Below are 72,089 nucleotides of genomic sequence, written 5' to 3' on the forward strand. Positions count from 1 at the left end.
TTATGTTTCATATACACCTTGGGGGTCATTCCGAGTTGTTCGCTCGCAAGCTGCTTTTAGCAGCTTTGCACACGCGAAGCTGCCGCCTACTGGGAGTGAATCTTAGCTTATCAAAATTGCGAACGAAAGATTAGCAGAATTGCGAATAGACACTTCTTAGCAGTTTCTGAGTAGCTCCAGACTTACTCAGCATCTGCGATCAGTTTAGTCAGTTTCGTTCCTGGTTTGACGTCACAAACACACCCAGCGTTCGCCCAGACACTCCTCCATTTCTCCAGCCACTCACGTGTTTTTCCCAGAAACGGTAGCGTTTTTTCACACACTCCCATAAAATGGCCAGTTTCCGCCCAGAAACACCCACTTCCTGTCAATCACATTACGATCACCAGAACGAAGAAAAAAACTCGTAATGCCGTGAGTAAAATACCCCCCTTATGCACACAACCTGAAGGTCATTTAATACAATATTTTTAATAACTTTGTGTATTAAACAAAGTTTGTGTACATTGAGCCATAAGAAAACAAAGATTTCACTATCTCAAGCTCGCTCAAAAAAATATGTATTTCGGAATATTCCGTATTTCGGAATATTTGGATATGGGATACTCAACCTGTATTTACATCCTAATCATCATGTATGTATCACATGTTTTAATAATCGTTGCACATATGTGGTTACTAATATGGTTTTTGTTTTTATGTCCTATTATGCGGAGTGTTGCCTTTACACCAACGGCGCACATTCCACCAATGATCATAAGAAGTAACAAAGTCCGTCAGCAGATCTAACATCCTGGTTGGGAGTGTTTGCGTTCCATACATCTGACAATCTCTCCCTGTTTGCAGTTCATAACCAGGAAGTGGCGTAACGCGGTCTTGAGGAGTGGAACCTCTGAGAGCCTGATGCCGCTTTCTTGCTATGGTATTCACAGAGGGGAAATGACGTATCGGCTCTGTACAGCGGGAGTCAATTGAACTGTATACATAGTGGTGGACGTGCCGTTTCTATGACAATTAACAACCATTTGGATGATAGTGTGACGATGTGCATTGTGGGTATGGAGGGAATGTCAAGTTATGGAAAGAGACTAGTGTGGATTAGATGTATTTGCAAGGAGGAGGATATAAATATACATATCCATTCTGGTGCAGAACATTCTTTAGTTAAAACCAATTTTGGTGATTTTATGTATAAAATTAAATTAATACTATCTGTTTTATGAATTTTGTTTTATAAATCAATATTAATTATAGTATATATGGATGAATTTTAATTTAAGGGATTGTATTTAATGTGAATAGAGCACATTTAGGAAGATAAATTATGCGATTGGTGAATACAATCATGTGACCAAGGCTTTAGGGTATATAAACCCCATTTTTTTTTGTTTGACTCTACACCCTGAGGAAGGAAGTGATTATGAAATACGTTGGTGTTTAAAGGATTCCTGACAGCTGATGTCCGCTCATTGCTATTCCTATCGGCTTTCTTAGAGATTTTTTCTTTTGGTGACATCTTGGAGAAGCACTGTATCCCAAACTTTTTCCCGAGAACAGTGTGGTGAGAAGTGCTTTTCCTTATTAATCTTCTATAGAAGCCTTGAGGTTTAGAGTGAAACAAAACAACTTGCTCAGCTAGATCAGGAAGGAACATAGATCTTATGTTTTTTGTATGTGTTTTTATATGCACTTATAACTGGAATTTTTTACGAAAAAATAAAATTGATTTTATGAACCTTTGGTCATATTCGTCTGGTGGAAAACACGTTGACTGACACCTTGGGATAAAAGAAACATTTGAATGCACATAGGGCTTATAGCCTAGGTGAGTGTCATTCTATATGAGCTTGCACATTATTATTGGAGGAGGAAGGACAACAATCAGTTAAAAGAAACCTTTATGTGAACATATCTAACTAAGCTACGGTGAGTCTGGAGGTTCCTTTTATGGTGGCTGCAGTATAGTGTGCACCACTGATTAATTGTACCCTTCCACCTATATCAACAGTACGCAGGTCACCAGGATATATCTGTAGGATCTAGCAGCACTTAAGGACCGCTCTCCATTTGTTTGTATATGTTCTGATCAAGATTTGGTGCTCTTGTGAGCGGGACTGAGCAGCAGCTAAAAGGAGAGCAAGTCACGCCATCTAATATCAATTGTTGGTCTTTCTTTGCACCATTGTCTGTGTGTCTTGCTGCCTTAAAATGTTTAAACATAGAGCGGAAAGAAGAGCTCACATTACTGATATTTTCAATGAAATATGTGATGTTTGTCTTAATGATTATGATTTAGAGAAGGCAATGAATAAGATAGAAAGGCTATTAATTAAAGAAGGGAAGGTGTGGTGGGAGATAGCTTCTGTAGAAAAATACTGTTTAGGAAAAAATAGTCCTGAGAGGTTTACGAATTAATAAAACCCCTTCTTTTGAAAATATGTCTGAAGGTTTTAAGGAAGGCTGGTGTAACATATTGGACACTTGCTCGCTCTCACTTATGTCTTTCATTGTGAAGGAGAGGAGCAAAGAGTTACGGAGTTTAGAAAATTAAATTGAATTACTCAAATCTTTAATGGATCCTTTTTCTAAGTTGGAGGAGTATAATATAATGGAAGAAGAGGTGATAAGAAAGGTATAAAGGAATGAAAAATAACCTAAATGAAAGAAATATAAGAAATATACTAGGGATAAGAAGGATTATGCTACAGGTTTCCCTTATTCTTTTCAACATCAGGGGGATGACAAAGTTACAAACATAAAATATAGTGGGGACAACAATTTGGAAGGAATGATAAGCAATATGAGGATAGGAACCCTCAGGATATCCAAAGGGGGCAATTACCTATAGAAAGGTGGCTTAGGAATAGTTCGCTACATCATGATCAAACCCCAGGTAGGATTTCCTCTAGGGGATGTTTCAGAAACAATGAGTATAGGAAGTTCCTCTATACATATGGGAACCAAATGTCTTAGAAGGACCGTCCTGTATGGCGTCATAAACCTAGATATGGAGATGATAATGTAAGATCAAGAGAAAGAGGAGAGGATTACTTAAGGCACTATGTGATGAATAGGTATGAAGTGTTGGAAAAGCATGAATGTTTTTTAAGGAAACGGACCAGGAGGTCACAATCACCTATATAGCCCCCCAATATATAAGGAGGAAAAGGGGAAAAAGGGGAGGTAAGAATAGATGTTTAAATAAGAAAAGAAGACAGAGAAAGCTTAATAAGGAAGACACAGCACCTATAGAGCAAATAGGGGAAATCAATTCTGATAGTTGTATTCCAAATAATAGCACCAAACATAAGACCAAGATTTACAATTTAAGGAATCATCGATTAACTGAATATAAAGTAAATGTATTAGAAAGAGGTCTAAAATTTGCCCCGTCTAACAAGTGTAATAAATTTGATGTGTTTGTCGATATTGAAAGGTTTGTTAGAAGATTGACATTGAAAAGATTCTTTGAGGAAAGTCCTGGCAATATGGATACAAGTGAGGAGCTAGGAGGTTTTAGTTTTAAAATGAAATCCACCTTCTACCCATGACATAAAAAGGATTGTTTTGTGGAATCCTTTGAGAGGTTAATTAAGGAGGACTTGGAATGTATTCATCTTAAGCCAAATAGGAGGATGAATCTAACCAAAAAGGAACAGGAGGCTATCAGATCTCCGAGTAAAAATAAAAATATCGTAATAAAAAATGCTGATAAGGGGGGATGGGTAGTGGTGATGAACGTAGAGGACTATAATGAAGAAATGATGAGACATTTATTGGATAAAATGACATATAAGAAGTTAAGGAGTAATCCTAGTGCTAACATTATAAAAAAAATTAAACTTTCTTAGCATTATATACATCTAAGAGAATTATAACTGAGGAAGAACATTTATTTATGTTCATCGAGAATCCATCTATTCCTGTTATTTATGTTTTACCTAAAATACATAAATGTAAAAAAAACCTGGTCTGCCGATAGTAGCGGGCACTAATTCCTGTCTATCTAATTTGTCTTTATATATTGACCATCTTCTACAGCCGTATGTCAAGTCTACCCCATCCTATTTAAAGGACACTAAAGCCACCATTAATAAAATCAATGACATCCAATGAGGAAAGGATTATTTTTTTAGTTACAGCAGATGTGTCATCGTTATATATATGATTATTGATCATGACACAGGTCTGAAGTCCACATAAGCCTTTTTGAGATGTAGTGATATGGTGGAAGATAAAATTAAATTTGTTTTGGAGAGTATCTCTCTCATCCTCCAGAATAATTTTTTTGTGTTTGATCACAATTTTTATCTTCAACTTAGGGGTACAGCCATGGGCACCAGACTGGTGGCAAGCTATACAAACTTATTCATGGCACACTGGGAGGAGTAATATGTGTGGAGTGGGCATGAGTTCGGCACCAGTCTGATGTCCTGGAGCCGCTATATAGATGATATTTTGTTTGTATGGAGAGGGGATAGACTATTCCTGGATCTGTTTTGTGATCATTTGAATTCTAATAGTGACAACATTGTACTTACTTTTATTATCAGTCCTAGTCAGGTAGATTTTTTGGACTTAAGCATATATGTGGAGGATGGGGTGATCAAGATAAAAAAACTTTGTTAAACCCACCGATTGCAACTCATTTATTGAACACAATAGCAATCATCATGATAACTGGCTTTGCATTATTCCTACGAGTCTGTTTCAACGTATCAGGAGGAATTGTACGGACCTCAGTAACTATCAAGAACAAGCCGGCACCCTGAGCAATCAGTTTATAGCGAAGTTATTAATAAGGCAAGAGAAGATGCTTATAAATTGGATAAGATAAGTGTGCTAAAAGGAGAGAAAAAGAAAGATAAAACAGGAAGTCAGAATGCTATTCCATTCATCACTGGTTTTAATATCCAATATAAACAGATAGAAGGCATTATTAAAAAAAACATTGGGGGATACTAAAGAATGACCCATTGTCAAAACCATGTGTTTTAGATTACCCTAGGTTTGTATACAGAAAGGCACGTAATCTAAAAGATAATATTGTTAGAAGCACTATATCTGCACCCAAGATGATGACTAGGAATAAGTTTAAAGGGTTCTATAGTTGTGGAATGTGTCAGATGTGTCGTACATGTACTAGCAAAGCGAGTAAGATCACAGACTATACATCTTCCCAGACAGGGAAAACCCATGTCATAAATGATTTTATCACCTGTGATACAATGGACGTGGTATACTTGTTAGAATGTGATTGCAAAATGCAATATATCGGTAGAACATCTCGAATGCTTAAAACTCGCTTGACTGAACATGTACATAACATCAAAAAGGGTTTAGAAACCCATAATGTATCTTTGCATTTTAAAGAAAAACATGAGTGCAACATTAAACATATGAGTGGTTTCTGTGGAATAAAGGTTGTGAAATCTAACTGGAGAACTAATAATAGAGAAGAGACCCTAGCTAAAGAAGAGATGAGAAGTATCTATGAATTAAGAACTCTTGTTCCTAAGGGACTAAATGTTGAATTTGAAACCAAATGGTTTCTATACTTTCTGTATCTTGTGATTAAATCTTATTATGTAATGGTTGATAACCATATTTGGAATATTGAAACATAAGGGTTCTATTATAATGCTGTATTTTTAATTTGTTTGTATATATCACATGTTTTAATAATTGTTGCACATATGTGGTTACTAATATGGTTTTTGTTTTTGTGTCCCGTTATGCGGAGTGTTGCCTTTACACCAACGGCGCACATTCTACCAATGATCATAAGAAGTAACAAAGTCCGTCTGCAGATCTAACATCCTAGTTGGGCGTGTTTGCGTTCCATACATCTGACAATCTCTTCCTGTTTGCGGTCCATAACCAGGAAGTGGCGTAACGCGGTCTTGAGGAGTGGAACCTCTGGGAGCCAGATGCCGCTTTCTTGTTATGGTATTCACAGAGGGGAAATAATGTATCGGCTCTGTACAGCAGGAGTCAATTGAACTGTATACATAGTGGTCGACGTGCCATTTCTATGACAATTAACAACTAATTGGATGATAGTGTGACGATGTGCATTGTGGGTATGGAGGGAATGTCAAGTTATGGAAAGTAGACTAGCGTGGAATAGATGTATTTACAAGGAAGAGAATATAAATATACATATCCATTCTGGTGCAGACTATTCTTTAGTTTAAATCAATTTGGGTGATTTTATGTATAAAACTATATTTATACTATCTGTTTTATGAAAACATGTATAAATCAATATTAATTATAATATATATGGATGAATTTTAATTTAAGGGATTGTATTTAATGTGAATAGTGCACATTTAGGAAGATAAATTATGCGATTGGTGAATACAATCACGTGACCAAGGCTATAGGGTATATAAACCAAAGTTGTTTTGTTTGACTCTACACCCGAGGAAGGACGTGATTCTGAAATGCGTTGGTGTTTAAAGGATTCTTGACAGCTGATGTCGACTCATTGCTAACCCTATTGGCTTTCTTAGAGATTTTTTATTTTGGTGACATCTTGGAGAAGCACCGTATCTCAAACTTTTTCCTGGGAACAGTGTGGTGAGAAGTGCTTTTCCTTATAAATCTTCTATAGAATCCTTGAGGTTTAGAGTGGAACAAAACAACTTGCTCAGCTAGATCAGGAAGGAACATAGAACTTATGTATTTTGTATTTGTTTTACTTTTTATATGGACTTATGACTGGATTTTTTAAATGAGAAAATGAAATTGTTTTTATGAACCTTTGGTCACATTCGTCTGGTGGAAAACACATTGGCTGGCACCTTGGGATAAAAGAAACCTTTGAATGCACATAGTTATAATAGCCTAGGTGAGTGTCATTCTATATGAGCTTGCACATTATTATTGGTGGAGGAAGGACAACAATCAGTTAAAAGAAACCTTTATGTGAACATATCTCACTGAGTTACAGTGAGTCTGGAGGTTCCTTTTATGGTGTCGGCAGTATAGTGTGCACCATTGATTAATTGAACTCTTTCACCTATATCAATATGAAAAAGATAGTATACACTATCAAGGGAGCGCTGGAAACCTTATTGGATTTAAATGTATTTAATTTATTTATGCTCCAAATATACAACATAAGACATAAAACCATATATATAGATTCATGTGCAAAATTACTATGATTAATATGAATAAAACCACATACAATAACTTTCTAAATATTGCCCTTAAAGTTCATTTATAAATAATGTCCATATATTATCTCTTGTATATTTAGTGACAATTGTTACTCTTGGACAACCGTCTCTTAGGAAAGCCGGGATACAAAGTTGCAGTCATTAATTGCAGCCACTTAGTGAGATTAATATTACTGACAGGGGGAGAGCGCTGTGTGTTGAACTGTCCACAGCGGTATGCTACGACCCCAAATTGTGTGTTGCTGTATTATGTCTCTTTGTCCAGAATAAAGATTTATAGTTGGTAATTTCAATCGCTTATAGGATTTTTGATGCTGACAGGGGGAGTCCTCTGACAAAACCGCCTGCCAGTTTAGCGGAGAAACGCGTAAGAAAGGCACCAGCACTGCCCGTTATTATCTACCTTCTCTGTCTGCCGGTGAGCCTTCAAACAGGGTAAAGGCTATTGCGGGACCGAGCTAAGGAGGTCCGCACCCTGTTCATCTCAAAGCCGCTACAGCCGTGAGTTATTTGTGACAACTATTGCGGCTAGACAGCACAGGGGTGGAGTGTATCGCTGTGGCCAGAATCTAACACAGCGTACTCCCCCTGTCAGCAGCAAAAATCCTATAAGCGATTGAAATTACCAACTATAAATCTTTATTCCGGCCAAAGAGACATAATACAGCAACACACAATTTGGGGTCGTAGCATACCGCTGTGGACAGTTCAACACACAGCGCTCTCCCCCTATCAGTAATATTAATCTCACTAAGTGGCTGCAATTAATGACTGCAACTTTGTATCCCGGCTTTCCTAAGAGACAGTTGTCCAAGAGTAACAATTGTTACTAAATATACAAGAGATAATATATGGACATTATTTATAAATGAACTTTAAGGGCAATTTTTAGAGAGTTATTGTATGTGGTTTTATTCATATTAATCATAGTAATTTTACACATGAATCTATATATATGGTTTTATGTCTTATGTTGTATATTTGGAGCATAAATAAATTAAATACATTTAAATCCAATAAGGTTTCCAGCGCTCCCTTGATAGTGTATACTATTTTTTTCATATAGATTACATTTGGTGGGACAGTGCCACCGGTGGGAGATGCAGCAATCCTTTGTGTGTATATATTTATGATATATTCAAACAGTTTTTGGTGGTTTGCAAGCACTGTGTTTCTATATAATATATTGTTGGCAACCTATATCAACAGTACACAGGTCACCAGGATATATCTGGAGAATCTATCAGCACTTGAGGACTGCTCTCCATTTGTTTGTATATGTTCTGATCAAGATTTGGTGCTCTTGTGAGCGGAACTGAGCAGCAGCTAAAAGGGGCGCAAGTTACTCCATCTAATATCAATTGTAAGTCTACCATGTAAACCTGTTAAAACCCTGGAAGGAAAATGACAATCATCCCACTTTGGTAGCTAAGAAGATTTCAGAATGCCAGGTACCCATTGAAGTCACGCTTACTCCTGAACAGGAATGGGAATTGGTGAACTTGGTGAAATGCTACCAAGATGTGTTTTCTGCCATTCCCGGAAAGACACAGATCATCCAGCATGATGTTGTGACTCCACCTGGGGTGGTCATTAAACAGAGGCCATATCGCATACCTGAAGCAAAGCGGGCATTGGTAAAGCAGGAGGTGTAAGAGATGTTACGCCTAGGGATTATAGAGGAATCCAACAGTGAGTGGAATAATCCAATTGTCCTAGTACCGATGACATTGTTATTTTCAGCTCTGACTGGGAGTCACACCTACCAAAGGTAGAAGCCGTTTTGCAGTCTCTACGGGCACACGGGTTTACCGCCAACCCTGAGAAATGTGCCATTGGTATGATTGAGGCCAAGTATTTGGGGTACATTGTGGGTAGAGGACAGGTTAAACCTCAGCCTAGTAAGGTAGAAGCAGTACCCACCTGGTCTAGACCTAAATGTAAATCACAACTTAGGATATTTCTCAGTTTGGTTGGATATTATCGCAGGTTCATTCAAGATTTCACCGCTAGAGCGGCTCCACTAACTGAATGTCTTAAAAAACAATTCCCAGACAAGATAACGTGGTCTGGACCAGTGGAAACTGCTTGGCAGGATTAAAGACAAGCTTTGTGTACTGAGCCTGTCTTGCAAGCTCCTGACTTAAAAAAGCAATTTGTGTTACAAACGGATACCTCAGGGACAGGATTAGGAGCAGCACTATCCCAAGAGATAGATGGAGAGGAGAAGCCAGTCCTCTACCTTAGCCATAAATTATTGCCCAGGGAGCGCAGGTACTCAACTGTAGAGCAGGAGTGCTTGGCCATTAAATGGGCAGTTGAGTCATTAAGGTATTATCTATTAGAACAAGAGTTTTTGTTGGTCACAGACCATGCACCCTTACAGTGGATGCATACAAACAAAGAGGTGAATGCTTGTGTGCAGTGGCGTCACAAGGCGGGTGCGGCCCGCACCCAGGGGTGACACCTGGAGGGGGCGACACCAAATGTCAGCTCCTCTGCAGTGACAGGAGCCAGGTGCTGCAGTGTCAAATTCTGCTACAGCACCCGGCTCCTGTCATAGCAGAGGAGCCGACAGCGCACTGAGACCGTCTCTGGGGGAAGTCCAGCATCTCTGGAGATGCTGGGCACGCCCCCAGAGTGACGATTCCAGGATCCCCATGAAGCCACGCCTCTAACTGTAAGGCCACACCCCCTTTTTGCCACGATCGAAGCAGGAGATCAGGGGTGCGTACCGGGTGTCACCACACCCAGTGACGTCTCTGCTTGTGTGACCTGTTGGTTTTTGGCTTTGCAGCCATTTAGGTTTGAGGTGAGGCATCGTCTGGGGAAACAGCACCTCAATGCCGATGCCCTTTCCAGGAGGTTTGTAGGCCCTGTTCCTCCAAGCAACCCTATGGTGAAGCTAGGGGAGGAGGAAGAAGGTGAGGTGGGTGACCTCTGGAAGGTAGTGGAAAGCTGTGTACCTGGGCAGATGACACAGGTAGGGGTGGGCGAGGCAGACAGCTCACCTGAAAATAGTGTAGCTTCACCATGGTGGTTGAAGCTAAGGGGGGAGTAGTGTGGCAGAGACAGCATTTTCCCATGTGAAAGTAATGTGGAGGATCCAGACCAGGTTTTGGAAGCAGTAGCAGAATCCCAGGTGTGTGATCAGCAGCACCTGGGATTTCCTGATATAAGGGTTTCCCGGGCAGAGTCACCTTGCTCTTGATGGTGGAATAGCTACCCAAGTGATAGGCTGGGTTGTGTGGGTTAGACTAGGGACCACTGGAGCCTATCAAGAGTCTCCCATGCTGAGAGTGCCTGTATGCTACTGCCTGTAATACCGACTGCATATGGATTTAACTTGCTATGAGGTGACTTGATGTTCAAAATAAACACTGAAAGTGTTCATCTGAGTCCCCGTGTTCGTGATCCTTGTCACAATATATATATATATATATATATATATATATACTGTATGTGTATATATATATATATATATATATATAAATATATATACTGTATATTAGAATAGAGCAGTTCAGATTTGCGCAGTTATGTTTGGATCTCAAAATGTCATCTTATTTTCTATCCGGCTTACATGTTTTGGATGGCCAATAACATAACTCTGAACTTGCGCTTGTTTGGAGAAAAGAACAGAATAAATCTGAACCACTCATCTTTAATATATATTCTATCTTTGTTCGAGTCTTCATCAGTATACCGGAATACCTGACCCATATATTATCTAGACCATGCAGAAAAAGTTTAATGATTTGTCCATGCATAGCAAAAACACTAACTGCCACAAAAATAAAGGGAATGTCACTTTTCATCCATGAGCTCCACCAAAACCAACATCTTCATATGATGAGAAAACAAGGAATGCATCCAATACTGTATGTTATCCTCCTCTTCTTTTTCTCCAACACCATCCAGGAGAGTTTACACAACTAGAGCTTGAAGACAGTGCCATAAGTTAAACCTAGTTTCCCAGAGGCAAGATAGAGTTTAAGACCCCTCCACTGTAGTGTGGTGCCGGGGAGAGGTGCCATATGGCAGTGCCCTCTAGGGCCATCATTATAGCCTTAAGTGGGGCGAATTTTGTGGCGACTGTATAGAGCTCGATAAAGACCCCACAGGACCATAGGAAATATAGTGCCTCAGTGGTCCCATATTAATGTATATATAAATACATATACATACAGCTCTCCTCCCTAACACAGATTCCCCTGATAATAAATCTCTCCCCTCCTCGCACAGATCCCCTCCACACTAAGCTCTCCCCACTTACTCAGATCTCCATAATATATAAATCCTTCTCACAGCTCTCCCCCTAATAAAGCTCTCCGCCCTCATACAACTTTCCCCTCTCACTCAGATCCCACCAAACACAGCTCCCCCATCACATATCTGTCCTTTCCTCACACATACTAGACTATCTTACACAAACAGCTCCCCCCACTCAATAAACTCCCCTCTTCTCAAACACATACTGATCCCCACCCCCTCACACAGATTCACATACATGCACACACATACACACCCACACCTTTCCCCAATCAATGTAACGTGCACTATACCGGCAGCTGCATGGGGTCCGAGCTTACCACAGCAGGTTATCCTGCACCGCATGGGCTCATGTGTCCAGACATGAATGGCGCTCGCCCACCGTACAAGGCCTCCTCTCACTACTCAGTTCGCCAATAAGCAGCCCGAGCTCCTGTTTCTCCCTCCCAGAACATGCCTACCTCTGATGGATGCGCTGCTCTGTGCCCAAATTCTACATGACTCCGCGCCCTCTCCCTGTCTGCCCCAAGATGTCATCCTCCTTGTCAACTTTGACTGGTGGCCCTGATACTGGAGCAATGGAGGAGGTGCCCCTTCAGGGCTGGAGCCAAGCAGCAACTGACTATGGGGGTAATTCAGACCTGATCGCTAGGCTGTGTTTTCACACAGCGGGCGATCAGGTCTAAACTGCGCATGCGTATGCACTGCAATGCGCAGGCGCGCTGTACGGGTACAAAAGCGGATTGCCGCTTAGCGATGGGTTTGTGCAAAGAATCCATTCGCATGGGTGAACACAAGGAGATTGACAGGAAGAGGGCGTTTATGGGTGGCAATTGACCGTTTTCAGGGAGTGGTTAGAAAAACGCAGGCGTGTCCAAGCGTTTGCAGGAAGGGTTACTGACGTAAATTATGGTCCCGGACAGGCTGAAGTGATCGCAACGGCTCAGTAAGTCCTGGGCTGTGCAGAAGCTGCACAAGATCTGTTTGTACAGCTCTGCCATACATGCGTTCAAACACTTGAACAGCTAAAATTAGTGATGTGCACCGGACATTTTTCGGGTTTTGTGTTTTGGTTTTGGATTCGGTTCCGCGGCCGTGTTTTGGCAAAACCTCCCTGAAAATTTTTTGTCGGATTCGGGTGTGTTTTGGATTCGGGTGTTTTTTTACAAAAAACCCTCAAAAACAGCTTAAATCATAGAATTTGGGGGTCATTTTGATCCCATAGTATTATTAACCTCAATAACCATAATTTCCACTAATTTTCAGTCTATTCTGAACACCTCACACCTCACAATATTATTTTTAGTCCTAAAATTTGCACCGAGGTCGCTGGATGACTAAGCTAAGCGACACAAGTGGCCGACACAAACACCTGGCCCATCTAGGAGTGGCACTGCAGTGTCAGGCAGGATGGCACTTCAAAAATATTGTCCCCAAACAGCACATGATGCAAAGAAAAAAAGAGGCGCACCAAGGTCGCACCACAGGTATAGAATGTAAATGGATAGTATACTTGACGACACAGAGGTAGGTACAGCAGTGGCCTTCCGTACCGTACTGCTATATATACTGGTGGTCACTGTGTCAGCAAACTGCAAAACTAAAATGCACCACAGGTATAGAATGTAGATGGATAGTATACTTGACGACACAGAGGTAGGTACAGCAGTGGCCTTCCGTACCGTACTGCTATATATACTGGTGGTCACTGTGTCAGCAAACTGCAAAACTAAAATGCACCACAGGTATAGAATATAGATGGATAGTATACTTGACGACACAGAGGTAGGTACAGCAGTGGCCTTCCGTACCGTACTGCTATATATACTGGTGGTCACTGTGTCAGCAAACTGCTAAACTAAAATGCACCACAGGTATAGAATGTAGATGGATAGTATACTTGACGACACAGAGGTAGGTACAGCAGTGGCCTTCCGTACCGTACTGCTATATATACTGGTAGTCACTGTGTCAGCAAACTGCAAAACTAAAATGCACCACAGATATAGAATGTAGATGGATAGTATACTTGACGACACAGAGGTAGGTACAGCAGTGGCCTTCCGTACCGTACTGCTATATATACTGGTGGTCACTGTGTCAGCAAACTGCAAAACTAAAATGCACCACAGGTATAGAATGTAGATGGATAGTATACTTGACGACACAGAGGTAGGTACAGCAGTGGCCTTCCGTACCGTACTGCTATATATACTGGTGGTCACTGTGTCAGCAAACTGCAAAACTAAAATGCACCACAGGTATAGAATGTAGATGGATAGTATACTTGACGACACAGAGGTAGGTACAGCAGTGGCCTACTGTACCGTAATGCTATATATTATATACTGGTGGTCACTGGTCAGCAAAACTCTGCACTGTACTCCTCCTATATATATATTATACTGGTGTTCCCCAGTCCCCACAATAAAGCAGCACACTGAGCACAGATATGGAGTGTTTTTCAGGCAGACAACGTATACTGGTGGTCACTGTCAGCAAAACTCTGCACTGTACTCCTGCTATATAATACAGCTGCTCCCCATTCCCCACAATTAAGCAGTGTGAGCACAGATATATGCAGCACACTGAGCACAGATAAGGAGCGTTTTTTTCAGGCAGAGAACGGATAAAACTGGTGGTCACTGATCAGCAAAACTCTGCACTGTACTCCTCCTATATTAATATAAAGCTGCTCCCCAGTCCCCACAATGATATAAGCAAGCAAATATTTGCATCAACTCAACAATGAATAAACGGAGAGGACGCCAGCCACGTCCTCTCCCTAACATTTCCAATGCACGAGTGAAAATGGCGGCGACGCGCGGCTGCTTATATAGAATCCGAATCTCGCGAGAATCCGACAGCGGGATGATGACGTTCGGGCGCGCTCGTGTTAACCGAGCCATACGGGAGAATCCGAGTATGCCTCGGACCCGTGTAAAAAGGGTGAAGTTCGGGGGGGTTCGGTTTCCGAGAAACCGAACCCGCTCATCACTAGCTATAATACACTCCCCCTGTAGGCCTAATTCTGAGTTGTTCGCAGCAGCAAATTTGTTAGCAGTTGGGCAAAACCATGTGCACTGCAGGAAGGGCAGATATAACATGTGCAGAGAGAGTTAGATTTGGGTGGGGTGTATTCAAACTGAAATATAAATTGCAGTGTAAAATAAAGCAGCCAGTATTTACCCTGCACAGAAACAATATAACCCACCCAAATCTAACTCTCTCTGCAAATGTTATATCTGCCCCCCCCCCCCATGCAGGGCACATGGGGGGTCATTCCGAGTTGTTCGCACGGTAAATTTTTTCGCATCGCAGCGATTTTCCGCTTAGTGCGCATGCGCAATGTCCGCAGTGCGACTGCACAAAGTAAATTTGCTATGCAGTTAGGTTTTTTACTCACGTTTTTTTTTTCGTTCTGGTGATCGTAATGTGATTGACAGGAAGTGGGTGTTTCTGGGCGGAAACTGGCCGTTTTATGGGTGTGTGCGAAAAAACGCTACCGTTTCTGGGAAAAACGCGGGAGTGGCTGGAGAAACGGAGGAGTGTCTGGGCGAACGCTGGGTGTGTTTATGACGTCAAACCAGGAACGACAAGCACTGAACTGATCGCAGATGCCGAGTAAGTCTCGAGCTACTCAGAAACTGCACAGAGATGTCTTTTCGCTATATTGCGAATCTTTCGTTCGCAATTTTAAGAAGCTAAGATACACTCCCAGTAGGCGGTGGCTTAGCGTGTGTAAAGCTGCTAAAAGCAGCTTGCGAGCGAACAACTCGGAATGACCCCCATGGTTTTGCCCAACTGCTAACAAATTTGCTGCTGCGATCAACTCAGAATTAGGCCCTGTAGGCGGTGCAAAAATCACTTGCTAGCGGTCAGGTCTGAATTAGCCACTATATTGTCTCCTGTACTTCCGTCACTGCCTGAAGATTCAGTTTGACAAGGATAACAAAACCATGTTTGCTCCCTGATACAAACAGGAAAAATAGGATTGTGGGTAAACTTCTTGAATGAACTGAACCAATGTTTGTTAACAATTTCTTTTTCATGCCAACAATTCTCCATGCATCTATTTATTATTTATTACCAGTTATTTATATAGCGCACACATATTCTGCAGCGCTGTACAGATAATATTTGCCCATTCACATCAGTCCCTGCCCCCAGTGGAGCTTACAATCTATATTCCCTATCACATGTACACACACATTCACACCAGGGTTAATTTTTTGTTGGGAGACAATTAACCTACCAGTATATTTTTTGGATTGTGGGAGGAAACCGGAGAACCCGGAGGAAACCCACGCATGTACGTGGAGCATATACAAACTCCACACAGTTAGGGCAGTGGTGGGAATCGAACCCATGACCTCAGTGCTGTGAGGCAGAATACTAACCATTACACCATCCGTACTGCCCGTACATTCTTTTTCATGCCAGCAACTCCCCATGCATCTAGGGCATAACACGCAATAGATGCTTTTCAAATGCTTTATATGCATTTTCTATTAGTGTTTTTAACAAAATACCAATGGGTGTAAGAACTAAGGATTAACTGTGCTTTCAACAAATATTTGTGGAAGTCTGCACAATGTAATTGTAGTAATCAGGGATGGCAGGATTATTTGGAAAGCCAGGCTACAGGGTATATTTACTAGAATGCGGGTTTATAGAAGCGGAGATGTTGCCCATAGTAACCAATCAGATTCCACCTATTATCTTCTAGAAGGTGATAGATAAATGATAAGTAGAATCTGAGGTCTAATTCAGACCTGATTGCAGTAGCAAAATTTTTCTCTAATGGGCAAAACCATGTGCACAGCAGGTGGGGCAGATGTAACTTGCGCAGAGAGAGTTAGATTTGGCCGTGTTGTGTTCAAACTGAAATCTAAATTGCAGTGTAAAAATAAAGCAGCCAGTATTTACTCTGCACAGAAACAATATAACCCACCCAAATCTGACTCTCTCTGTACATGGTTTTGCCCAACTTCTAACAAATTTGCTGCTACGATCAGGTCTGTATTAGGCCCCTGATTGGTTGCTATGGCCAACATTTCAATTTCTATACACCCACGCCTCAGAAAATATGGGATCCGGTCTGAAGATCGACAGTATGTAGGTCGACAATGTTTAGGTCGACCACTATAGGTCGACAGTCACTAGGTCGACATGGATGGTAGGTCGACAGGGTTTATAGGTCGACATGTGCTAGGTCGACAGGTCTAAAGGTCGACAAGAGTTTTTCACATTTTTTTCTTTTTTTGAATTTTTTCATACTTAACGATCCATGTGGACTACGATTGGAACGGTAATCTGTGCCGAGCGAAGCAGCAGCGGAGCGAAGGCACCATGCCCGAAGCATGGCGAGCGAAGCGAGCCATGCGAGGGGACGCGGTGCACTAATTTGGGATCCCGGTCACTCTACGAAGAAAACGACAAAAAAAAAAATCTTCATGTCGACCTTTAGACCTGTCGACCTAGCACATATCGACCTAGAAACCCTGTCGACCTTCCATCCATGTCGACCTAGTGACTGTCGACCTATAGTGGTCGACCTAAACATTGTCGACCTAGATACTGTCGATTTGATGAACCACACCCAGAAAATATACCCCTACGTTCCTCTCACACTAACATGGATGTGTATCAGATGCAATCTCTTAAGGGGGTTACATACGGAAAGATCCGTGTTTAAAATCTAAGCAATCTGACAAGATTGCTTAGATTTTAAGCACAGATCTGTTGTGTGTATGTCCCTCAGCGATAGCCATTGCTATCGCCAGTGCTAGATTGAGCCTGCATGCAGGCTCAATCTAGCGGCTCACACACTTCAGCGCTGTGTGAAGTGAGCGCCCCCCCATCATCGTCCCCCTCGCTCAGCACATCGCGCTGTGTTGAGCGGGGGGGGGGGGGAGATGTGTGCTGAGCGGTCTGTGTTAAGATCGCTCAGCACACATCTCTCTTGTCAGTACTGGCCTTAACTCACAAGAAGATATGTTAGATAAAACCGTAGTACTGTAGTAGCTAATCTGTAAAAATAGCAAACATGTCTCTAGCAATAAAAAGTATTTTAGTAAGAAATAAATGTGCCATCCTCTTTTATGGTCGCTCAATATCAGTATTATAAGTTTATATGCAGAAAATGATTACTGTAATTTTTCCTGTCTTTATGATGTCAGTTTCCAATGTGAACACTATGGAAACTCTATGACTGTCTCAGTCTTTAATGGGTATGGAGGAAAAAATCATGATTAAGACCACAAGGAAGACTTCCTTTGCATTTGTTAATCTCAGCTAATGATCATAATTGCTCCAATGTGCAAGACTTTCAAGAGAATTAACTAGATTACTGAAAACTTAATAGTAATTCTTTGTAAGAGGGTTCAAAAACTTTTTTCTAACTGTAGCTGAACACTGTTGCTTCCTTCAGAACTATGGGGGTCATTCCGAGTTGATCGCTCGCTAGCTACTTTTAGCAGCCGTGCAAATGCATAGTCGCCGCCCACGGGGGAGTGTATTTTCGCTTTCCAAGTGTGTTGACGCGTGTGCAGCCCAGTGGGACAAAAAACACACAGAAGATTTATGGTAAGAACTTACCCTTGTTAAATCTCTTTCTGCAAGGTACACTGGATTCCACGAGGAATAACATCGGGGTGTAGAGTAGGATCTTGATCCGAGGCACCAACAGGCTAAAAGCTTTGACTGTTCCCAAGATGCTCAGCGCCACCTCCTCTATAACCCCGCCTCCGTGCACAGGAGCTCAGGTGGTCATTCCAAGTTGTTCGCTCGCAAGCTGCTTTTAGCAGCTTTGCACATGCTAAGCCGCCGCCTACTGGGAGTGAATCTTAGCTTATCAAAATTGCGAACGAAAGATTAGCAAAATTGCGAATAGACACTTCTTAGCAGTTTCTGAGTAGCTTCAAACTTACTCGGCATCTGCGATCAGTTCAGTGCTTGTCGTTCCTGGTTTGACGTCATAAACACACCCAGCGTTCGCCCAGACACTCCTCCGTTTCTCCAGCCACTCCCGCGTTTTTCCCAGAAACGGTAGCGTTTTTTCACACACTCCCATAAAACGGCCTGTTTCCGCCCAGAAACACCCACTTCCTGTCAATCACACTACGATCACCAGAACGAAGAAAAAACCTTGTAATGCCGTGAGTAAAATACCTAACTGCATAGCAAATTTACTTGGCGCAGTCGCAGTGCGAACATTGCGCATGCGCAGTTAGCGGAAAATTGCTGCGATGCGAAGAAAAATACCGAGCGAACAACTCGGAATGACCCCCTCAGTTTCTTTAACCAGTCCATTGCAGTAGCAGGCAAAAGAGATGACAGCCATTAGTAGCCACGTACACCACATTCTGACGACAGGAGAAGGTATCAGCGGCTAATGCCATACCAACCCAAAGAAGCTAAGTGCATCAGGGTGGGCTCCAGTGTACCTCGGAATCCAGTGTACCTCGCAGATAGAGATTTAACAAGGGTAAGTTCTTACCATAAATCTCCTTTTCTGCAGTGGGGTACACTGGTATTCCACAGGGAATAACATTGGGGATGTCCTAAAGCAGTTCCTTATGGGAGGGTACGCACTGTAGCGGGCACAAGAACCCGGCGTCCAAAGGAAGCATCCTGGGAGGTGGAAGTATCGAAGGCATAGAACCTTATGAATGTGTTCACTGAGGACCATGTAGCCAACTTGCACAATTGTTCAAGGGTCGCACCACGGCGGGCCGCCCAAGAAGGTCCAACAGACCGAGTAGAATGGGCTCTGATGGTAGCAAGAGCTGGATGGCCAGCCTGTACATAAGCATGTGCAGTACAAAGAGAGAATCAGACTTCGTAATGGAGGCTGTCCTCTTCACATAGATACGGAGAGCCCGTGCCACATCCAAAAGACTGCTCTTCGGAGGATAAATCCAGAGAGACAAAGGCTGGAACCACAATCTCCTGGTTAAGGTGGAAAGAAGACACCACCTTAGGTAGATAACCAGGGTGCGTCTGAAGAACCGCCCAGTCATGGTGAAAAAAACAGATAGGGGGACCTACAAGACAAGGCACCCAAATCTGATACCCATCTAGCAGAGTCAATAGCCAGCAGAAACAAGACCTTGCGGGAAAGCCACCTAAGGTCCACAGATTCAAGAAGTTCAAACGGAGACTCTTGCAAAGCCTCCAGAACCACAAGAAGCCACAGGTGGGACATAGGGAGGTTGAATCCATAAAACACCCTGAGTGAAGGCATGAGCATCAGGCAGAGTCACAATTTTTATCTGAAACCATACTGACAAGGCAGTAATATGAACCATGAGGGAGGCCAGCCGAAGTCCCAAGTCCAGGCCCTGTTGTAGGAAGGCCAAAAGTTTGCCCGTACTAAACTTGTAAACGTCATGATTGCTAGATGCGCACCAAGTAAAGTAAGAATTGCAGACCCTATGGTAAATCCGAGCAGAAGCCGGCTTACAAGCCTTCAACATAGTGTGAATGACCGCCTCAGAAAATCCTTTGGCCCTAAGTACAGAATCTTCAAAAGCAATGCGGTCAAAGCCAGATTGGCCAAGTCCTGGTAAACACAAGGGCCCTGAACGAGGAGGTCTGGTCATTGCGGAAGCAGAAGAGGACGCTTTAGCGAGAGACCCTGTAGGTCCGAGAACCAATGCCGTCTGGGCCATGCTGGAGCTATTAGAAGAAGGATTCCTCCTTCTTGCTTGAACTTCCTCACCACTCTGGGCAGGAGTGACACTGGAGGGAACACGTACGGCAGCCGAAAGTTCCATGGAATTGCCAGTGCATCCATGAACGCCGCTTGAGGATCCCTTGTTCTTGCTCCGAAGACCAGAACCTTGTGATTGTGTCGAGATGCCATCAGGTCTACATCTGGTAGGCCCCACTTGTCCACTAGGAGTTGAAATTCTTCTGGATGAAGGTTCCACTCTCGGCGTGTACATCCTGATGACTGAGGATGTCCGCTTCCCAGTTGAGGACCCCCGGAATGAACACTGCCGATATGGCTGGCAGATGGCGTTCCGCCCATTGAAGAATCTTTGACACTTCCAACATTGCCATGCAGCTTCGAGTGCCACCTTGATGATTTATGTACACCACTGTGGTGGCATTGTCTGACTACTTGAACAGGCCTGTTCAGTAACAGATACCGGGCCAGTTTCAGAGCATTGAACACTGCCCGCAATTCCAGAATGTTTATTGGGAGGAGAGACTCCTCCCTGGTCCACTGACCCTGAAGAGAGTGTTGCTCCAACACCGCACCCCAACCCCTCAGACTGGCATCGTCAGAAGAACCCAGTTGGAGATCCAGAAGGGACGACCCCTGCTCAGTCGATGGTCCTGCAGCCACCAGGTCAGTGACAGACGGACCTCCGGAGACAAGGGGATAATTTGAGACTTGATCCAGTGAGGCAGGCCATCCCACTTGGCAAGAATCAGTTTCTGCAGAGGGCGGTAATGAAATTGAGCATACTCCACCATGTCGAAAGCCGACACCATGAGGCCTAGTACTTGCATCGCCGAGTGTATTGACACACGCAGATGAGAGAGGAAGCAACGTATCTTGTCCTGAAGCTTCAGGACTTTCTCCTGTGACAAAAACAACCTCTAGTTGTGTGTGTTCAACAACGCTCCCAGATGCACCATGCTCTGGGCAGGGACCAGGTATGATTTCTCCCAGTTGATGAGCCACCCGTGGGCTTGCAGAAACTGGACCATAAGATCCAAATGAGGAGAACTTCTGGGAAATTGGCCAGGATAAGCAGATCATCCAGATACGGCAGGATCCGGATGCCCCGATGGCCGAGTGAAGCTGTCATAACTGCCATGACCTTGGTGAAAATTTGCGGAGCCGTGATCAGACCAAACGGTAAGGCCCAGAATTGGTAATGGAGATTGCCAATAGCAACCCGCAGGTATTGCTGATGTGACATGGCAATAGGGATATGCAGGTAAGCATCCTGCATATCCAGGGATACCATATAGTCCCCTGGTTCCAAAGCCAGGACAATAGAGCAAAGGGTCTCCATACGAAACTTGGAGACCCTCACCAATTTGTTTAAAGATTTGAGGTTGAGAATGGGCAGAGAGGAATCATTCGGTTTGGGGACTAGGAACAGCGTTGAATAGTTCCCCCTGCCCCTCTGAGCCAGAGGCACCGGTACTACCACTCCGGTGTCCAGGAGGGATTGTACCACTAAACGGAGAGTTGTTGCCTTCACCTGATCCGAAGGGATGTCCGTCAGGAAACAGTGAGGAGTGGGACGTGTCTTGAAGGATATAGCGTATCCGTGAGTGATGACTTCCCGCACCCAAGCATCTGAAGTGGTCTTCAACCATACCTGGGTGAACTGTAGAAGTCAGCCTCCCAACCTGAGATCCCCCCAGGGGGAGGCCTGCCCCGTCATGCCGCAGGCTTGTCAGATTTGGAAGCCGGCTGACGGGCAGCCCAGACACATTTAGGCTTGGGTTTGGTGGTTTTGGAAGTGCGAGACTGTTTCGGGTACGCCTGACCCTTTGCTTTTCCCAGAGGGCGAAAGGAATGAAAGGAAGTACTCTTAGCCTTCGGGGCCGAAAGAGTAGTACTAGGTAGACATGCAGTCTTAGCAGACGCCAAGTCAGCTACAATCTTGTTGAGATCCTCACCAAAGAGGATGTTTCCTTTAAATGGGAGGGTTTTCTTAGAGTCCAAGTCCACCGACCAGGACCGCAACCAGAGAATACGGTGAGCCAAAATAGATGTCGTAGCAGCCTTGGCCGCCAGAACACCTGCATCTGAAGCTGCTTCTTTAATGTAATGAGATGCCGTGACAATATAAGAGATACATTGTCTGGCATGTTCAGAAAAATTGGATGGAAACTCAGCCTCTATTTCCTGAGCCCACGCCTCGATAGCTTCTGCGGCCCAAGTAGCCGCAATGGTGGGCCAATGCGCAGCCGCTGCAAGGGTATAGATAGCTTTTAAGCAGCCCTCCACACGCTTATCCGTTGGCTCCTTGAGAGAAGTGACGGTAGTGACAGGCAGAGCAGATTACACCACCAGTCAAGCGATTTGCGAATCCACCGGCGGTGGCGTTTCCCAATTTTTACTCAATTCTGCCGCAAGGGGATAGCGGGATAGCATCTTCTTGTGCGGGATTAATTTCTTTCCTGGGTTCTCCCAGGATTCCGGAAGTATGTCAACCAAGTGGTCAGAATGAGGTAAAACCAATTTAGTAACCTTCTGACTTTTGAACTTGTCCGGTTTCTTAGATGTAGTAGCAGGCTCAGGATCATCATCAATCTGAAGAATGAGCCTGATAGCCTCTAATAGATCAGGAACATCCACCTGTAAAACAGATTCTCCATCAGAAACATCATGATCAGAGTCTGAGGGGTCAGTATACATGCCATCTTCATCGGAAGAGGTATCCGGAAGATGCGTGGATTGAGAGGAAGTAACAGCCCGCTTAAAGGACTTCTTAGGTTTAGTCTTAGGCGGGCGAGGGTCAGGAATAAGTTTATCCAAAGAGTTATTCAATTGCTGTAACTGAGTGGACAGAGCATCTGTCCATGGCGGATTAACCGCAGGGACCATATAAGGCTGATAAGGCACAGGAGGTCCCATAGGGGGCGTGAGTCTAGTTACCAGCATAGTCAGTAAATTAGAAAAGGCAGCCCAAGGTGGGCCCTGATGTGCCCCCGTTGTTACAAACTGACTGGGGGTTACAGAACCCCCAAAACCTGAACCCTCCGTAGCCATGTTATCCTCAAATGCATCTGGGACATCATAACCGCGCACGCCGGAATCAGCCCCAGACCCATCGCCCCCTGTAGCTGACACGATATGAAAGCATAAACCACGGGTGACAGTACAATATCAGCAGATATAATACCTAGCACAAACCCCCCGTGCAGTGTGACTGCACAAACAGAGGATTTCTGAGGTAAAATGTGACTGAAAAACACAGAGAAAAATACAGAATACGTATATCCTGTGAAAAACCTATATTATCTAATAACCCTGACGCACAGAGCCCCCTCAGGTTACAGAATATAGGGATAGCAGTAGGAGTGAGATACACGGAGTAGAGATCACCCAGCAGCTATATGCACACACAGTCACATGTACAATGCAGGAATTATGACAAACAATAGAACTGCACTGGACTAGCAATACTATTACTGAGTAAGGCTATGTATATAAACAGATATATCAATGCACAGTAAAATATGGATGAATATCACAGGGTACGTGTACTAAATAACCCTGAAGTAAACACTTGTTCTTAACTAACACTGTCTAAACGACATGTAGAATACTTAAGTGTCCTGTAAATGCACAGCGCTGATGATGCAGGAGGTTCTACAGAGGAGGCATCACCCAGCAGTACCAGAATCAGCGCAGCTGTGTGTAATGGCACCCAAACACTGACAGGGAGTGAGGGAGACAGAGAGATGCAGCTCCAGGGTAGGAACATTTACTCTAAATGGCGACCAGGGGCTGGGGGAGGGGCTACAAGTCAGTGCCTTATCTTCTTCCTGGACTTCACCAACGGGTGCTGCAGGCCTTAATAAAATGGATTATAGCCTAATCCGACCTGTGCCCTTGCCCTGGTGGTCTAGTGGGGTCCCTGTACTGCCACAGTGTCCACGCCGGTGCGCGGCCACCTCCTAATGGCCGCGGCGTATTGCGATTTCCAGCGGGTCCAACCTGGGGGACCTTCTTACCTCCTCCCTGAGTGCGGCCATGCGATCCCGGAGAACTTTGGTTAGTGTCTGTGCCCTGGGTGAAGAACTGGAGCCTCCGCTGTAAGTACCCGGCAACCAGGGACACGGGAGTATACAGCGCCACTGTGGGAGGTGATGGGGCTGCAGCAGGAGATATCAGAATGACATCTAGCACTAGAGTGCCTCTGCTGCAGCCCTTGAAGTCTTCTATCTTCTTTAAAATAGCTCTTCTTAGGGCTGCTGGAGCAGCCATGCCTGTTAGCTGCCTGCACTGCAGGCACCAATTTACAAACTGAGGTCCTGTGCACGGAGGCGGGGTTATAGAGGAGGTGGCGCTGAGCATCTTGGGAACAGTCAAAGCTTTAAGCCTGTTGGTGCATCGGATCAAGAGCCTACTCTACACCCCAATGTTATTCCCTGTGGAACACCAGTGTACCCCCTGCAGAAGAAAAAAGTTTTTTGCAGTTTCTGAGTAGCTCTAGACTTACTCAGCCCTTGTGATCACTTCAGTCTTTTTGGTCCCGGAACTGACGTCAGACACCCGCCCTGCAAACGCCTGGACACGTCTGCGTTTTTCCAAACACTCCTTGAAAATGGTCAGTTGACACCCATAGACGCCTTCTTCTTGTCAATCTCCTTGCGATCGGCTGTGCAAATGGATTCTTCGTTAAATCCATCGCCCAGCAAGGATTCGCTTTGTACCCGTACGATGCGCCTGCGCATTGCGGTGCATACGCATGCGCAATAGTAGCCTGTTCACTGTGCTGCGAAAAATGGCAGCAAGTGATCATCTTGGAATGACCCCCTTTATGCATTCCCTTTATTAGAATGTCACACAATACTCTGCAGCCATACAGCTGTACAATAGCCATGTTCATTTTACCCAGGATGCGTACACATGTGCGCACACATCGTGGGTACGGCTAAGTGTGCCGAGCTGCGACTATTCGCACCCGTGATCATACAATGAAAAATCAGTGGGCTACGGGTGCAAATATAGGCATGTGCCCATGTGCGTGCGTACCGCGTCCAACCAGTTGTGGGTGAGATTAGTCACAGCCACAATGAACGTGACTACATCTGTATATACAGTATACATTCATAGATAGTTACAGTGGACACATATTTAACAGTAAATACAGCTTAACGTGGACAAATAAACAATGAAAAGTATTAATACATAGCATTACAGATGTAGCCACGCTCCTCACACCCGCAGGTGCGTCTTAATATGCCGGGCTGTGACTACAGTTGCTGCAGCCCCATACATTCCATGTGGCAGTGCTTGCATGAGCACGTGCTCATCGTATTACACAGGCACACCTGCTGTGCCAGCTGTGCTGTGACTAGGACACTCGGCTCAGTAGCAAAGCTAAGCACCGGCTACATCTGTATATAGGGCAGATTGTATTGTAAATGGAAGACGTTTGGAAACCTATAGATTAGTTGGCTCATAGAGGGCATGATTTTGAGTTGGACACAGGTTCGAATCCAATTGCATTTGGAATAACTATATACACCACCCCACTGTTTTCCATGTGAGAGTAGCCATCATCATCAGTATCTCTGTTACATTAACCCAGAGGTTCTCTTTAAGGCACCCCAAAAGTCCAGGTTTTAAGTTTATCCATGTTTGGCTACAGGTGACTTAATTAACCCCTCAGTCAATTTGATGTAACTATCTGTGCTGACCCATGGATATACCTGATACCTGGACTGTTGGAGTGCCTTGAGGACTGTGCGTGAGAACCTGTGTGTTAACCCCATTGCTTGGGTGTGCAAGATCCATCAGAAACAGGCCTCCCAACAGCATACAGTATGCATGACTGAGAACAGGACATGACATACCTACGATACTAATAAGAGACAGTTCTGTTCCATGCAAATGCCCAGTTGCCACCCAGAAACCACCATTTCATGTACAGAGAAAATAAATCTAAATGGGTCATCCTCGGAATCACCATGAGGTACAGAAATGTGTATGTTGGCTGTTGAACATGCACAGATTGCAAAAAAATAGCAAGATGTGGACTCAAACAGGCATCAGCATCAGTCCAGAGGCTCAAAAGATGTGAAATTTGCAAGACCATCAGAAAGATTTTGGAACAAAACAGATGCTGTGCTTTCAAAACTGGGAGAGACTTAGATGATCTAAATAATGGGGCCTGTACATCTGCAATTAATTAGGGCAATTCCCTTTTCTGCTAATGCCTGTGCTGGGGGTTCAGCATAATCCAACATGTTGGATGGGATCCGGTCATGTGACCAGCACTCGAGATCCAGGCTGTCACTCTGCCGACGTCTGATTCAGGCGTCGGCATGGTGACAGCCTGGATCTCGAGCGGCTTCCCGAGTGATCAACAGCCCTACAGTGCGCATCCCGACTAATAGGGACTATTCCCAGTTGTGGGTAGACACCCATAGAATCATAATAGATCCTGTGGCTAGTGCAGCAAGGGGCTTTGTTGTGCTCACCCCCTCATGCCGGCAATCTGCGGTCGGGATCCCGGGGTTGGTATGCTGACCGCTGGGATCTCCACCGCCAATCACCCATCCCCCAACCTTGTTGGACAATCTTGATTCAGCAATTCTGATCCAAAAATGATCGGGGAATTTGGGCATTCTTAATATTTTGTATTTTGCCAATCACAAAGAAATCGGCACCCATTGGAGTTCGCCGATCAGCGAATTGGATCACAGATTTTCAGAGAGTCAGGGAATAGCTGCTTAGATATACAGTATGGACTGCATACGTCATACTAAGGAGTTATATTAACAGAAGCATACAGTATGTTCTCCTTTTAAGCTTTGTTCTGTTAATTTAGGTAATTACATTCATAACACAAATTACAATTTGTCCAGGTTGGCTATAGACTTTTGTAATGAGTAGTTGTAATGAATCTGCTTTCATGGTTGAAAAGTTTGAATTGGTGTAGTGGTCAGTACAAGCCATAACACTTTAGTATCATGTATCTCATGATAGGTGTGTAAACCCCAGCCACATAATGGGGGTTATAGTAAAGAGGAAGAGGGAAAGTGCATATATGCATAATATACTGTAATTTAGATGTACTGTCTTTTATCATAATAATAATTATTATTATTATAATAATAATAAAATGTATATTAAATGTATTATTGTGCCATTGTACATAGGAAATGTACATACAGATGGAGCCTCCATTATCTCGGCTGGCTGAGGCATCAGTCGCGATTGGGTAAATGCAGCGTGCCTGGAAACAAGGATGCTTGCCTAGTCATAGGGAGGCGCACCTAGTCGTAGGGAGGCGCACAGAGCTTTTGGCGTTACCTTTAAGTGTAATACCTGTGATCATCCACCAGATTTCTCTTTTAAAAATCACCATTGCACATACGTGTGTTCTCCATTAAAATACAATACCAAACTACAGCGTAAGAACTACTTTACTGGAGCATCTCATTGACGTTAGGAATTTGTGAGCGTCCACGTCCCGCAGACAAATCCAATTAAAAACCAGTAGTGTATACAGACACAAACGAACGTGTTACAGGTACAGTGTGGTCTATTGATTTTAGGGATATGTTAGTGTCCAAATTCCGTAGCCATTACGGCATAATCAATGCCAATGATCTTATTCATCTGTCATGCGGCGACGTGTCCGAGTGGTGAAGTTTGCCACTTCCCATGCTTAGTGTCCCGGGTTTGATTCCCAAAGTGCGAATGCACGTTAATTTTTTCCTGACACTGTATTAATTTTTTATTTATGTATCAGTTGTACTATACCTTCACATTCAATAGAAGTGTGCACACAAGTTTTACATAAAGCAGGGCAAAGCTGCAGGAGCATATCTACTTTAAAATACACAGCAGCTTTGAGTATAAGGTTCTATGCACCGTACGGTACACATACAATTCAGTATCTGGCCAGACTCTATTGAAATGGCTACCACCCATGACCCCTTGCCTCGTGAAAGCCCTCAGCTATGGAGCCAGGTATAGGTTTTGCAGGCTTCAGGGAAATGTTGAAGGAGCATCTGAATCCCCTAGCTAAAATACACAGGGGTGATAAGGATAAGCGAGCAAGCTCTATGCACATTATGATACATCAGACTCGATCACATCGCAAGTTGACAAAATATATGCCGTCCGTGACCTCTTGCCCCGTGAAAGCCGACAGCTATGGAGCCAGCAATGGTATAAGTTTTGCAAGTTATACAGAAATGCTGAAGGAGCGTCTGAATCCCCTAGCTAAAATACACATGGGTGATAGGGATAAACGAACTTTATGCACATTATGATACACCGGACTAAACCAACCGCATAGCAAACTGACAAAATGGCTGCCGCCCGTGTTCCCTTGCTAATTATTTCACTTGTGATTCTGTGAGGAGACCTGCAAAACATGCACTGTGTGGGGTAACGAGGACCGAGTTTGCCGACCTATGATATAAGGGAAAAAAACCTACAGAAAAGATGAAATAAAAGAAAAAGACAAGAAAACAGAAAACAACAGAAATAGAAATAGTAGAAGAAAAAGAGAGGAATTGGGGAAAATAAAAGAAAATTATGCAACAGTTACTAGGAAGTGGTTTCAAAAATGTTTATAAAGTATTCTGATGTTGTACTTGGTAACTACTCTAAGTACACTTCCCATTTTTTGTATATTAAGCAACCATTTTTTCAATATCAATAAGTGCTCTTCATTTTTCATGATACATTATCAAAAGTAAATCAGTTTTTACCATTGCTATCGTTGAAAGGTTTAGAGAAAGACACTTTTGTAAAATAGCTTTCCTTTGTATTGTAATCAATATAGTTAGAAATGGGATGTTTCCCTTTGGTAGAGCAACTTGAATCTAATATCTAAAATCGACAGGTATCCAAGAAAAATAAAGAGTAACCTTTGTCAAATCAACTAAAAAATTATGAAGTTTATAGCAAAAATAAGATTTTACTTACCGATAAATCTATTTCTCGGAGTCCGTAGTGGATGCTGGGGTTCCTGAAAGGACCATGGGGAATAGCGGCTCCGCAGGAGACAGGGCACAAAAAGTAAAGCTTTTCCAGATCAGGTGGTGTGCACTGGCTCCTCCCCCTATGACCCTCCTCCAGACTCCAGTTAGGTACTGTGCCCGGACGAGCGTACACAATAAGGGAGGATTTTGAATCCCGGGTAAGACTCATACCAGCCACACCAATCACACCGTACAACTTGTGATCTAAACCCAGTTAACAGTATGATAACAGCGGAGCCTCTGAAAGATGGCTTCCTTCAACAATAACCCGAATTAGTTAACAATAACTATGTACAATTATTGCAGATAATCCGCACTTGGGATGGGCGCCCAGCATCCACTACGGACTCCGAGAAATAGATTTATCGGTAAGTAAAATCTTATTTTCTCTATCGTCCTAGTGGATGCTGGGGTTCCTGAAAGGACCATGGGGATTATACCAAAGCTCCCAAACGGGCGGGAGAGTGCGGATGACTCTGCAGCACCGAATGAGAGAACTCCAGGTCCTCCTTAGCCAGAGTATCAAATTTGTAAAATTTTACAAACGTGTTCTCCCCTGACCACGTAGCTGCTCGGCAGATTTGTAATGCCGAGACCCCTCGGGCAGCCGCCCAAGATGAGCCCACCTTCCTTGTGGAGTGGGCCTTTACAGATTTAGGCTGTGGCAGGCCTGCCACAGAATGTGCAAGTTGGATTGTGCTACAGATCCAACGAGCAATCGTCTGCTTAGACGCAGGAGCACCCATCTTGTTGGGTGCATACAATATAAACAACGAGTCAGATTTTCTGACTCCAGCTGTCCTTGCAATATATATTTTTAATGCTCTGACAACGTCCAGTAACTTGGAGTCCTCCAAGTCACTTGTAGCCGCAGGCACAACAATAGGCTGGTTCAGATGAAATGCTGACACCACCTTAGGGAGAAAATGCGGACGAGTCCGCAGTTCTGCCCTGTCCGAATGGAAAATCAGATATGGGCTTTTGTAAGATAAAGCTGCCAGTTCTGACACTCTCCTGGCCGAAGCCAGGGCTAGAAGCATGGTCACTTTCCATGTGAGATATTTCAAATCCCCCTTTTTTTAGTGGTTCAAACCAATGAGATTTTAGGAAGTCCAAAACCACATTGAGATCCCACGGTGCCACTGGAGGCACCACAGGAGGCTGTATATGCAGCACTCCCTTAACAAAGGTCTGGACTTCAGGGACTGAAGCCAATTCTTTTTGAAAGAAAATCGACAGGGCCGAAATTTGAACCTTAATAGATCCCAATTTGAGACCCATAGACAATCCTGATTGCAGGAAATGTAGGAATCGACCCAGTTGAAATTCCTCCGTCGGAGCACTCCGATCTTCGCACCACGCAACATATTTTCGCCAAATTCGGTGATAATGTTGCACGGTTACTTCCTTCCTTGCTTTAATCAAAATAGGAATGACTTCTTTCGGCATGCCTTTTTCCTTTAGGATCCGGCGTTCAACCGCCATGCCGTCAAACGCAGCCGCGGTAAGTCTTGAAACAGACAGGGACCCTGCCGAAGCAAGTCCCTCCTTAGAGGTAGAGGCCACGGATCTTCCGTGATCATCTCTTGAAGTTCCGGGTACCAAGTCCTTCTTGGCCAATCCGGAACCACTAGTATCGTTCTCACGCCTCTTTGCCGTATAATTCTCAATACTTTTGGTATGAGAGGCAGAGGAGGAAACACATACACCGACTGGTACCCCCAAGGCGTTACCAGCGCGTCCACAGCTATTGCCTGCGGATCTCTTGACCTGGCGCAATACCTGTCCAGTTTTTTGTTGAGGCGAGACGCCATCATGTCCACCATTGGTCTTTCCCAACGGGTTACCAGCATGTGGAAGACTTCTGGATGAAGTCCCCACTCTCCCGGGTGAAGATCGTGTCTGCTGAGGAAGTCTGCTTCCCAGTTGTCCACTCCCGGGATGAACACTGCTGACAGTGCTATCACATGATTCTCTGCCCAGCGAAGAATCCTTGCAGCTTCTGCCATTGCACTCCTGCTTCTTGTGCCGCCCTGTCTGTTCACATGGGCGACTGCCGTGATGTTGTCCGACTGGATCAACACCGGTTTTCCTTGAAGCAGAGGTTCTGCCTGGCTTAGAGCATTGTATATTGCTCTTAGTTCCAGAATGTTTATGTGAAGAGACGTTTCCAGGCTCGTCCATACTCCCTGGAAGTTTCTTCCTTGTGTGACTGCTCCCCAGCCTCTCAGGCTGGCGTCCGTGGTCACCAGGATCCAATCCTGTATGCCGAATCTGCGGCCCTCCAATAGATGAGGACTCTGCAACCACCACAGAAGAGACACCCTTGTCCTTGGAGACAGGGTTATCCGTAGGTGCATCTGAAGATGCGACCCTGACCATTTGTCCAACAGATCCCTTTGGAAAATTCTTGCGTGGAATCTGCCGAATGGAATTGCTTCGTAAGAAGCCACCATTTTTCCCAGGACTCTTGTGCATTGATGTACAGACACCTTTCCTGGTTTTAGGAGGTTCCTGACAAGCTCGGATAACTCCTTGGCTTTTTCCTCCGGGAGAAAAACCTTTATCTGAACCGTGTCCAGAATCATCCCTAGGAACAGCAGACGAGTTGTCGGCATTAACTGGGATTTTGGAATATTCAGATTCCAGCCGTGCTGTTTTAGCACTTCTTGAGACAGTGCTAATCCCCTCTCTAGCTGTTCTCTGGACCTTGCCCTTATTAGGAGATCGTCCAAGTATGGGATAATTAATACGCCTTTTCTTCGAAGAAGAATCATCATCTCGGCCATTACCTTTGTAAAGACCCGAGGTGCCGTGGACAATCCGAACGGCAGCGTCTGAAACTGATAGTGACAGTTTTGTACAACGAACCTGAGGTACCCCTGGTGTGAGGGGTAAATTGGAACGTGGAGATACGCATCCTTGATGTCCAAGGATACCATAAAGTCCCCCTCTTCCAGGTTCGCTATCACTGCTCTGAGTGACTCCATCTTGAACTTGAACTTCTTTATGTACAGGTTCAAGGACTTCAGATTTAGAATAGGCCTTACCGAGCCATCCGGCTTCGGTACCACAAAAAGAGTGGACTAATACCCCTTCCCTTGTTGCAGAAGAGGTACCTTGACTATCACCTGCTGAGAGTACAGCTTGTGAATGGCTTCCAAAACCGTCTCCCTTTCGGAGGGGGACGTTGGTAAAGCAGACTTCAGGAAACGGCGAGGTGGATCTGTCTCTAATTCCAACCTGTACCCCTGAGATATTATCTGCAGGATCCAGGAATCTACTTGCGAGTGAGCCCACTGCGCGCTGTAATTTTTTGAGACGACCCCCCACCGTCCCCGAGTCCGCTTGAGAAGCCCCAGCGTCATGCTGAGGCTTTTGTAGAAGCCGGGGAGGGCTTCTGATCCTGGGAAGGAGCTGCCTGTTGCTGTCTCTTCCCTCGACCTCTGCCTCGTGGCAGATATGAATAGCCCTTTGCTCTCTTATTTTTAAAGGAACGAAAGGGCTGCGGTTGAAAGGTCGGTGCCTTTTTCTGTTGGGGAGTGACTTGAGGTAGAAAGGTGGATTTCCCGGCTGTAGCCGTGGCCACCAAATCTGATAGACCGACTCCAAATAACTCCTCCCCTTTATACTGCAAAACTTCCATATGCCGTTTTGAATCCGCATCGCCTGTCCACTGTCGCGTCCATAAAGCTCTTCTGGCCGAAATGGACATAGCACTTACCCGTGATGCCAGTGTGCAGATATCCCTCTGTGCATCACGCATATAAAGAAATGCATCCTTTATTTGTTCTAACGACAGTAAAATATTGTCCCTGTCCAGGGTATCAATATTTTCAATCAGGGACTCTGACCAAACTACCCCAGCACTGCACATCCAGGCAGTCGCTATAGCTGGTCGTAGTATAACACCTGCATGTGTGTATATACTTTTTTGGATATTTTCCATCCTCCTATCTGATGGATCTTTAAGTGCGGCCGTCTCAGGAGAGGGTAACGCCACTTGTTTAGATAAGCGTGTTAGCGCCTTGTCCACCCTAGGAGGTGTTTCCCAGCGCTCCCTAACCTCTGGCGGGAAAGGGTATAATGCCAGTAATTTCTTTGAAATTATCAGCTTTTTATCAGGGGCAACCCACGCTTCATTACACACGTCATTTAGTTCTTCTGATTCAGGAAAAACTATAGGTAGTTTTTTTACACCCCACATAATACCCTGTTTAGTGGTACCTGTAGTATCAGCTAAATGTAACGCCTCCTTCATTGCCAAAATCATATAACGTGTGGCCCTACTGGAAAATACGGTTGATTCGTCACCGTCACCACTGGAGTCATCGCCTGTGTCTGGGTCTGTGTCGACCGACTGAGGCAAAGGGCGTTTCACAGCCCCTGACGGTGTTTGAGTCGCCTGGACAGGCACTAATTGATTGTCCGGCCGTCTCATGTCGTCAAACGACTGCTTTAGCGTGTTGACACTATCCCGTAGTTCCATAAATAAAGGCATCCATTCTGGTGTCGACTCCCTAGGGGGTGACATCCTCATATTTGGCAATTGCTCCGCCTCCACGCCAATATCGTCCTCATACATGTCGACACACACGTACCGACACACAGCAGACACACAGGGAATGCTCCTAACGAAGACAGGACCCACTAGCCCTTTGGGGAGACAGAGGGAGAGTTTGCCAGCACACACCAAAAGCGCTATATATATATATATATCAGGGATAGCCTTATAATAAGTGCTCCCTTATAGCTGCTTTGTTATATCAAAATATCGCCATAAATTTGCCCCCCCTCTCTGTTTTACCCTGTTTCTGTAGTGCAGTGCAGGGGAGAGACTTGGGAGCCGTCCTGACCAGCGGAGCTGTGTAAGGAAAATGGCGCCGTGTGCTGAGGAGATAGGCCCCGCCCCTTTTCTGGCGGGCTCGTCTCCCGCTATTTAGAGAAATCAGGCAGGGGTTAAATATCTCCATATAGCCTCTGGGGGCTATATGTGAGGTATTTTTAGCCTTTATATAGGTTACATTTGCCTCCCAGGGCGCCCCCCTCCCAGCGCCCTGCACCCTCAGTGACTGCCGTGTGAAGTGTGCTGAGAGGAAAATGGCGCACAGCTGCAGTGCTGTGCGCTACCTTTAGAAGACTGCAGGAGTCTTCAGCCGCCGATTCTGGACCTCTTCTGACTTCAGCATCTGCAAGGGGGCCGGCGGCGCGGCTCCGGTGACCATCCAGGCTGTACCTGTGATCGTCCCTCTGGAGCTTGATGTCCAGTAGCCAAGAAGCCAATCCATCCTGCACGCAGGTGAGTTGACTCCTTCTCCCCTCAGTCCCTCGCTGCAGTGATCCTGTCGCCAGCAGGAATCACTGTAAAATAAAAAACCTAGCTAAACTTTTTCTAAGCAGCTCTTTAGGAGAGCCACCTAGATTGCACCCTTCTCGGCCGGGCACAAAAATCTAACTGGAGTCTGGAGGAGGGTCATAGGGGGAGGAGCCAGTGCACACCACCTGATCTGGAAAAGCTTTACTTTTTGTGCCCTGTCTCCTGCGGAGCCGCTATTCCCCATGGTCCTTTCAGGAACCCCAGCATCCACTAGGACGATAGAGAAATGTCTTAATATTGGATGTTTAATTAAAGTAAATTATATTTTTGTAAACATATAATATATAGAGATGTGCAGTGGGCACTTTTCGTGTTTTGTGTTTTGGTTTTGGATCTGGATAGTCGCTCGTGTTTTGGATCTGAATTGGTTTTGCCAAAACCACCCTTTCGGGTTTTGGTTTTGGATCTGGATGATTTTTGAAAAAAACAAAAACAGCTAAAATCACAGAACTTGGGGGTAATTTTTATCCTACGGTATTACTAAACTCAATAACATTTATTTCCACTCATTTCCAGTTTATTCTGAACACCTCACAATATTGTTTTTAAGCCAAAAGGTTGCAAAGAGGTCACTGGACGATTAAGCTAAGTGACCCAAGTGGGCGGCACAAACACCTGGCCAATCTAGGAGTGGCACTGCAGTGGCAGACAGGATGTCAGATTTTAAAAATAGGCCACAAACAGCACATCATGCAAAGAAGAAAAAGAGGTGCAATGAGGTAGCTGGATGGCTAAGCTAAGCGACACAAGTGTGCGGCACAAACACCTGGCCCATCTAGGAGTGGCACTGCAGTGTTAGACAGGATGGCACTTCAAAAAAACTAGTCCCCAAACAGCACATGATGCACAGAAGAAAAAGAGGTGCACCAAGGTCGCTAGATGGCTAAACTAAGCAACACAAGTGTAAGGCACAAACACCTGGCCCAATTAGGAGTGGCACTGCAGCATCAGACAGGATTGCACTTAAAAAAAACTAGTCCACAAACAGCACATGATGCAAAAAAATAAAAGAGGTGCACCGAGGTTGCTGTATGACTAAGCTAAGTGACACAAGTGTGTGGCACAAACACCTGGCCCATCTAGGAGTGTCACGCAGTGGCTGAATGTCAAAAGTGGCCCGCAATTTTTCGGGCCACCGACAGCATCTCCTGCACGCCCATGTAATTTAAAAAAAAATTCTGCACCACCAAATTAATTGTATGTGTAAAACATAAGATGTGCTGGAAATTGCCCAGATGTAATACCCACACAATTTTGGTGGCACGGGATAGTGTACCCCTAAACCACACACACGACAAAGCCAGTAAAAATAATTTGGATAATAAAAACCCTTTTATTTGGATTGAGTTATATAACAATATGTGGCACAGAAGAGCATACCCCTAAAACACACAGGGAAAACCCTGTAAAATTTATTTGGATAAAATATTAATAACCCCTTTATTTGGAGTAAATAATATACAGCACAGGACTGCACCACTGGACTTATAAGGCAGTACCCCTGAACTTATACGGCTGCACCACTGGACTTGACTTATACGGCAGTACCACTGGACTAATACGACAGTATCACTGGACTTATATGGCAGTACCACTGGACTTATACGGCAGTACCACTGGACTTGACTTATAGGGCAGTACCACTGGACTTATACGGCAGTACCACTGGACTGGACTTATACGGCAGTACCCCTGGACTTATACGGCAGCAGCACTGGCCTTATGGCAGCACAGGACACCACCACTGGACTTATGGCAGCACAGGACACCACCACTGCACTGGACTTATACAGAAGCAGCACTGGACTTATGGCAGCAAAGGACACACCACCACTGGACTTATGGCAGCACAGGACACCACCATTGGACTAATGCAGCACAATACAGCACCACTGCACTTGACTTATGGAAGCACAGGACACCAGCACTGGAATTATGGCAGTCAGAGCCGGCCATAGGCATAGGCAAACTAGGCAATTGCCTAGGGCATTTGATATGCCATGGGGCATCATCAGCTTCTGCTGATTAAAATGATACGTGGCATGCCTATATTCTGTATGTAGCATTTCATATGCAGATACAGCCACAGTCTCACACAGTATATTGGCATGCTGCATATCAATTTAATCAGCAGAAGCTGCTTGTGCATCCTAGCCACATAGCAATGCAAATAAGATGCATTTTCATTAAAAAAAAAGGTGCCCAACGTTAGCATTGATGCAAGATTTGTGAGGACACATCTGTATCCAAGCAGAGGAAGAGGTCACAGTGTTAGTGGAAGTGTGAGTGCTATGTGCATGTGAGTGGGTTGGTTGTGCAGTAGTGTTCAGAATATGTGTAAGGAGCATTATGTGTGTCATGTAAAAATGCTTTAATAATGTGCAACATATGTGTAAAGGGCCACTATGTGTGTCATTATGTGTATAAGGGCATTAATAATGTGCGGCATATGTGTAACAGGGTACTACTGTATGTGTGTCATTATGTGTATGGGGCACTAATAATGTGCAGCAAATGTGTAGGGGGCACTATATGTGTCATTATGTGTATAAGGGCATTAATAATGTGCGGCATATGTGTAAGGGACATTATGTGTAAAAGGGCATTAATAAAGGTTGTCATAATGTGTAAGGTGCATTATGTTTATAAGGACATTAATGTGTCTCATATGTGTAAGGGGCATTACTGTGTGGAATTGTGTATAAATGCATTACTAATGTGTGGCATTATGTGTATAAGGTGCATATATGTGGCTACTATGTGGCGTTGCATATAGAAAGGGCACTACTGTGTCATCTAATGTGAATAAAGAGCAATAAAGTGTGGTGTAATGTGAATAAGTTGCAATTCAGTGTGATGTAATGTGAATAAGGGGCTCTACTGTGAGGAGTAACATTTATAAGGTAAAGTGATACTACTGTGGGATGTAATATAAATTATGGACACTATCGCAAGATAAAATGTGAATAAAGTTGCAGCACTGTGTGGCGTAATTAGAATTGGGGTTACTATTGTGTGGCTATGCCCCTTCCCAGCAAGAAGATGCCCCTTTTTGGGCTGTGCGTCAAATGTGCGAACTGTTCCTATTTAAAATATAGGGGGTACAAGGCTGCTATGGGTGAGGGGTGATGGTGCTGGGAAAGAGGTGCAAGGTCAGAGGCAGAACCAGCGGTGGTGCTAGGGGGCACCAGCCAAAATCTTGCCTAGGGCATCATATTGGTTAAGGCCGGCTCTGATGGCAGTACATTACACCACCACTGGACTGATGCAGCACAACACAGCACCACTGCACTGGACTTATACAGCAGCAGCACTGGACTTATGGCAGCACAGGACACCACCACTGGACTGATGGAGCACAACATAGCACCACTGGACTGATGCAGAACAAGACAGCACTGGAATGACACATAAGAGCAGGTTACCACACCACTTTCCTGCACAGACACTAAGGAGAGAGAGACGTCCTCTCACTACACTCTCCAGGACTCAAGTGAAAATGGCGGCGACGCGCGGCTCCTTATATGGAATCAAAAACCAGCGAGAATCCGACAGTTGGATGATGACGTTTTGCCTCGTTCTGGTTTCCGAGTGTGGTGGGATGTCCCGAGCCGGACTCGGATCCGGGCTCGGGACGTGATGTTCGGTAGGGTTCGGTTCTCAGAGAACCGCACCCACTCATCTCTAATAATATAACAAGCTTAACATTGATATTTATTACAGATGTTATTGTTAGTGTCTATATTTCAAAGTATATTGATATTAGGGGTATGTTTTGGTTTTGGATCGGTATCTCTTTTGTGTTTTGGATCTGTATTGGTCTTGCCAAAACCATCCTTGTGTGTTTTGGTTTTGGTTTTGGATCTTTTTTTTTTTTTTTAAATCATAAAAACAGCTAAAATAACAGAATTTGGGGGTATTTTTGTTCCTACAGTATTATTAACCTCAATAACATTTATTTCCACTTATTTCCAGTCTATTTTAAACACCTCACAGCTAAGAATATTGTTTTCATCCAGTTTAGGCCAAAAGGTTGCAGCGAGGTAGTAGAGATGAGCGCCTGAAATTTTTCGGGTTTTGTGTTTTGGTTTTGGGTTCGGTTCCGCGGCCGTGTTTTGGGTTCGACCGCGTTTTGGCAAAACCTCACCGAATTTTTTTTGTCGGATTCGGGTGTGTTTTGGATTCGGGTGTTTTTTTCAAAAAACCCTAAAAAACAGCTTAAATCATAGAATTTGGGGGTCATTTTGATCCCATATTATTATTAACCTCAAAAACCATAATTTCCACTCATTTTCAGTCTATTCTGAATACCTCACACCTCACAATATTATTTTTAGTCCTAAAATTTGCACCGAGGTCGCTGGATGACTAAGCTAAGCGACCCTAGTGGCCGACACAAACACCTGGCCCATCTAGGAGTGGCACTGCAGTGTCACGCAGGATGGCCCTTCCAAAAAACACTCCCCAAACAGCACATGACGCAAAGAAAAAAAGAGGTGCAATGAGGTAGCTGTGTGACTAAGCTCAGCGACCCAAGTGCCCGACACAAACACCTGGCCCATCTAGGAGTGGCACTGCAGTGTCACGCAGGATGTCCCTTCCAAAAAACCCTCCCCAAACAGCACATGACGCAAAGAAAAAAAGAGGCGCAATGAGGTAGCTGTGTGAGTAAGATTAGCGACCCTAGTGGCCGACACAAACACCGGGCCCATCTAGGAGTGGCACTGCAGTGTCACGCAGGATGTCCCTTCCAAAAAACCCTCCCCAAACAGCACATGACGCAAAGAAAAATAAAAGAAAAAAGAGGTGCAAGATGGAATTGTCCTTGGGCCCTCCCACCCACCCTTATGTTGTATAAACAGGACATGCACACTTTAACCAACCCATCATTTCAGTGACAGGGTCTGCCACACGACTGTGACTGATATGACGGGTTGGTTTGGACCCCCACCAAAAAAGAAGCAATTAATCTCTCCTTGCACAAACTGGCTCTACAGAGGCAAGATGTCCACCTCATCATCATCCTCCGATATATCACCGTGTACATCCCCCTCCTCACAGATTATCAATTCGTCCCCACTGGAATCCACCATCTCAGCTCCCTGTGTACTTTGTGGAGGCAATTGCTGCTGGTCAATGTCTCCGCGGAGGAATTGATTATAATTCATTTTAATGAACATCATCTTCTCCACATTTTCTGGATGTAACCTCGTACGCCGATTGCTGACAAGGTGAGCGGCGGCACTAAACACTCTTTCGGAGTACACACTTGTGGGAGGGCAACTTAGGTAGAATAAAGCCAGTTTGTGCAAGGGCCTCCAAATTGCCTCTTTTTCCTGCCAGTATAAGTACGGACTGTGTGACGTGCCTACTTGGATGCGGTCACTCATATAATCCTCCACCATTCTTTCAATGTTGAGAGAATCATATGCAGTGACAGTAGACGACATGTCCGTAATCGTTGTCAGGTCCTTCAGTCCGGACCAGATGTCAGCATCAGCAGTCGCTCCAGACTGCCCTGCATCACCGCCAGCGGGTGGGCTCGGAATTCTGAGCCTTTTCCTCGCACCCCCAGTTGCGGGAGAATGTGAAGGAGGAGATGTTGACAGGTCGCGTTCCGCTTGACTTGACAATTTTGTCACCAGCAGGTCTTTGCACCCCAGCAGACTTGTGTCTGCCGGAAAGAGAGATCCAAGGTAGGTTTTAAATCTAGGATCGAGCACGGTGGCCAAAATGTAGTGCTCTGATTTCAACAGATTGACCACCCGTGAATCCTTGTTAAGCGAATTAAGGGCTGCATCCACAAGTCCCACATGCCTAGCGGAATCGCTCCCTTTTAGCTCCTTCTTCAATGCCTCCAGCTTCTTCTGCAAAAGCCTGATGAGGGGAATGACCTGACTCAGGCTGGCAGTGTCTGAACTGACTTCACGTGTGGCAAGTTCAAAGGGCATCAGAACCTTGCACAACGTTGAAATCATTCTCCACTGCACTTGAGACAGGTGCATTCCACCTCCTATATCGTGCTCAATTGTATAGGCTTGAATGGCCTTTTGCTGCTCCTCCAACCTCTGAAGCATATAGAGGGTTGAATTCCACCTCGTTACCACTTCTTGCTTCAGATGATGGCAGGGCAGGTTCAGTAGTTTTTGGTGGTGCTCCAGTCTTCTGTACGTGGTGCCTGTACGCCGAAAGTGTCCCGCAATTCTTCTGGCCACCGACAGCATCTCTTGCACGCCCCTGTCGTTTTTTAAAAAATTCTGCACCACCAAATTCAAGGTATGTGCAAAACATGGGACGTGCTGGAATTTGCCCATATTTAATGCACACACAATATTGCTGGCGTTGTCCGATGCCACAAATCCACAGGAGAGTCCAATTGGGGTAAGCCATTCTGCGATGATCTTCCTCAGTTGCCGTAAGAGGTTTTCAGCTGTGTGCGTATTCTGGAAACCGGTGATACAAAGCGTAGCCTGCCTAGGAAAGAGTTGGCGTTTGCGAGATGCTGCTACTGGTGCCGCCGCTGCTGTTCTTGCGGCGGGAGTCCATACATCTACCCAGTGGGCTGTCACAGTCATATAGTCCTGACCCTGCCCTGCTCCACTTGTCCACATGTCCGTGGTTAAGTGGACATTGGGTACAACTGCATTTTTTAGGACACTGGTGAGTCTTTTTCTGACGTCCGTGTACATTCTCGGTATCGCCTGCCTACAGAAGTGGAACCTAGATGGTATTTGGTAACGGGGGCACACTGCCTCAATAAATTGTCTAGTTCCCTGTGAACTAACGGTGGATACCGGACGCACGTCTAACACCAACATAGTTGTCAAGGACTCAGTTATCCGCTTTGCAACAGGATGACTGCTGTGATATTTCATCTTCCTCGCAAAGGACTGTTGGACAGTCAATTGCTTACTGGAAGTAGTACAAGTGGGCTTACGACTTCCCCTCTGGGATGACCATCGACTCCCAGCAGCAACAACAGCAGCGCCAGCAGCAGTAGGCGTTACACGCAAGGATGCATCGGAGGAATCCCAGGCAGGAGAGGACTCGTCAGAATTGCCAGTGACATGGCCTGCAGGACTATTGGCATTCCTGGGGAAGGAGGAAATTGACACTGAGGGAGTTGGTGGGGTGGTTTGCGTGAGCTTGGTTACAAGAGGAAGGGATTTACTGGTCAGTGGACTGCTTCCGCTGTCGGCCCAAGTTTTTGAACTTGTCACTGACTTATTATGAATGCGCTGCAGGTGACGTATAAGGGAGGATGTTCCGAGGTGGTTAACGTCCTTACCCCTACTTATTACAGCTTGACAAAGGGAACACACGGCTTGACACCTGTTGTCCGCATTTCTGGTGAAATACTTCCACACCGAAGAGCTGATTTTTTTGGTATTTTCACCAGGCATGTCAACGGCCCTATTCCTCCCACGGACAACAGGTGTCTCCCCGGGTGCCTGACTTAAACAAACCACCTCACCATCAGAATCCTCCTGGTCAATTTCCTCCCCAGCGCCAGCAACACCCATATCCTCCTCATCCTGGTGTACTTCAACACTGACATCTTCAATCTGACTATCAGGAACTGGACTGCGGGTGTTCCTTCCAGCACTTGCAGGGGGCGTGCAAATGGTGGAAGGCGCATGCTCTTCACGTCCAGTGTTGGGAAGGTCAGGCATCGCAACCGACACAATTGGACTCTCCTTGTGGATTTGGGATTTCGAAGAACGCACAGTTCTTTGCGGTGCTACTGCTTTTGCCAGCTTGAGTCTTTTCATTTTTCTAGCGAGAGGCTGAGTGCCTCCATCCTCATGTGAAGCTGAACCACTAGCCATGAACATAGGCCAGGGCCTCAGCCGTTCCTTTCCACTCCGTGTGGTAAATGGCATATTGGCAAGTTTACGCTTCTCCTCCGACAATTTTATTTTAGGTTTTGGAGTCCTTTTTTTACTGATATTTGGTGTTTTGGATTTGACATGCTCTGTACTATGACATTGGGCATTGGCCTTGGCAGACGACGTTGCTGGCATTTCATCGTCTCGGCCATGATTAGTGGCAGCAGCTTCAGCACGAGGTGGAAGTGGATCTTGATCTTTCCCTAATTTTGGAACCTCAACATTTTTGTTCTCCATATTTTAATAGGCACAACTAAAAGGCACCTCAGGTAAACAATGGAGATGGATGGATACTAGTATACACTTATGGATGGACTGCCGAGTGCCGACACAGAGGTAGCTACAGCCGTGGACTACCGTACTGTACTGTGTCTGCTGCTAATATAGACTGGTTGATAAAGAGAAGTAGTAGTAGTATGTATGTATAAAGAAGAAAGAAAAAAAAAACACGGGTAGGTGGTATACAATTATGGACGGACTGCCGAGTGCCGACACAGAGGTAGCTACAGCCGTGGACTACCGTACTGTACTGTGTCTGCTGCTAATATAGACTGGTTGATAAAGAGATGTAGTAGTAGTATGTATGTATAAAGAAGAAAGAAAAAAAAACCACGGGTAGGTGGTATACAATTATGGACGGACTGCCCAGTGCCGACACAGAGGTAGCTACAGCCGTGGACTACCGTACTGTACTGTGTCTGCTGCTAATATAGACTGGTTGATAAAGAGATGTAGTAGTAGTATGTATGTATAAAGAAGAAAGAAAAAAAAACCACGGGTAGGTGGTATACAATTATGGACGGACTGCCGAGTGCCGATACAGAGGTAGCTACAGCCGTGGACTACCGTACTGTACTGTGTCTGCTGCTAATATAGACTGGTTGATAAAGAGATGTAGTAGTAGTATGTATGTATAAAGAAGAAAGAAAAAAAAACCACGGGTAGGTGGTATACAATTATGGACAGACTGCCCAGTGCCGACACAGAGGTAGCTACAGCCGTGGACTACCGTACTGTACTGTGTCTGCTGCTAATATAGACTGGTTGATAAAGAGATGTAGTAGTAGTATGTATGTATAAAGAAGAAAGAAAAAAAAACCACGGTAGGTGGTATACAATTATGGACGGACTGCCCAGTGCGACACAGAGGTAGCTACAGCCGTGGACTACCGTACTGTACTGTGTCTGCTGCTAATATAGACTGGTTGATAAAGAGATGTAGTAGTAGTAGTATGTATGTATAAAGAAGAAAGAAAAAAAAACCACGGGTAGGTGGTATACAATTATGGACGGACTGCCCAGTGCCGACACAGAGGTAGCTACAGCCGTGGACTACCGTACTGTACTGTGTCTGCTGCTAATATAGACTGGTTGATAAAGAGATGTAGTAGTAGTAGTATGTATGTATGAAGAAGAAAGAAAAAAAAACCACGGGTAGGTGGTATACAATTATGGACGGACTGCCCAGTGCCGACACAGAGGTAGCTACAGCCGTGGACTACCGTACTGTACTGTGTCTGCTGCTAATATAGACTGGTTGATAAAGAGATGTAGTAGTAGTAGTATGTATGTATAAAGAAGAAAGAAAAAAAACCACGGGTAGGTGGTATACAATTATGGACGGACTGCCGAGTGCCGACACAGAGGTAGCTACAGCCGTGGACTACCGTACTGTACTGTGTCTGCTGCTAATATAGACTGGTTGATAAAGAGATGTAGTAGTAGTATGTATGTATAAAGAAGAAAGAAAAAAAAACCACGGGTAGGTGGTATACAATTATGGACGAACTGCCGAGTGCCGACACAGAGGTAGCTACAGCCGTGAACTACCGTACTGTGTCTGCTGCGACTGGATGATAAATAATGATATAAAAAATATATATTTATCACTACTGCAGCCGGACAGGTATATATTATATAATGACGGACCTGCTGGACACTGTCTGTCAGCAGAATGAGTTTTTTATAGAATAAAAAAAAAAACACCACACAAGTGAAGTCACACGACGAGTGTTTAACTTTTTCAGGCAATCACAATATAGTATACTATACTACTAACTATACTGGTGGTCAGTGTGGTCAGGTGGTCACTGATCAGTCACACTGGCAGTGGCACTCCTGCAGCAAAAGTGTGCACTGTTTAATTTTAATAATAATATGTACTCCTGGCTCCTGCTATAACCTATAACTGGCACTGCAGTGCTCCCCAGTCTCCCCCACAATTATAAGATGTGTGAGCTGAGCACAGTCAGATACGAGTGTTTAACTTTTTCAGGCAATCACAATATAGTATACTATACTACTAACTATACTGGTGGTCAGTGTGGTCAGGTCACTGGTCAGTCACACTGGCAGTGGCACTCCTGCAGCAAAAGTGTGCACTGTTTAATTTTAATAATAATATGTACTCCTGGCTCCTGCTATAACCTATAACTGGCACTGCAGTGCTCCCCAGTCTCCCCCACAATTATAAGATGTGTGAGCTGAGCACAGTCAGATATATACATAGATGATGCAGCACACTGGGCTGAGCAGTGCACACAGATATGGTATGTGACTGAGTCACTGTGTATCGTTTTTTTCAGGCAGAGAACGGATATATTAAATAAAACTGCACTGTCTGGTGGTCACTGTGGTCAGTCACTAGTAAACTCTGCACTCTCTACAGTTCTACAGTACTCCTAAGCTCCAGTAAATCAGGTCAATCTCTCTCTCTCTCTCTTCTAATCTAAATGGAGAGGACGCCAGCCACGTCCTCTCCCTATCAATCTCAATGCACGTGTGAAAATGGCGGCGACGCGCGGCTCCTTATATAGAATCCGAGTCTCGCGAGAATCCGACAGCGTCATGATGACGTTCGGGCGCGCTCGGGTTAACCGAGCAAGGCGGGAAGATCCGAGTCGCTCGGACCCGTGAAAAAAAACATGAAGTTCGTGCGGGTTCGGATTCAGAGAAACCGAACCCGCTCATCTCTACGAGGTAGGTGGATGACTAAGCTAAGCGACAGAAGTGGATGGCACAAATACGTGGCACATCTAGGAGTGGCACTGCAGTGTCAGACAGGATATCTCCAAAAGAGGAATTGACCTTGGGCCCTCCCACCCACCCTTATGTTGTATATATTAAACAGGACATGCAAAGTTTAAAAAAACAATCATTTCAGCAACAGGGACTGTCACTTTTGGCTGAAATGATTGGTTTGTTTGGACCCCCACAAAACAAGCTGGCAATGGGCAGTGCACAAACTGGCTTTAGTACTGTAAAAAGGCACACTGTTGTCATCCACATCTGATTCCTCACCCCCATCAGTGTGTACATCCTCTTCTTTACAGACTATTAATTGCTGGTAAAGGTCTTCCTCGTGGCATTTGTAATTCATTTTGATGAACATCAACTTTTCCACATTTTGGGGAAGTAACCTCCTATGCCGATCGCAGAGTAGGTGCCCAGCTGCGCTAAAAACTCTGAGTAAATACTGGAGGGTGGGCAACATAAGTACAACAAAACCAGTTTTTGCAAGGGCCTCCAAATTGCCTCTTTTTCCTGCCAGTATTGAAACGGACTGTCAGACATGCCTATTTGGATGCTATCACTGAAATAGTCATCAACCATTATTTTAATGGTGACCGCATCATATGCAGTGACAATAGACATGTCAGTAATTGTAGGCAGCTCCTTCAGACCAGATGTCAAAAGTTTGTCATGAGTGATGTTCATCATTGCCAGTGAGTCACTTTGGAAAATTTTGTTTTTTTTTCCTTGCAGCCGCATTTACCTGAGAAAATTAAGGAGGAGCTGTTGCCTTGTTACGTTCCACTTGAGCTGACAATTTTCTCACCAACAGCTCTTTGCATCTCTGCAGATTTGTGACCATCAGAAAGAAAGACACAATGTATTACTTAAACCTAGGACCAATTACAGTCGCCAAGATATAGTGATCTGATTTCAAGAGATTGGTGACACTTGAATCCTGGCAGCACGAATGAAGGGCTTCATCTACAAGTCTGACATACTTAGCGGAATCGCTCCATTGCAGCTCCTCTTTCACTTTCTCCTGCTGGCGGTGTCTGAACTAACTTCACGTGTGGCATCTTCGAAGAGTTTGAGTACCTTGCAAAATATGGAAATTATTCTCCACTGTGCTTGACTCAGGTGCATTCCCGCTCCTTTCCCTATGTCATAGGTGGATGTGTAGGCTTGAATGGTCTTTTGCTGCGCCTCCATCCGCTGAAGCATATAAAGAGTAGAATTCCACCTCATTACTACCTCTTGCTTCAGATGTTGGCAAGGCAAATTTAAGAGTGTTTGCTGGCACTCCAGTCTTCGAAATGCAGTTGCTGAATGTAGAAAATATCCCAAAATGTTTCCACCCACCAACAGCATCTCCTGCACGCCCCTGTCATTTTAAAAAAAAATTTGGCACCACCAAATTAATTGTGTTACCAAAACATGGTATATGTTGGAATTTACCCAGATGGAATGCATTCACAATATTGGTGGCATTGTCAGATATCACAAATCACGAGGAGAGTACAAGTGAGGTAAGCCATTCTTCAATGATTTCCCTGAGATTTTCTAAGAGGTTCTCAGTGGTGTGCCTCTTACTTAAATCGGTGATGCACAGCGTAGCCTACCTCTGAATGATTTGGCATTTGTGAGATGCTGCTGCTGCTTTTGGTGCTGCAGAAGGCAATACATCTACCCAGTGGGCTGTCACAGTTATATAGTCTTTAGTTTGCCCTGCTTCACTTGTCCATATATCCATGGTTAAGTGGGTACAATAGCATTTCTGAGGACACTTATAAAAATTTTTTTTTTAATGTGCTTGTACAGGCTAGGAATTGCTTGTCTAGTGAAGTGGAACTCAGGCAGGATTTGGTACCGGGGACACAGTACATCAATCAACTGTTAATAATAATAATCATCATCATCATCACCATCATAATAATAAATGCATGTGTAAAGAGCCGTAATGTCATAGTACATGCATAGTTTCTAGTGTAATATACTGTAACTCACTGTATATAATTGAGAAAATTATATTTACCATTCACGCATGTCCCCAGATCCGCCCCTGGAATAGGTGAAAAGAAATCAAGACTTGGGTGAAGGAACTACAGTATAACAATAAAAGAAATACAGTTATTGTAGCATGTCTGGGTAAACACTGATTACATGTGTAGTAATATGCATGCTGATTTTAGATATATTGTATAGCTAACAAAATAAAGCAAATAACTGAATATACTGAAAACTGATTCTTCCAATATTTTATCTACCGTTACAAGAAGAAGACGACACTAAAAGGAGGGTTATATGATGTCACTGAAGAGCTGCAGTAATAACTATACAGTATCCCCATGCTGATGTTTCATGATGTCATGTTTCAGTTAGAGATGAGCGTCTGAAATTTTTCGGGTTTTGTGTTTTGGTTTTGGGTTCGGTTCCGCGGCCGTGTTTTGGGTTCGAACGCGTTTTGGCAAAACCTCACCGAATTATTTTTGTCGGATTCGGGTGTGTTTTGGATTCGGGTGTTTTTTTCCAAAAACACTAAAAAACAGCTTAAATCATAGAATTTGGGGGTCATTTTGATCCCAAAGTATTATTAACCTCAAAAACCATAATTTACACTCATTTTCAGTCTATTCTGAATACCTCACACCTCACAATATTATTTTTAGTCCTAAAATTTGCACCGAGGTCGCTGTGTGAGTAAGATAAGCGACCCTAGTGGCCGACACAAACACCGGGCCCATCTAGGAGTGGCACTGCAGTGTCACGCAGGATGTCCCTTCCAAAAAACCCTCCCCAAACAGCACATGACGCAAAGAAAAAAAGAGGCGCAATGAGGTAGCTGTGTGAGTAAGATTAGCGACCCTAGTGGCCGACACAAACACCGGGCCCATCTAGGAGTGGCACTGCAGTGTCACGCAGGATGGCCCTTCCAAAAAACCCTCCCCAAACAGCACATGACGCAAAGAAAAAAAGAGGCGCAATGAGGTAGCTGACTGTGTGAGTAAGATTAGCGACCCTAGTGGCCGACACAAACACCGGGCACATTTAGGAGTGGCACTGCAGTGTCACGCAGGATGTCCCTTCCAAAAAACCCTCCCCAAACAGCACATGACGCAAAGAAAAAAAGAGGCGCAATGAGGTAGCTGTGTGAGTAAGATTAGCGACCCTAGTGGCCGACACAAACACCGGGCACATCTAGGAGTGGCACTGCAGTGTCACGCAGGATGTCCCTTCCAAAAAACCCTCCCCAAACAGCACATGACGCAAAGAAAAAAAGAGGCGCAATGAGGTAGCTGTGTGAGTAAGATTAGCGACCCTAGTGGCCGACACAAACACCGGGCCCATCTAGGAGTGGCACTGCAGTGTCACGCAGGATGTCCCTTCCAAAAAACCCTCCCCAAACAGCACATGACGCAAAGAAAAAAAGAGGCTTTTTACTGATATTTGGTGTTTTGGATTTGACATGCTCTGTACTATGACATTGGGCATCGGCCTTGGCAGACGACGTTGCTGGCATTTCATCGTCTCGGCCATGACTAGTGGCAGCAGCTTCAGCACGAGGTGGAAGTGGATCTTGATCTTTCCCTAATTTTGGAACCTCAACTTTTTTGTTCTCCATATTTTATAGGCAGAACTAAAAGGCACCTCAGGTAAACAATGGAGATGGATGGATTGGATACTAGTATACAATTATGGACGGACTGCCACGGTTAGGTGGTATAAAAAAACCACGGTTAGGTGGTATATAATACAATTATGGATGGACGGACTGCCTGCCGAGTGCCGACACAGAGGTAGCCACAGCCGTGAACTACCGCACTGTACACTGGTTGATAAAGAGATAGTAGTATACTTGTAACAACTAGTATGACGACGGTATAAAGAATGAAAAAAAAACCACGGTTAGGTGGTATATATTATAATACAATTATGGTTGGACGGACTGCCTGCCGAGTGCCGACACAGAGGTAGCCACAGCCGTGAACTACCGCACTGTACACTGGTTGATAAAGAGATAGTAGTATACTCGTAACAACTAGTATGACGACGGTATAAAGAATGAAAAAAAAACCACGGTTAGGTGGTATATATTATAATACAATTATGGTTGGACGGACTGCCTGCCGAGTGCCGACACAGAGGTAGCCACAGCCGTGAACTACCGCACTGTACACTGGTTGATAAAGAGATAGTAGTATACTCGTAACAACTAGTATGACGACGGTATAAAGAATGAAAAAAAAACCACGGTTAGGTGGTATATAATACAATTATGGTTGGACGGACTGCCTGCCGAGTGCCGACACAGAGGTAGCCACAGCCGTGAACTACCGCACTGTACACTGGTTGATAAAGAGATAGTAGTATACTCGTAACAACTAGTATGACGACGGTATAAAGAATGAAAAAAAAACCACGGTTAGGTGGTATATATTATAATACAATTATGGTTGGACGGACTGCCTGCCGAGTGCCGACACAGAGGTAGCCACAGCCGTGAACTACCGCACTGTACACTGGTTGATAAAGAGATAGTAGTATACTCGTAACAACTAGTATGACGACGGTATAAAGAATGAAAAAAAAACCACGGTTAGGTGGTATATATTATAATACAATTATGGATGGACGGACTGCCTGCCGAGTGCCGACACAGAGGTAGCCACAGCCGTGAACTACCGCACTGTACACTGGTTGATAAAGAGATAGTAGTATACTCGTAACAACTAGTATGACGACGGTATAAAGAATGAAAAAAAAACCACGGTTAGGTGGTATATAATACAATTATGGTTGGACGGACTGCCTGCCGAGTGCCGACACAGAGGTAGCCACAGCCGTGAACTACCGCACTGTACACTGGTTGATAAAGAGATAGTAGTATACTCGTAACAACTAGTATGACGACGGTATAAAGAATGAAAAAAAAACCACGGTTAGGTGGTATATATTTATATTATAATACAATTATGGATGGATGGACTGCCTGCCGAGTGCCGACACAGAGGTAGCCACAGCCGTGAACTACCGCACTGTACTGTGTCTGCTGCTAATATAGACTGGTTGATAAAGAGATAGTATACAATACTACTAATATACTGGTGGTCAGGCACTGGTCACCACTAGTCACACTGGCAGTGGCACTCCTGCAGCAAAAGTGTGCACTGTTTAATTTTAATATAATATTATTTATCATGTACTCCTGGCTCCTGCTATAACAACCTGCAGTGCTCCCCAGTCTCCCCCACAATTATAAGCTTTATATACAATACATTGATGTGCAGCACACTGGGCTGAGCAGTGCACACAGACTGAGTCACTGTGTGACTGTGTATCGTTTTTTTCAGGCAGAGAACGGATATATTAAATAAAACAAACAACTGCACTGTCTCTGGTGGTCACTGGTCACTGTGGTCGTCAGTCACTAAACTCTGTCTGCACTCTCTTCTAATCTACAGTATCACAGCAATCTCTCTCTCTCTCTCTCTCTTCTAAATCTAATCTAAATGGAGAGGACGCCAGCCACGTCCTCTCCCTATCAATCTCAATGCACGTGTGAAAATGGCGGCGACGCGCGGCTCCTTATATAGAATCCGAGTCTCGCGAGAATCCGACAGCGTCATGATGACGTTCGGGCGCGCTCGGGTTAACCGAGCAAGGCGGGAAGATCCGAGTCGCTCGGACCCGTGAAAAAAAAAGTGAAGTTCGTGCGGGTTCGGATTCAAAGAAACCGAACCCGCTCATCTCTAGTTTCAGTAATTTACAGTATAGCATTGGATTGCATTGGTCATCTTTGGTCAGTGCAGGAATTATTTTGTGGGACCATAACTGAATAAAAATGAAAACAGTGTTATTTGTAGTGCATCCCAAAACCTCCTATTTTATTGACATACATACCCAAATACTTTGCTAAAATATGATTCATAATCGGTACGGTCTGATTGTGAGTCACACACAATGTTGGTGTCACCCGCAGTTTGCTGATGTTTTAATTCTGTACATGTGTCACAGCGCATGCAATCTGTGGTATTTAAACTTGTGTAAAAAGTAAGCTCTGTATTAGGGTCCCTTTGACCTTTTTTCTGTTTTTAATGTCCTGTTTTGCTTTCAATACAGTATGTCTTTGTAAAGGACTGGTTTTAGATAAATATATGCTGTTCTTTATAGACAATTTTCATTAACTTGATGTTAATTGGGTAATGCAAAATTAACACTATGGCTGTTATGTCATATCCTGCAAGTTGCAGGAAGTTGTGCAATTCTGGCAATTTATCCCATAGTTTTAATGCAATTTAATTTTAAAGGCAAAACTAGGCTGATGACTAACAGATAGACAAGGGAGTAAGAGGGCCCTGCTCAGGTGCGTAGTCAGAACTTTGTGGGCTCCATAGCAACATTTGAAGGGGCCCCTGTCCCAGTGCTTCTAGAGGTACATCTCTCCACAGCAGTTGTTAATTTTATACCTCATAATAGTGTCCCTAGTTTATTTTATAAACCACAATAGTGCCCTAGTTCATGTTATGTCACATTGTAGGGCTACCAGTACACATTATGCAACAGAGTACCCCAATTTAAATTTTGACAGTGTCCCCAGTTTATATTATATCATATTACAGTGCCCCCAGTTTATATAATTTCATACTATAGTGCCTCCACTTCATGTTGTGCCACATTACAGTGCCCCATTTCATATTATGTAACATTACAATGCCTTTCTGTTCATTTACATACCACATTAAAATGAGCATGTACAGGGGAATAACAAGATATATTGTAGGCAACAAGGCAAACACTTGTAAAGTCTCTATGTGCCACACAATGGTGAAAAATGTGGGAGGCAGGTCGGCCCCTCTCAGCTCTGGGCCCCATAGCAGCTGCACTCCCTGCACCTATAATAGCTACGCCCTTGGCCCTGCTCACAAGCTTACAGTCTATAGGGAAATAGGCATTTTAATGCATGAGCATAAGTGCTACTTTTTATTTTGGTCCGTCTGAGTTTCTTGGTGGGTTATATGATATAGCCATACAGCAATGTATGGCCATGGATTTCTATCATCTCAATTTAAATGTACACCACACTATTTTATCAATCATGTATTGGTTATATAGTATGTCTCCATTACAACACAGAAAATAGCCATAATATCAAGAATATATAAGACCTGAAGCAGACTTGAATGCAAGCCGGCCATACATTCCACGTTGTGTAACACAGAAAAAAAAACAACATGCAGGTGCATACTTTAAACACTCGTAATCAGAACTATTATAATAAACTCTCAATTATGGAGTGAATTTGAGGATCTTAGCATAATTTTGGCAAAAAAAATGGGCCCACCTACCACGGCCAGGTGACCTTATTAGGTGGGTACATAACATTCCAAAGGTGCAAGTCCAGAGCGCAGGACCCCCCGGGCCAGCACAACCCAACCACCCCAAGGTATCATAATAGTGAGAAGTAGTTTAAATGTTAAAAGGTGTCACATTAATAAGTAGCAGCTCAGTGCTTATAATTATGATGTCCTGAATCAGCTGGCCATCCCAACCCAAGGGGCACACACACCAAATCCATTACTAATACTGTTATATTATATACATTTATCCATTTACCATTCATAGTGCCTATTTCAATATGTAGTCTGCAAATGCAAGGAACATGTACTAATTAAAAACAACCTTCACCCATACAACCACCTTGTGTGCATGGAGAAAAGTGCAGAGCCATACAGCAGGCATCAAAAGTATGTGAATGCACCTCCCCTATCCACATAATTAGTGTAAGAGCCTTCATCTTATCAGCTGCCATTTAAATCAGTTTTGTCCTTGGTCTTAGACATCTATCTAAACACAGGTGCATGTCCGTGTACACACAGCCCTGTGTAGACCTCAGTTCTATCAATGTGCCCTCTACTCTTGGCTCCAGCATATATGCTGCAGAACCAAGCACACACTACATGGATGGGACCAGTTAACACATATAAACATATGCATGTAATATATGTGCTGGCTGCCTTACCCTAGGAATTGGCAGTGCTGTGTGTTTCACAGCCACCACTACAGCCAGCTTTTCCTCTTCTCTTTCCTCTAGAACCCCGCCTCGAGATTCCCTTGGCTAGTTCCACAGGAGTCTGGGGGGGGGTTTATAGAGTAAGGATAAGTGAAGTGGAATACTGGATTCCAAGTGCAGTGGCTCAGTGAAATACAGGGTAAGGAAGCCAGCCATAGATTACATACAATATTACATGTATGTTTATATGTGTTAACTGCCCCCCCTATTAGATGTTTGATCGGCAATGTCACCTATGAGTAGTAGCCACAACTGGTCTTGTGCATAACGTGTGCTGATACCACTTCTCCATAAATCAACCCTTTATATATCGACCCTTTTATCTATTTCCATTTTTCTATATCCAAGGCTTAGGCTCCTGAGACTGTACACAGGCCCCGTCCTCTGGAAAGAAACACATATATTGGGGGATGAACTTTTGCTTTCATATGCTGCCATTTAAAAATATAATTTCTTATACAATGCTGGGATCACATCTTAATTGTTCACTATGTCCATTACCCTATGTCTCAAGCCCCAACATGTGCACTAGCCATGTGCTGCACTACCCTACAGTTCATAGTACTGTGCCATATTATATCTATATTGTTGTGCAGTATGAAAAGGTAGGCTTATCACAGCATTCACCAGTGGGTGACAGGAAAGAGTAAGCATTGGAAAACTCAATACATGATATATTATATTATATTATATTATATTTAGACAACTTAGTAAAGGATAAAGGGCATTGAGTACATTTCAATGTAGGGAAGAGAAACATTCTGCAGTTTGATTTCAGCTAATTAACTCTTATAATATTTGTGCCTGTAACAGCTTATGGATAGGATGTTTCTGATTGCAAATAGTAAAACAAGTTAAAACAACTTGTCTGTACAATATATTATACATTGGGCATAGGTGGTTAGACACTATAATTAGACTAGAAGATATGTAAAAGGTTTATGATTGCAGGGTGCAATCAAAAAGTTTTCACACAAGATTATTTCCCATTTTAAGTGGACTTATGGAAAGCCTCTTTCTCCCTCATAATGCTCGTTTTAATTAAGCTTTCCTGTCTCTTTGCTTTCGTTAAAGCTGAAACACTAATGTGGCTGAAGATTGTCAGTGGAACAATACATGTCCAATGTTGCTCTGATTGCAGGGCGGATGCATTGCTTATAACATTTCAATGAATACGTTTAATGAAAACCTCAATGTATGTCCAATTGAATTGACTCCAAGAGTACATTAATATCACTGGATGTAAAATACAAAGACTAAAGTAATTGAGAGCACAATTTGTCAGAACACAATAATAAGAATAGGAAAGGGACAATTATTTCCCAGATTGGCATATTGCCAGAATGCTATTTAAAGCTTCATTGGAAATTTCACAAATGAGAATAAGTATTTCTCCTCGATGGCTTAAAGAGCACACCCCAATAGATGTTGTTTAAAACAAAAGCAAGTTCCTCACAAACAGCTGTGAGTTGGATATGCGTTTTGTCTGGTCAACTAAGACCCCCTGGAGACATGGGGGTGAGGTAATGTATCAAGTCTTCTAGAATGGAGAAGAGGACAAGTGATGAAGTTACACACAGCAACCAATCAGGTTCTAGCTATCATTTACCTAGTACATTCTATAAAATGTTAGGTAGAATTTGATTGGTTACTGTAGGCAACTTCTCCACTATTTAAAAAGGTTTGATTAATCTCTCTGTGTGACTTTTCCAAGTATCAATGTCTAAAACTTTCCAATGTTAGGTAATCCATCTCTTAAGCAAAATGAGATGAAAGAGTATCACTTCTGTCATCCTCCAATTACAGGGAGACACAGTAATGGCCATTAGTTTTAAAACTAATTGTTCTTATTACTTTATAATAGAGATGAGCGCCTGAAATTTTTCGGGTTTTGTGTTTTGGTTTTGGGTTCGGTTCCGCGGCCGTGTTTTGGGTTCGAACGCGTTTTGGCAAAACCTCACCGAATTATTTTTGTCGGATTCGGGTGTGTTTTGGATTCGGGTGTTTTTTTCCAAAAACACTAAAAAACAGCTTAAATCATAGAATTTGGGGGTCATTTTGATCCCAAAGTATTATTAACCTCAAAAACCATAATTTACACTCATTTTCAGTCTATTCTGAATACCTCACACCTCACAATATTATTTTTAGTCCTAAAATTTGCACCGAGGTCGCTGTGTGAGTAAGATAAGCGACCCTAGTGGCCGACACAAACACCGGGCCCATCTAGGAGTGGCACTGCAGTGTCACGCAGGATGTCCCTTCCAAAAAACCCTCCCCAAACAGCACATGACGCAAAGAAAAAAAGAGGCTTTTTACTGATATTTGGTGTTTTGGATTTGACATGCTCTGTACTATGACATTGGGCATCGGCCTTGGCAGACGACGTTGCTGGCATTTCATCGTCTCGGCCATGACTAGTGGCAGCAGCTTCAGCACGAGGTGGAAGTGGATCTTGATCTTTCCCTAATTTTGGAACCTCAACATTTTTGTTCTCCATATTTTAATAGGCACAACTAAAAGGCACCTCAGGTAAACAATGGAGATGGATGGATTGGATACTAGTATACAATTATGGACGGGCTGCCGAGTGCCGACACAGAGGTAGCCACAGCCGTGAACTACCGCACTGTACTGTGTCTGCTGCTAATATATAGACTGGTTGATAAAGAGATAGTATACTCGTAACTAGTATGTATGTATAAAGAAAGAAAAAAAAACCACGGTTAGGTCACTGGTATATACAATTATGGACGGGCTGCCGAGTGCCGACACAGAGGTAGCCACAGCCGTGAACTACCGCACTGTACTGTGTCTGCTGCTAATATATAGACTGGTTGATAAAGAGATAGTATACTCGTAACTAGTATGTATGTATAAAGAAAGAAAAAAAAACCACGGTTAGGTCACTGGTATATACAATTATGGACGGGCTGCCGAGTGCCGACACAGAGGTAGCCACAGCCGTGAACTACCGCACTGTACTGTGTCTGCTGCTAATATATAGACTGGTTGATAAAGAGATAGTATACTCGTAACTAGTATGTATGTATAAAGAAAGAAAAAAAAACCACGGTTAGGTCACTGGTATATACAATTATGGACGGGCTGCCGAGTGCCGACACAGAGGTAGCCACAGCCGTGAACTACCGCACTGTACTGTGTCTGCTGCTAATATATAGACTGGTTGATAAAGAGATAGTATACTCGTAACTAGTATGTATGTATAAAGAAAGAAAAAAAAACCACGGTTAGGTCACTGGTATATACAATTATGGACGGGCTGCCGAGTGCCGACACAGAGGTAGCCACAGCCGTGAACTACCGCACTGTACTGTGTCTGCTGCTAATATATAGACTGGTTGATAAAGAGATAGTATACTCGTAACTAGTATGTATGTATAAAGAAAGAAAAAAAAACCACGGTTAGGTCACTGGTATATACAATTATGGACGGGCTGCCGAGTGCCGACACAGAGGTAGCCACAGCCGTGAACTACCGCACTGTACTGTGTCTGCTGCTAATATATAGACTGGTTGATAAAGAGATAGTATACTCGTAACTAGTATGTATGTATAAAGAAAGAAAAAAAAACCACGGTTAGGTCACTGGTATATACAATTATGGACGGGCTGCCGAGTGCCGACACAGAGGTAGCCACAGCCGTGAACTACCGCACTGTACTGTGTCTGCTGCTAATATATAGACTGGTTGATAAAGAGATAGTATACTCGTAACTAGTATGTATGTATAAAGAAAGAAAAAAAAACCACGGTTAGGTCACTGGTATATACAATTATGGACGGGCTGCCGAGTGCCGACACAGAGGTAGCCACAGCCGTGAACTACCGCACTGTACTGTGTCTGCTGCTAATATAGACTGGTTGATAAAGAGATAGTATACTACTAATATTATATACTGGTGGTCAGGTCACTGGTCACTAGTCACACTGGCAGTGGCACTCCTGCAGCAAAAGTGTGCACTGTTTAATTTTAATATAATATTATGTACTCCTGGCTCCTGCTATAACCTATAACTGGCACTGCAGTAGTGCTCCCCAGTCTCCCCCACAATTATAAGCTGTGTGAGCTGAGCAGTCAGACAGATATATAATATATATAGATGATGCAGCACACTGGCCTGAGCCTGAGCAGTGCACACAGATATGGTATGTATGTGACTGAGTCACTGTGTGCTGTGTATCGCTTTTTTCAGGCAGAGAACGGATTATAAATAAAAGTGGTGGTCACTGGTCACTATCAGCAAAACTCTGCACTGTACACTACTGAGTACTCCTAATGCTCCCCAAAATTAGTAAATCAAGTGTCTAAACGGAGAGGACGCCAGCCACGTCCTCTCCCTATCAATCTCAATGCACGTGTGAAAATGGCGGCGACGCGCGGCTCCTTATATAGAATCAGAGTCTCGCGATAGAATCCGAGCCTCGCGAGAATCCGACAGCGTCATGATGACGTTCGGGGCGCGCTCGGGTTAACCGAGCAAGGCGGGAAGATCCGAGTCGCTCGGACTCGTGAAAAAAAACATGAAGTTCTGGCGGGTTCGGATTCAGAGAAACCGAACCCGCTCATCTCTACTTTATAAACAAGTTTTTACAGATAGAGGACGTTATTCAGCTTCAGTTGCAGTTTTGCTATTTTAGCAAAACTGCAACTGGCTGCGTTTGCATGCTGGCGGACACCCAACCTAGGACAATTCCATGCCAATGGGCAGCAGTGATGCATTGCATCGCTGATTTGTGGATGCCCCCTGCCTCCGAAGCCAGGTTATGAAGGAAGGGCCAGGGTGGCCATTTTCCTGGTCGTAGCGGCCACAAGTGATGCCACACGGCCGCCCCAAACCCAGACCCATTTTCAGTGCCACATCTATCCCAGCGGGATGTCACCAACCCCCGCAACGCTGCATCTCCACCCTGTACCGCCTCACAAATTCCTCTGCCTGTCACTCAAGCAGAGGCTTTTGTTCCATGCGATCACATTTTCCTATATATGCACGTGCAGAACGGGACCTGAGCGTGCTCAGTGGCCTCAAACACGGGAGTATGTGTTCACATCTCATTAGTGATTCAACCTGAATAAGGTCCTGACATCCATTTTAATTACAATCTTCGAGCATTCAGTTGGTCATTCATTGCAGCATGCCATCCAATAAGGATGGGGTAGGAGCTGCCTGTCCGAAGTTGGAGCACCTCCATACACTTTATGAAGTATGGAGGCAATTACCATTCACAGGCTGAAGTTGGCAATACAATGTTCGGGTGGATCGTTGAAGTTTGAAAGCCACACTAAAAGATCCAGACCATTGTCAGCTGATTTCAGGCTATGAATGATCATCATTATACATTGAATGATAATTGTTCAACTTCAAGCCAGTAATTTTGTTGGTTGGTTTGCACGATTATCATGCAGTGTGCAACAAGCTTTTAGTGTGACAGAAATCTGTGCTATTGTGGATAAATCTCAGTATGTGGCTTCTTGTTTTCCTTTGTGCCTCTTCTCACTCATAACACTGTCCAGACAGGTCACTGTCTCAAAAATAATCACCATCTTAATGGTAATCTTTATGGCTAATAAACATTATGCACATTGATAAGTAAGAGTTTAAAATAAATATGTAAAATACAGTATGTCAGCCAGACCACAGTCAAACACTCTGTGATGTATACCGTATTTAAATAACCAAATAATCATTAATGTAACCAAATAATCATTAATGTATTATTGATTTTCATATTTTCTAAATTATTTAAAAGACAGTCAGAGATCCATTATCTGTAAACCAGTTATACCGAGAGGAAATGTGAAAATAAAATGCCCTGATCGCTGAGAATTGTTTCCTACAGTAATTTTAAGGAGCAGTGACTTAATGAATTTTAAGCATAATGCTCCTCAGTGCTCCATATAACAGAAATCATTACCCCTGTTAGTGTTTTATGTTTTATGGAGCACTGAGGACCATTATGCTTAAAATACATTAAATTACTGCTGCTTAATATTAGTATCCAGTTGCTGGTGATGTCCACGGAGAGTCATCAGGGTGGTTGAAATGCAGGCACTTTGTAACCAACAAGATCACCATGCCAGTACTGTTGGAGCACTGTATTCTGCCGTGATATGCACAGATTATGGAAAATTGAATATACTGTAGACTCAGGCATAATAGCAATGACTTATCAGTCAGGATCCAGATGTGACTGTCTTACAGTACATGCCATTCACATTTCGAGGCCCCAGGATCCAAGCACCAGGCATGTAACTATACTTGGGTCCGGTATGTAATACTGGCGGGCAGGATCTTAGTAGTCACGAGACCGACAGCGGAATCCCGAAAGCTGGAATCCACTCTTTGGGCCCGGTTGCGAGCTTTGCTCGCCATACTATTATATTACATTATTATATTCCCCGTTGAGTGGTGAAGTGGATCACCACCCGAGTGGGAACTCTGGGCTTTGGTCGGGATTTTGCCGGCAGTCGGGATTCCGGCGTTGGTCTCCTGACCACCGGGATTCCAGCAGCCGGTAAATAACTGCATCCCCTATATTTCTTGTAGATGTGGCAGTAAATTAGAGGACATATAGTACAGTATCTTCTCATTATAGCTCTATTGCTGTCGGAGTCGAGCAACCGTTTAAATATATCAAACTGTTGGCATAAATCTTTCAAAAATAAATACTTTGAAAATCATTTTATTAAGCAAATTAATGTAACCTCTTTTTAATCTGGCATGATAATGCATGCACACACATTATAAATGAGTTCTGTTGACAGGTTTAAAACAATCACAAGAACTGTCAGATTACAGAATGTCTATTATATTGTATATTCATGTATCATTGAAAATGCTTTACAAGCATAATCTCTCTCTCTGCTCTCTGTGATTTAAAATGCAGAGTGTTTATAAGGACATGGTCTCTGGCTGAAAATCTCTCATATTTATACAATTAAAATAGATCACTTGACTCCTTTCTCTGGCCTTGAATTCTTCAAGCATGTACTCTACAGTCTAAACTACTGCTGATTGTAAAGTCTTATTTTAAGTGATTAGAAAGGATTATATTACTGATTCTACCATCTTTTCATACTACAAAACTCATGTATCAAATACCTTTCCTCCTGCAGATTGTAAACCTGAAAACAGAATTGATATCTTATTATTTTTAATGCCCAGGGATCAATTTATCTAAGCTTGGAAAGAGATAACGTGGAGACTGATAAAGGGCCTGAATCATAATTGTATGCAAACCCAATGGTTCACATACAAATCCAATTGTTGGGGGTTCATGTGCAGAACAGGTCCTGCCATATCACTCACAGACCCTCTTTAGGTGGGCTCAGTGTGAGATCGCAACGGCCAGGATCCAGGAAGTCAGGAGACCAATGCTGGGAACATGACTGCCTCCCCTTCAGCCATAGCATGATTGACATTTAACAATTTAACACATTAAAGATTACAAAGATGCTGGACCTGGTTAAGGGTTTTGGATGCCCTAGGGCAGTGGTAGCCATCCTGGTCCTCAAGAGCTACCAACAGTTCACGTTTTCCAGCTCACCTGGCAGGTGCACATGTTCAGTTATTACTAACTTTCACATTTTAAAATACCCACAGGTGGACCCTGTGAGGAGACATGGAAAACGTGCACTGTTGGTAGCTCTCAAGGACCAGGGTTGGCTGCCCCTGCCCTAGGGTAATACACTCATAGCTCGTCTTTTTCCATAACATCACTTTGGCCAGAGAACTAGCAGACTGGGTGGCAGGCTGTAGATTCAGAAGACAATTTATTTAAGCTCTGAGGCCACAGCCATCAAGGGAGGAATTAGGTCTTCAATATATTCCCTGGTGGCCACCTCAGTTCGACTCCCGCCCCTGCTCATGTTATGGAATCCTAGGCTGCAGCCTTATCAGCATAATAGTTGATCAGACACTGTAGAGATGCAAAACATATGCACCTCTGGAGCTTTACTAGTTTTGTAAATGTGCCTTTGTGCCTCCAAAAAAACCTCACCACCACTTTCGATAATCTTAGTCCAGAAAAACAACAATGTTTGTACTTGAGTATAATTGGGTGATTTAATACTCAGAAAAACAAAAGTTTTACAAATCAGCAGATGATTTGTCATGGCCGGCAAATCCATAGAGGTTAGTTTATTTGCAAAAGGAATAAAAAATATTTGGGCACAAATGACATAAATGGTTATTCAGGTTTGTTAGCAAACTAAATAGCAAGCAATTGATAAAACCATGCTGCACTGCAGGTGGGGCAGATGTAACACACACACATATATATATATATATATATATGTATACATATATATATATATATATATATATATATAAATAATATAAACACACACGACTTCCAGAATTACATAGATAGCTCTCTCAGTATGCAGAATCAGCGTTCACCAGCAGGTCCCATCTCACAGTCTAGCAGCAGTGACAGGTGCACCATCGCTTGCTGCAGTGCAGGCTGAACGGTACCAGGCAGGAGCCATCCTGTCCCCCTATTGCAGGTGTTATCAGGGCTCCTGGGACAGAACCAACTATCTCTGCTTCAGCAGCGGGTGCCATGCAGAGCTCAGTTTGAAGAGCAACTGTCACATTTGTATCCCGCTGTGAACCAGACAGGTGCTGCTGTACATGCAGGTGCTCCTTCAGGGTTTGGAGCCCAGAGGCAGGCGACTCCATTTCCTCTGGAGGTTACGCCCCTGCATGGTTGGATTATATTGTTTCTGTGCAGGGTGAATACTGGCTGCTTAATTTTTACCCAGCAATTTAGATTTCAGTTTGAATACACCCCACCCAAATGTAATTCTCTCTGCACATGTTACATATGCCCGACCTGCAGTGCAACATGGTTTTGCCTATTATTATTGTGCTTTTTTGGTTTGCTAACAAACCTGAATTAGGCCCATTACACTGGAAATACCCATTTTGCTCTTCTTTTATATATATTTTCTGTCTGCTAAGGAAAGGTAGGTTATTAATAGTGTTCACATAGCAGAAGGCCAGTTACCATAAACAATTAACTTCCTAATCACATGAACATTCAGTAAAAAAATTAAAAATAGAGCAAAAATAAATGTTTTATAACAACTAGACACAGCCAATGATGCATTAGATTAAAACAATTACACAATTGATGTATGTTTTGACTGTTATACACCCTACTTTGAGTATATAGTAATTAAAATGCAATTTACTTATATTGTTCAGAGTAGCTAATGATAAGCTTACAAATGAGTAAGGGTTTAAAGTCACTGTCAGATATATGCAAATATAGCAAAACATCATTATTTGAGGGAGTCAGTCAAGTTTCATTATCTATTAGAATCTGTCAAACATTCAATGAACAATTACACATGAACACCCATATTTAAAACCATTTATTCATCCTCAGGTAAAATAATTTTGGTAGCATACACCAGTGTATTAAAACATTTATCATAACGTGCTCTTCACACAAAGGAAATTAATAGATCAAGATAGAGTATCTTCAAAAGAACATAAAAAGTCAGAAAATGAAATACATCAGAACTACAGCTAATAGCACTGTTACCAATCTAATTAAAGTATAAATACAGCTGAATAATTATAATGACTAAGAAAGAATTTGCATGGGGAATTCACATTAACAACCTTTGCTGCCAAGCTTTCCACAGACATCAATGAGCTGGTAGAGTGCGTGCCAATTTATAAACATTTTTTTTTTAATGTACTGTACTTCATTACTAATAATCGGAAAACAGGAGTAAGTTATGCAAAGTAATGTTTTATATAGTTACATGTTTGTTCTGCATGTCCACTTTTAATTTTAAGTTTAAATATTTCTAAATATTTTTATCCAATTTAGGACCAATTGAAAATATATCTTCTTCAATAAGCAAAACTGCCATCTCACAAAATGTGGCATACTCAATTAAAAAAAGATGACATAGAGTCAGGGGCGAATTGGCCATAGGGCTCACCAGGAAGATTCCTGGTAGGCCGACATAGCTACACGATATGTTATACTCCTTGTGCAGTCCATGTCAGGCCACTTCTACAAAATTTTACAGGGCCACTTTTAGTTACCAATACTCCCCTGGTCTGAGACACAAATGCAACAAAAGACAAAAGGAAGGCCATAACTGCATTGAATCAGGTCCTATCAGAAGGGATCCCTCCCCCCTCAACAGACACCACCCCCTCATCAGACCGCACCCCCATTAGGGTTGCTTCCATAAATTTCCCAGGCTGGTTTTCCATCCCAATCCACCCCTGCATAGAGTTGATATCTGACAAATCATGGCACTGTTTTGGTGCATTGGCAAAGGTCAAAATGTCTGTTGTATACTTTAAACACTGTCATGCAGGACGGCTACAACAACAACAACGTCGGCTACAACAACAACAACGTCGGCTACAACAACATGAAAGTCAATAAGATTATTATGTTGTTAATGGATTAACAGATCATTTCAGCACAGGCAGTTGTATGTTTACCTGAAAAGACAAGTTTGCTTAAAGTTACTGAGAAATTATAGATTTATATATATATTTATTTATTTATTATGGTATGGGCCTGATTTAGTGCCACATGAAAAGGGGATTTGTGATTTCTTTGCTCTGCACATGTGTTCAAGGGTACCCGAGGAAAATATTTGCAGATGTGCAAGGCACTTCAGGCAGGTCTCCACTTGCTACTAAATGGGTGTACATGGGCGGCAATGGGGCATGTGTACTTTTCATGGGTGAGTAGGGTATTCAAAGTAGAGATGTGCGCTGACCTCCAGGGTTTGGTTTTGGTTTTGTATCTACAGATGTGTCCTCATACAACTCTCCCTTTATGCTTCATTTGGCACAAAATGCTTACCATGGCTAAGATGCTCAACCACGAGTGGCGATTGGATGGATTCTCAATTTTTTTTCTATAAATTAGCAGATTAAAGCAGCATGTACAGTATTAAGAAAAATAACAAGGCATGGCTAAGTCACAGATTCCATTGCATGGCTAATTTGTCCAGGTGTATGTAATTCATCCTATGTTTTGGTTTTGGCAACACTACTCTCAAGTCTTTTGGGACAGGATTCAAGTGTTTTGGTTTAGATTCGATTTGGTTTTGTATTCCTTTAAAAATGATACAAAAGCGATAAAAAAATGATTAAAGAAAATCCATAAAAATTATTAAAACAGCAAAAATCATGTAATTTGGACCTGTTTACATGCAATCCAAAACCCAAGTTTGTTTTTAACTCCAAGTTCCGTACTGGTTTCAGTTCCACTTGAAACCCCAAAGTGATTCTGAACTTGGATTCAATTCGACTCGGAAGCCCTTAGTTTGGGTGCATTCGTATTTCAGGAAAACTGAACTGCACATCTCTAATTCAAAGGTAAGCATGCTCCAAGATCCAGGAATACAGTATGAGGTGGACCTTTCTAACCCAGGACATGGCTGGTGCACATTAACACAAGCAAATGTATAGGGATAGAGCTACATAAATGCAGTCAACTCTTAACATGGGTGGAAATTTGCATCTATTTTCAAGATTACAATGATTCCACAGTTACAGCTGCTTTGTGTAAAGCAGGCCCTAGTTTTTATAAAGTTATAGGTCAAAATATATTATTTTTTATATTTTTTCCTTTGACTTAGAATACCACTGAACTTAATGTATTAACTATTTTGCGAGCTAATATTTAAAGTTACAATGTATAGTCTTATGTGATATTTTTTCAAGTTGCACTTCAGAGTTCTGTGCAACCTCTTGAAGGACACTTTAACTTGCATACAGTTGGATAACACTAATAAATACAATTGCAACAACATCTAAACTGTTTGGACTTGGGAGCTACGGTATCACACACATGTAAATGTGAAATGAGTTTTCATACAACTCCACTTATTTTCAAAGAAGTTGGGAGGATTTCCACCTGCAGGTATGTACAGTGAGAATATTTTACAATTATGTGCGTAATAAAATTGTTTTACCATTTCTTTTGCTTTAAAGCAGTCTCAATCAACAGGGGATGTGAGTGCATTTCAGGCCAATAAAAATATTTAAAAAAAATAAAACACAACTTTTTGATTTAAAATTTACTTCATATCTTGTAAAGACTCTGGTCCTGAGGGAATCTGATAAATAGCTTATTTTTAGATTCTCTACAGTAGCTATGTTCTCAGAGCTTGATTCATAATTTGATAAATGCCTTGGGATGCAGTTGCTATAGCATAATATAAACCCACTGAACAAAAATAAGTAGTGACAGACGTTAAAGGAATGGAAACAAATCTAATCTAATTTAAGTTTGTGTATGTACAGTACAGTAGATAAGTCTGGAACTAGCAATATAAGTCTGAAAATCATTAACATTAAAGAAACATTTTCCTGATTGCTGAATGATGTCTGTAAAGAAGCGGCTGGTGTAATGCTGCATACCCACAAGGTCTGTCTCAGTGCTGACTATTAACTTTTAACTTTCTTATTGATGTCTAATGTGTGATGTACAATTAGAACCTAAAAGTATCTGAAGGTTTAGAGGGAGAGAGGGTAACAGTACTAAAAACGTATTTAAAGGATGAAGTATTAATGTCAACATTTATAATACCGAAATTTATAATGTTGACACCACAATTTTGAAAATCCAAATTAAGAGAAAAATTCATCAGCGCTAATAGAGACAGTGGGCCTGATTCAGGTTGGAGTTGCTGTTGTTAGTGATAGCACTAATATGGTAATACGCAGGGGGCGTCTCATCTCCTACATGCATTACTGAGCTGCGTCAATAACAACAAAGAGGTAAGGAAATCTCCATCCTCGGGTGGAGATCCTGGTCTTGACACTCCCCACAACACTTCTGGGAAACAGAGGCTGTCAACGACCTCTCTCTGTCAATCACTGACAGTCTGATGTCAATCTGCGTGCTAGGCCGCAGTCCTGTACTAGTACGGCTCCGTCGCATGCACAAAGTATCGGACACTGCTACTACAACTGGACATGAATCAGCACCATTTTTCTTAAAAACCATTTCATACAGTCAGGGACGTAGCCAGAACTTTGTGGACCCCATAGAAACATTTTGTGGGTCCCCTGCTTTTACAGAGACACTTCTCTGCAGCAGTTGTTAGTCATTTTCTGAACGATAGTAGAGCCTTATTTAATGTTATGCCCCATAATAGTTCTCCAGTTCATTTTCTGAACCATGGTAGTGCTTTAATTAATGATATGCCCCATAGTAGTGCTTTAGTTTATTTTATGAATCAAGTAGTGCCCTAGTTCACATTATGCCCCACATTGTAGGGCCACCACTACATATGACACAGTACCTAATACATATTAGGACATGCGGTGCCTCTAGTTCATAAACATATGTAACTTTGACAAGGAAGATGGGCCCCTCTCAGCTCTGGGCCCCATAGCAGCTGCACTCCCTGCACCTATGGTAGCTACGCCCTTGCATACAGCATACTTGGCAATTAAAAATAGTTCATCACACTGAAAAAATATATAAATGCAGCCCACAAGATTGTCCAATTCAAAGTTCCAATTTATGTTACAGTATGTAAAAAGCCCGGAATGTAATATTTTGCAGTGTGGAACTACAAGCCCCAGAAATATACCATCATACTGGCAAGCATGCAGTAAGTAAGCTGTTTAGTTACCATCAACTTAGCTTATAATAGAAGTTCCTATGTTCAGCGACTGCACATGTAGTCACATTGTGGATGGAGCTTCCTAACTGCTTAGCACTGCAGCGCCCCTCTTATAGATATGCAGGTGCTCTGGCTAGCTAAACCAGTCCCAGGCTCAACAAACACCCAGGTGGCCACCTGGTGAGTAGGTATCTTGTGCCATGAAGCTGTTATGTTGACATTGCTGAAATGTCGATATTAAACATAATGGCATCTTCAGAATATTGACATGTTCACAATGTCGATAAGTGAAATGTTGACATTCCTCATGGACCAGTGTAAGGTTAGGCTGCAGTAGCAGATAGTTAGGGATAGGCTAATGTGGTACGTGCTGAATTAGCCCCATTGTATAATTTTATGAGAGGATTTAGTGACTTTTTCAATCCATTATTGTTTAGTTGCACATAAATCCACATACATGATCTCTGGATTTAGCACATTTATTTAATTACTAATTAATGGTAAAAACAGCTTAATTTAACCCTTTTACTGCAAGGGGTCCATCCAAATTTAGGACCTCGTGAGGTCTCATTGAGCCCGGTTTTGCATCAGATGCAAAGTGTGGATGTCCGTGGCAACCAAATTTTCTACTTTATGCGAATGCAAATATACATCAATCTGTGCAAGTATCGTTTTAATCTTCATGTGCATGATTGGGCTACATGCCAGCAATACTCCCATGACTCTCCCACCAGCACCGTTGTAGAGCCAGTGTTCCCCTAACTGCCCCAACCCCTAAACATGCAACATCATGACATCATACATAGGGGGCATGGCCGACTGCTCTTGGAAGTAGAGCACCAAATGCTAAATTCCTCACTCTACTCTAGTATTGTCCTCAAACTGCTCTTACTATTATTCCTTTATTTATAAAACACTAACGTGGGGATCTTTAAGCATATTATCTACAATGACATACAGCATATTTGGCAATGCCCAGATGAAATGACAATCTAAAAGATGTAGGGAATTACTGATATTTTAGATAGTGGAATAAAAATTGCTATTGTAGTTGTTAGTAAGGATAGTGTGTAGCTGCTCTAAAACAGGATAATTATCAGCCACCAACTTTCAATCCTGTCGACCTACAGTAAGTTAGTATTGACCAATTATCTATCGACCTAATGAACATGTTGACCGATTCATTGTCGACCATCCCGTGTCGACATACAGTACTGACTGTTGACCTTTTTACTGTTAACCTATAAATCAACACCCAATAAAAAGGACAAGTGCCCAAGGCCACTACTAATGTATAAAAAAATTCCAAGGGATTTGTATGGATAATACACCTCATGCACTGTAAGTGTTGCATGCATTATGGAAGGTGCTGTTTGAATGGTATGTTTTCATTACGTTGACATTCAGAATGTCAACATGGGTCAAATGTCAACAGTGAACATGTCAACATTCACAAAGTTGACATGAACATGTGTCAACATGGGCATTATGTTGAAAGAGGAGTGTGCAACTGCACAGACTCCAATCTTCCTATTCTCCAGAGAGTTTTCACGCTGTATCCCAAGATTCATCACCAAAATCGCTACTGAGCATACAGATGCCATCTTATGCACATGTGTAGTGCAGACGCATTAAGACATAGAGTGAAGACAGCACATAATGTTTCCATTGTAGAGTAGCAGCACAGAAGTAGTTTAATACACAGTAGCTGCTAAAACACAGAGTGAGAACAACACAGAGGGTTTCCAGTGCAGTGTGTCAGTACAGAGAATATGATTAGTGTACAGAAGCTGCATAGTTATGTCCATAAGAAGCATGAATATAGTAGCTACAACATTAATGAAGTTTATCAAGCTAAAAGGTGCAGAGAATGATACAACATGGACATTTGCTATGGAAATGCAATTAAAGCATTCAAGATTGGGGAAGGTTACAATAGATCCTTGTGCAGATCAAAATACAGGATGTAGAGAAGGCAATGGGCACAATTAGTTGTGGAGCAATACAGTATGTGTATTCTATAATACATGGGAAGAAGTCAGTTAAAGACTTGGACAGCACTACTGCAGCATACCAAGATGGAGGTCTCAGGAGGAGAATACATTTAAGATTTGAATTTTATAACACAAAATTGAGTGAATGCAGCAATGTGAATAATTGTATAAAATTGTATCTGTTTCTTAGCAACTATTGTCTGTAGGAGTGCAAGTAGATGATAAAGAGATTGCTACTGTAATGTTACAGAACTTGACATCTGAGTTTGGCTTCCTACATTTGGCATTGGAAGCAGACACAGCAAAATTCACCACAGTCAGAAGAAAGTTTACTACAAATATTTTGTGGTGTTTATACAGTAGATGACTTCACAAGGTTGACACGTGTACTTCATCAGAGAGAAATCTGCAGTGGCAAAAAAGATTGCAGACTTGTAGAAAATCAAGCATGTTACAGACTCAAGACTCTGAGATCTTATAATGGTGGAAAATACCTAAACAGAGAGGTGGAACAATTCTTGAGAAAATGTGAAATAGATCATCCATTGACCATTGTAGGCAGTACAAAATGGTGAAAAATTGTGTAATTTAATGAGCAAAGTGTATACTAGTGGAGGTGGAGAGAGCAAGATCCATGCTAAAGGACACATGCCTAGAAGAGAACTCTCACAAAATCTCTCACTTCCTGATTCTCACACTCTATTACATTGGGATCATTCTGACCCGTTCGCAGGCAGCGGTTTGTCGGTTTGTTTTCGGGGTGTGGATTTTCAAAAGGCAGGCGTGTCCAGAAGAACGGAGGGCAGATGTCTGACGTCAAAGCCGGCCCCAGCATTGCTGAGCTCGTCGCACAGGGTAAGTATGTCCTGGGCTGGTCTTGTTTTACTTGAAATTTTTTTTGCTTAGCAGGGCTGCACAAGCGATCGCAGCCCTGCTAAGCTAAAATACACTCCCCTATAGGCGTGTGCAAGTTGATCGCAGCAGCAGCAAAAAGTTGCTGGCTGCGATCAACTCGGAATGACCACCATTACCCCCAAAAGTGTGAAAAGCATCATGAGTAGTGATAATGACAGCAGTCCCAAGTTTGTGAGTCCAGAGACTGTTGTTATGGCTCATGCAGTCAGTAAAGGATCATTTAATGTAGTACAGGTTGAGTATCCCTTATCCAAAATGCTTGGGACCAGAGGTATTTTGGATATCGTATTTTTCCGTATTTTGGAATAATTGCATACCATAATGAGATATCATGGTGATGGGACCTAAATCTAAGCACAGAATGTATTTATGTTTCATCTACACCTTATACACACAGCCTGAAGGTCATTTTAGACAATATATTTTATAACTTTGTGCATTAAACAAAGTGTGTCTACATTCACACAAATCATTTATGTTTCATATACACCTTATACACACAGCTTAAAGGTCATTTAATACAATATTTTAATAACTTTGTGTATTAAACAAAGTTTGTGTACATTGAGCCATCAAAAAACAAAGGTTTCACTATCTCACTCTCACTCAAAAAAGTCCGTATTTCTGAATATTCCGTATTTCGGAATATTTGGATATGGGATACTCAACCTGTAATATATCTTCCAAGATGGCCAAGCTAAAGTTATGTTGATGCATTTTCATATGTTTAACTCAATTTATTTTACAGGTCACTACACAGAAGTGGAAATTAAATGTTTGTATAATATGTAAAAACTTTTAGCAAGGGCAGGTTTTGAAAGAGGAGTGTACTAATGTGCATACTCCAGTCTTCTGATTCTCTAGGTATGCTTCATGCCCTATCCCATGATGGCCACCCGGACTATCTTGAAACTGTGTTAGATTGTGTAGAGTGACATGGTGTGAGACAGAATTTCCTGCTTATCACCTATGAGAGACCTTGTTAATACCTGCTATAAAGCTGTTCCAGCATCCCTGCAATTATACTTATTTGCAGCATACACTTAACAGCTGGTGAACTGCATAAAACCACACTACAATCAAGCACAGCTCTATCACCTGTGTACATGTAACAGTGAGTACGGTGATACCTGCTATCTATCAAGTAACCATTCCCACTGGTTAAGTAATTGAGCTGTTCATAGTTGATGTATGACTCAATGTCAACACCTGCACACATATAATTTCCAACACATTATAATGACATTATGTAAATCACCAGTCAATGTCAACATTATACGGGTTTAGTTTTAATGTTATGTTTAGGGTAAGTGTTATGTTTAGGGCAAGGGTTATATTTAGGGTAAGGCTGTGGTTAAGGTTAGTGCTCTTACTCTAAAAAAAATGTTCTGTTGACATGTACAATGTCAAAATTGGGACTACTGTATGTCAACATTGTTGATGTTGACACATCACATAATGTATATGTTGACATTTATACCATGGTGTTCTCATTCTGATTGTTAACATTCTGACTATCAACATTTTGTACCACACCCATATTAATAAGGAGTTCAGCCCAAGTGGATAAGAAAATACAATAGGACAAACATACAAATCCCAACCTTATAACAGAAACTACACTGAAACACTTTAAAAAACACAAATGAGATTTCTGCGCACTGATCGAGGGTACAAGGCACTTAAAAATTAATAAAATAAATAACCCTTCCGGGTATTGACGTTTAAAATAAATCTGGTGAACAAAAGAGTCTCAATAAAGTCAATTGTCAAAAAATACTGTGGTTAGTCTTTGTGCTGATCTCTCTTAATGATTTTTCCAACAAAGTCAGACATAAAGTCTTTTATCTGGTCTCGTTCTTGGTCCTCCAGTTATTTAAAAACTTGAACGTGAAGAAGAGTTGGTGGCCATCACTGCGCATGTGCAGCAGCTCTCCTATCTCACACACACACATACAGCAACGGCGGTAGCAGTATCGGCAACGACAGGAAGGACGGAGCTGTGC

This window comes from Pseudophryne corroboree, chromosome 4 (assembly GCF_028390025.1).
Source record: "Pseudophryne corroboree isolate aPseCor3 chromosome 4, aPseCor3.hap2, whole genome shotgun sequence".
NCBI lineage: Eukaryota > Metazoa > Chordata > Amphibia > Anura > Myobatrachidae > Pseudophryne > Pseudophryne corroboree.